Source organism: Amblyomma mixtum, chromosome 3 (assembly GCF_055824585.1).
Source record: "Amblyomma mixtum isolate Tamu chromosome 3, ASM5582458v1, whole genome shotgun sequence".
NCBI classification, from domain to species: Eukaryota; Metazoa; Arthropoda; class Arachnida; order Ixodida; family Ixodidae; genus Amblyomma; species Amblyomma mixtum.
In genome coordinates this window covers 333,731,909-333,803,997 of record NC_143014.1, presented here as the reverse complement: position 1 = coordinate 333,803,997, position 72,089 = coordinate 333,731,909, and positions in this window count along the sequence as shown.

Here is a 72,089-nt window from a genome sequence, read left to right as displayed (position 1 = left end):
TCACCCACTTCAAGCTGTGAGTCAGTGTATGGAGAGCGTGATGCCTAGTATTCTTTCTGCAACGAGCGTTTCGCTTCGTTCCAGTCGTATTTAGGCCTTTAAATTTTACGACTAATGCGTACGCCTTGCACCGGTTATTAACCGCGTTTATTTGCCGGGTTTGGCTGACGCCCTCCTCTCACTGGTCCGCATTGTCTGAGAAGGCCCGGTTGAGGGTTTCAGTCAGTTATAACAGAAGAAAACCCGTTTTATATATGTGGCTGAGCGCAAGAAGTTCATAGGCGCCGCAAAGGTAAAGCAGTTTTTCGAGGCGAAAATTTCGCGTGTTTTGCTCTGGTTACACCAGCGGGGAGAGCACAAGAGAGAGTAAGGACGCGGCGTAAGGGTGCAAAACACGCAGGAACTTCAGAATGCTCACATTTTTCGCCTATGATCTTAGTTGCCTGTTTGAGAGAATCCCTAAAATTACTGCTTGCTCTCTCAGAGCCGCAAACGTAGTTTATTAATAGATCTCTGGCTGATGAAACAGGCAACAATCCCTGTATAGGAAGATTTCTTAAATATATAAAGTGCGATAACCATTCCCTCCAGAGTATACCTAAGCTTAGGCTCTCATGAAGAACAAGAGAAAAGATCACAAAATCAGTGCCTTGAGAGACTGACGCTTTCAGCAGATACCTGCCGCGGCTACTCGTCGAGACTGCGTTCCCTTTGTTAACTGTAATCCCATGATTGTTACCCAGAATCTCAAATCGGTTTCCGCCCACAAATTAGAACAGAGGATGGTCTTGCTACTTTGGCTGCTGACGTGCTCCACCACTCTCCGCAGAGTCACCTTGTTCTAACCGTGATATCTACGGGCATGGCAAGGCATGCGATAACATTCTTCACTCTACCATTCTTGCCTCCCTTCAAACTCTTGGTTTCTCTCACCAGTTTGTCCTACCCATTCACGCCTCTTTAACAAAGCGAAGCTTAGTAAACGTGTCCACGGAAGGCCGTATGGTAACTTCATTTCCAATATTAAAGCGCCTCAGGGCTCTGTTCTCCGCCTCACATTATTTAATGTGCCCTTTAGTCCTCTTGTTCGAGCCCTAGAGACCATCCCTTCAATCCATGTGCTTGCGTACGTCAATAGTATGACCTTGTGGTGCTGTCGCCCAGATGCGTCTATCCATTAGTCGGTCCTCCAGCCAGCGCTGGACGTCTTGACATCTTGCCTCCTACCTCTAGGTCTAACCATCAAACCTACTAAATCATGTTTCATTCGCACTGAAAATAAAGCCGGCTTACGGAAAGCTCCCTCTTTAAATTTTCCGCTAGAGAGTTCTCTGATTCCTCACGTAGAAACTGTATTGTATTCCTGGCCTTCTCATTCATACATCTGGGACTGGCCCCCCGTGGCTGACAGCCACGCGTAAGCCGGCTCACGCCACTCAATGTCCGATTCGTCGCATAGCTATATGCGCTCTCGTGGCGCGTGTGTTCACACGGCCCGCCAGCTTGTGCGCTCTAACCTCCACAAACGGATAATATATCCGGCACAATTTCAACGCCTCACCCGCAATCAGTGGAACTCCATTGAAGCTATGAATCGTCAGGCTATGCTCGCATTAACATGTCTCCCCCGTCTTACGCCCATGTCCATGCTTCAGGAGTACGCCCAAATTAATATACTCAGTAAGCTCATCGACCAAAGAGTGACAAGCATAGCTCGTAAACAGACCCTGCAACTTCGTTTAAAGGCGCTCCCTCCGTGGTCGTGCTATCAGCTCAAAGACAACCGCCCCACTTTTTCCCCGTCGGTATCAGTGGTGTATCTGCCTGAAGGGTGCATATTGTACACCGTTGCATCGCATACTGCAGAGCGAAGAATTAGTGCTGTGTATAGTACCTACCAACCGCAGCTCAACTCTCGCGCGGCATACACCGCGTGGGCGTGCAACCCATGGCAATGGAATTAAGCCATTTACAATGCCATTGCTTCTCTTCCGCTCGTTCGCACATTCAATGCGGTTCATCTTTACACCGACTCCCTCGCCACCCTTCACCAGCTTAAGCCTGTTCGACGCATGTTCCAGATTACACAATCAATTCATCGGCTCTGCGCAAAGTACCGATGTCCTGTGCGCATACAGCGGATTAGTGGCCATGCTCAAGATCCACATCAAATTCCAACGGATGTTTCGACACAGCTTGACACATCGGACGACCCGCCACCTTCGCCTCTTCCCCCAAATTCGTTCCTGTCCCATGTTTCCGATTCACAAGCTCTGCACCAGTGAACACGCGCTCTAATTCTTCCATGTTCGCACCCTCTCCTCCGTAGTGTTACTCAGCAAGAGGAAATTTCTTTGTGCCGGATTCGGGCAGGGGCGGATCTGACTCCATCCGTCTGTCATCGGGGGCGTAAGAAAAACATCTGCTAACAACCAAGAGATTTCCTCAATGCAGCCGTGCGCCGGAGATTTGTGAAGTGAGGAATTTGTTGTGGACGTGCCCAGCGACGGCTCCTGTTAGAAAACGGCTCCTCAGGAAGATCGGCCTGTGGTGGAACCGCGAATGTGATTGTGTGAAGTGGACTATGAACATTCAGTTCACCGGCAACATCTCCGACTACCTCAGCGAGACTTCTTCTCTCTCCATTTTTTACTTTCTCTCTCCTGCATTCCATAAGCGCTTTCTCAACCTATGCCTCATGGTACACTTCTCGAAAAAAAAAAACGGAATTCATTGAAATTACCGGAGCTTCTGAGAAATGTCATTTTCTTTAAAAGTCGTGTTAAAGACGACGAAGATGAGAACCGGCGGTGCTGCAACTGGCTGTGATATATGCAGATAGACAAAAATACAAATACTTCAAAACAGAAGGCTCTTCGGCGTCCATGCAGAATTGTTCTGCTTAGCTGACTTGAGCTTGGCCACAAATAAGTGACGCCATAAAAGAAGCTTCGCATTAAGTAACGAAGACGACGTAGAGCCATCGCGTGCTGCGGGTGGTGCGCGTGAAAGAAAAAGAACAAGGCTCTGCGCTGACATATAAAATTCCACCGAAAGTCCAAAAAGCGTATTCTATTTTTTTTCCTGAAATATCTAATTTGTTTATTTATTAAAGATGTTTAACAATTCATACATATTTTCTAATTTCAAACATTCTACTATTTTACTTACCTTTTTTCTCCGCTTTTTTTTCCTTGGCATTCACCACCGTACCTTGGCCAATCCCCCCGCGTGGGTATGTGCCATTTTCATATGGTGAAGAAGAAGAAGACGTGGGCCGAAATGTCTGCGTTTAGCCGTGAGGACTTGTTCAGGATGTCACGACGAGCCAGAAGCCGCCCTCTAAAGAGGTCTGGAGCCGAGCCTTCAGGGCGACGTCCAGATGCGGTGAGGACGCCCGTCCCGCTCCAGCTGGGCTGCGTCCTGCGTTGCGTCTTACGAGCGCGATCCGCCGTCCCTGGCTTCCGTGAGGACCCGTCACGAGCGGCGTCGCAGGGTGGTCCAGACGCAGCCGCGACGATGTTCCAGCGATACCGAACGCTTCGACGTCAAGGTGGGAACCCTTTCCCAAGCCACGCGTTTAGATTAGATTGGAACTGGAGTGCAACGTCAATAGTCATGTGCACGTCTAGCGGTGGCTACCTTAGTTACCGCTTCACCATTCACTTGAGTCAGACTCGACCGCCTCTTTCTTGCCTATGTGAAGCGCAGCAACGTATGCTGTTACCCGCATTTTGATCACTGATGTGATCTCCTGTAAAGCAGAGTCGGCTATGCTGGAGGGCCGGTGCCTCCAGGTGAGACAGGGGTCTCATGTGACTGGAGTGTTCGATCATGCTCTTTTTGTTCAACCATCCAGGGAGAGCAACGACATCTGCCGCCGCAGAAAAGACCGGACCTGGAATGGCATCGGGACGGTGTGCAGTGGACGAATGCTTCGCCGGCTGCTCGACGTTCGATGGTGAGCAGAGGCCACCTTCCTTTACAAGTATTAACGCTTCGGGCATTGCTAAACGCGACATACGTGAGCCCGACTGACAGGCTTCCAGCTATAAGCACCGATTTGGGAGTTACACTCAAGTCTAGACTCAGAAAGCATTTAATAAAGGTGTCAACTCACAGGAATAAAACGCGCCTTGTACACCCTGTCCGCCGGCACTGCGTTTTCGGGTCATACTTCCTTTTACGCATTATCCGCAATTAGTAGGGCCTCTTAGGAAGCCCCTGGCCGAGCTCTCTGCGATGATGGCGTGGTTTACACGCTCACCATTTCTTTATGGCGCGGTCGTTTTGGAGTATTGCGTGACAGACACCGTCGAAATGTGCCAGCAGTTCAGAACACAAGCATTTTCCAACGGGAACGTGTTTATGAACACAATTTCTTCATATATTGTAAGATTTCACTATAGCAATCAATATATCCGCGGATCTATCGGCAGGCTTGGATTTTTTTGCTATTAACGTCCATTCTATCGTCAAAAACGTTCCCCATTAGATTTCTACGAGAGTCTTAACTGCTCCTTGCGAGCGATAACGAAATTTTAAAAGAAAGGTTTTGCTACGCATCGAAAGAATGGCCCATTATCTTCAATGTTTGCATAACAGTACCTTACAGTATTCCGATATTCAAAATGCTTTTGCAAGAATGCTGCACATGTCCACCATAAAGATCGAATGATTTTGCCCGCGTAGACAACAAATTGGGTTTACGATGCTGAATGTGACGCAGTCGAGGAAGAAGCCCAGCCTCGTGTGATTACGCAGCGCTCAGGGCGCGCAACACGTCATTAACGCGCAGTGATGCGCGAAATGAATAACCAAGCGGTGATAGGCTTCCAACTCGCTAAAAAACATTGTGATAGGCAAGGATCTCGCAGAAATAGGGAATCGTTCACTTAGTCAGATCAAGTTCACCTCCTTCCTATGAGACTTCGATAATTTTAAATTACAAAGGTGTCATGAGGATGTTCTATGCTTTCTCATAACATTGCACCAATCCTATGTACATTATCGATGAATCTTGAACAAACTCATTAGCATTAGTCCGGTAAGAAAACAATCAGATGAGCATTCACAGAATTCGGGAGTATGTTTCTTTTTTAAACTATCGAACGAGCACGCTTTCACGATTAAAATCATTTAGTGCTGTCCCTAAGATATTTGTGGGCATAGGTGCTGTAAGCTAAACGGAGTTACTCCACGACCGGTAGCAGGAAGAGGCACATACACTGCAAACGGCTTGGATTGCAAAAATTTCATATAAGAAAGAAAACTATTAAAGCTAGTAGCTAACCACGGCCGAGAGATGGGAGCCTGGCGTGTTGCTCCGAGATGTGCGAGACAACTCATTATCGCATATGTGTGGTCAGAGGGAAGGATTATGGCCCACTGCGACAATTGCCTGGTACTCAAGGATGCTTGAGCTTTGACATGATGACAATACAGCTTGAGCTGGATGCCAGCAGTGACGGCGCTTTTCGGCCTATGGCCGCACAAAGGGCCTCGTGCAGCTGAAGCGACTTTGTGATGGAACACCCAGATTTCTTCAATGTAGCTGCCCGAGAGGCTTCCTGCTCAGCTTATGGCGATGTCGTTCGTTGGTCGTTCTGCACACCGGAATCTGACACTGGGGCGTTTACTTGGTGTTGAACGAGTTGCATATAGAAGGGTGAGGATGCGTCAGAATTGGAAGCGCTCCTGGAAAGCGCTGTAACGCCAGTGAAGTCATTTTTTCACCCCGACGAGAGGCGAAGCGTCCCATACTCTATTCCCCTTTGCGAACAGCGCAGGTTGAGTCCGCCAACGTTGCCGCAGTGGCGGCAGTGCTCGACCTGCAGCTACACGACGCCGAACATGACGGGAACGACGAGTCCAGCGACAACGCCACCGGTGCTGATCATCGAAGCCCTGTGGCAGACCTGTGTGCTGGAGTAAGCTCCCGTGCGGTTTTTTCTTTTATTGTGTAATTCACTTAAATTCATTCCTAACACCCCCGCCGCGGTGGCTCAGTGGTTACAGCGCTCGGCTGCTGACCCGAAAGACGCGGGTTCGATCCCGGCCGCGGCGGCTGAATTTCTTGAAGGCGAAATTCTAGAGGCGCGTTTGCTGTGCGATGTCAGTGCACGTTAAGGAACCCCAGGTGGTTGAAATTTCCGGAGCCCTTCACTACGGCGTCTCTCATAGCCTCAGTCGCTTTGAGACGTTAAACCCCAATAAACAAACAAACAAACATCATTCCTTACGTTTCAAGACGAGCCTAAGTGACTTGCTTTGTTGGATCACACAATAGGCATCCCTTCCATAGGATATTGCTACCGTTGTGACAGTTTGGTTTGGGTTATGGTGTTTAACGTCTTAAAGTGACTCAGGCTATGAGAGACGCCGCAGTGAAGGGCTCCGGATATTTCGCCCCCTGGGGTTCTTTAATGTGCACTGACATCGCACAGTACATGGGCCTCTACAATTTCGCCTCCATCAAAACTCGAACGCCGCGGCCGGGATCGAACCCGCGTGTTTCGGTTCAGCAGCCGAGCACCATCACCACTGAGCCACCGCGGCAGCTTCGTTCTGACAATGGCTCTACCCCTCGTGCATACGTGCACATACCGATATTATTCCAAAATAGCCGACAATCGGCACGTAATACCCCCCAGATCGCAACTACAACACTGCTCGCACAAAAACCAAATTGTGATTCAAAATTTTATAAGAGCAAATGTCGTCTTGGTGTTGGTCTTTTTGCTTCCAATAAGATTTGCGTTTGTTCCATCATGCATCTGCGTAGGGCGTCAATGCCTGCTTGAATAAGCTTCATCTTTGCAAGCTTGAATTGCAGCCTGCAGGAAACCAAGTTTATATAGGAATGCGAACAAAAATCGAAAAATTTGAATGAGTTCCGGTGGCCATTGGCATAGGGGTTACTTTCTGAATTGTGTAAAAATTAGGAGCTAGAATGAACCAGCATGATTATGATTGTAAGTATAGGGGAAAAAACGGAAAATATTACAAAATATAAAAGCACTCTCCCCAACCTAATTATAGAACAGAACTTTGCCACCCTCGGGTAGTACATGGCTGCCTTCGCACACAGTTTCTCAAACAAGCCGAAGAGTATGCGTCCCTACAGCACCAACAGAAGCCTCCTAGGCGCTGGTAAGACGTGCCCCGACAACAATTAAAAAAGCCCACACAGCAGCGAGTGGCATCATTCATAATTTTCCCCCCTGCTCGTGAAAGCTTAAAAAAGGGCAAACAAGCCGACATGTGGAAGTTTTGGTGCACGATTTAGAAGGTAACATACGCAAGAGAAAATTCGGGCATCTTTTCTTTATTCTTTACATCGCCGTAGACATCACTGAGAGCTACTTACTCAGGAAACATGTCACGAACACCCGAAAATGTGCGCTTTAATCATAGAAGCGTCCCAGATGGCGCATGCTGGTTCACTTTGTGGAAGGGCGGGATCATTAGCGTTATGGGAGGAAGAAATGGAATTCCTGGCATTGGTGCCAACGTATAGGCGGGAAAAGTTTTTCATTGCATTAATTCGTCCTCCGTTCTTGTCATGTTTTCCACAGATTACCAGGTTATGTGCGTCCAATGAAGTCGTCCAATGAAGCCTACGGTTTCTTTTGCTTATACCAATGCCTCCCCGTGCCGTGTCTTTTAGTGCGTTGTCAATGTTTAGTGCATTGTCTGCCTGATTTACCATTGGCAGAGTCAAGCTGTAGGCTCCTGAGAATTTTTCAGAGCCTGAGTGGCAGAACTGTAATTTTGGATTACGAATGACATCCACTGAATTAATTTTAACTAGTTTTGTGAAGGATCAACAGTTTGCAATAGGCAGCGCAAGCGCAGCAGAAGTGCGCCTGTCGTGACGAATTAGTGATAGCATATTGTTTGCATGACAGTACGAATGTCATAGAGTTCATATGTCAGGCACTCTGTTCTCAACAACACTTCACCTGCATCATTTGAGAAGCATATATACTACCGGGGTATACTTCCAGCTAGTGCTCATATATGGAGCAGAAATTTGGGTGCTCCGAAGGAAGCTTCATGTTTGATTAGGGCCAGTGAGAGGTGCGATTTGGCTGTAAATGATGGGTTTAACTCTGTGAAACAGACAAGGGAAAACGTGAATTTGTGACGCAGCGTCAGTGCACGGTACTGCAGCAAACAATGCGTGGAGCAGTGGCCAGAATGGATAATGGTCATCTGTGAATACAGGCCACGATTAGTGAAGCGTGAACTGAACCGAAGGCCGAAGAAAATCGCAGTTATGGAATCCCTAAATATTGTAGCATAACATGGGTGAGGCTTTTGATAAGCATAATTAAGCAGGAATTACTTTTTATGTCAGATAACTCCCGCTGAATCACGGAATAGGTTAGGTTGAGCAATTTTCAGGTAATTACAAGTTATGTGGGCAACAGCCATTTCACCACCAGTGGCGAAACATCCTCACGTTTGTGCGCCGAGCGGCGTTCGTAATGTTCTTTGGCTGTGCAACAGTAGCGAAATTGTAGAAATAAAGAGGCATTTAGCCTCTCGAGTGAAATGTCCAAAGACAACTTCTGTCAGTGTCATTGCCAAATCATCGAAATCTGGTGACGTCGGCTGTCTTCAACTTGTCGCCGTGTAATTATCTCAGTATTGGCAGTGAAAAGGTGGAATTGCCTTCCCCCTTCACCCAAGACTGCTTTTTCAGCCCGCCCCACCACCTATATTTGTGTCCCACTAATCACAAAAATGTGATCTAACAGAGTAAGTTTCTCGTGGGGCAGGCGCGGCTCCTGCCGTCGTTACCGCGAGAGTCAGGGGCCTGCATCGTTCTTCGGACAAAAGTTAGCGCAAAACAAGACACTCACAAGAAAGGTGGGCAGGACAAAGCGCTACTGACAACTGATGCTTTATTGGAAAGAAACACGTAATATATAGGCACACCGCCACGCAACCTATCAGCTGCAGCAAACCTCAGAATGATGTAAAGGGTCATAAAAGCGATAAAAGACACAGACTGAAAACACGACGTAGCTAAAAACGATAAAAAGAGGCGAAATAACATTAAAAGCATGACACGTGGTGTATAAGGCCAAAGAAACATGACTGAATGGAATCCAACAGGATGATAACAAAACGATATGTATAAAAAACGTAGCAAATGCAGTAAAAGAAAACACGTGAAGCAAGAAAAAACTGATAAAAAAAGCCTGTGCGCTGAACACATGAGATTACATTGAGGGGAAAAAAACACTTGTACACATGTTCGTACTCAGGAAAACCTTTCTAAAAAGCATTCTTCAGTTTTATACAAGAAGATAGATGCATCGCTAACAGCATTCGCCCCTTTTTTTCTGATCAGAGAAGCTTCTTTTAATTCACGGGACACTCGATCATGGCCTCTACCTAAAACAACGGTTTTTTCAAGAATAGGCTGGCAGGAGTTTTGTTCACAGTCCTTGCAATTAAGAGGCGGATTCGAACCTGTCCCTGTCCCCATCGAACGTTCATGCTCCCTCAACCTTTCATTCAGGCAACGCCCCGTTTGTCCAATATACACTTTTCCACATGTGAGTGGGATCTGATATACAACCCTTTCGCTGCATTCCACGTACTTACATGTATGTCTGGTTCCACAGGAATTTTCTCCTCTTTTTTCCGAGTTGACACGAGGACACAACGAGGCTAGCTTACAGGGAGCGGAGAATACTACTGGAACCTTAAACTTAGATGCAACTTTTTTTAGATTATGGGCAACGCGGTGAGAGTAGGGAACCACTTCTGGCTTAATTCTTTCTTCAACAAGCTTAGGCCGCTTTCGTTCCACGCCTTTCATGCTATGAAGAAGGGACTCCACCACACTTGTCAGGACAGACTGTGGGAAGCCTGCATCCTGAAGCCTTACCATGTGAAACTGGAAGCTTGTTTCCATGGTATGGCAACAGGACTTCGCAATGGCGGCCTTTAATCGTGACATGGCAATGGCTCGCTTCACAGTCTTAGAGTGCGCCGATTTATAAGACAAGAATCCCTTCTGGGCACAAGGGTGGTACATCCAGCACATTCTCTCATTGCATATGGAAAGTTCCAGGTCTAAAAACTGTAATTTATCACTTTCCGGTTGCTCCTGTGTAAATTCCAATCGTTCTCTGTTCTCACTAAAAATTCTTAAAATCTCGGTAACTGTGCCTAAGTAGGGCTGTGTGTCTTCTTTACTTAGAAGGATTAAAAAATCATCGACGTACCTGAAAACCTTCAATACCTTATCTTTATCTAACTGTTGATTCACACTTCGATCAATCATTGAAAGAAAAATATTGCTCAGAACCGGCGCAACACAGGAACGAATACAAATTCCTTTCTTCTGTATAAACAAACCACTCTCAAACTCTACCACTGCAGCGTTAAGGTAAAATTCTAACAAAGTCATAAAGTTCTCTAGTGACACACCAGCTGCGTTTTGAAAAGACGTAACCCCACTTTCCTCAATGCATGCTTGTACTGCTTTGAACAATTCCTTATGGGGAATGGAATAGAAAAGTTCTTTCGCGTCAACAGAAAAGAAATACCCAATTTGCTGCTAACTTTTGTACGAAGAATAATGCACCAACTAGCCCAGCAACAAGTGGTTTGGTTTGGTTTATGGGGTTTAACGTCCCAAAGCGACTAAGGCTATGAGAGACGCCGTAGTGGAGGGCTCCGGAAATTTCGACCACCTGGGGTTCTTTAACGTGCACTGACATCACACAGTACATGGGCCTCTAGAATTTCTCCTCCAAAGAAACTCTAGCCGCCGCGGCCGGGACCGAACCCGCGTTTTTTGGGTCAGCAGCCGAGCACCATAACCGCTGAGCCACCGCGGCGGCCCAGCAACACGTGTTACTTGAGTCTGCATCGTAGGCAACAGGCGCGGACGCTGCCATAGTTGTGGCGTGGATCTCAGAAAGAGCAGTGGGCGTCGGCTGGTGATCAAAAGGGCTCTGAAACAGCTGCCGACGAAAGCACATGAACTCACTCAAACACTGCACTGTGCTGCCATGAAAACCTTGGCAAAATAATACATTCATACACGCAGCAGAAAACCTAGAATCAAGCTCAAAATTGGCGAGTCCAATCCGACTACTTTTTTCATCCTCGCACCCTCCTCCGTCGCCCTACTCTTCCATATACCAGCCCAGAGATGGCTATTGGGTAGCTTTATTCAGACGTCAGGCAGCTACTATGGCCGCGGCAGATGAGCGGCGCAGGTCCGGTGGTCAGCAAGCTCCGCTGCCGAAGGTGGAGCCGGCGGAGGGGCTCCGGCCTTTCAGCGTTCAAAAAGTGACGAGAGGAGAGGAAAAGGGGAATGACGCTCAAATTCAAAATTTGACTAGAGATAACTCAGCTTTTGCTGGAGGATATTTGTAGAGCGGCGACCTTTAACATCCCAGGCATACCTCAACTGTAGCAGAGCCTCTTTCACTGCCCCTTTAATGCTCGCCTCACGGAGCCTGTTGGAGGGCCGGGTGCTCTCATGTTCGCATCAGTGTCTGGACACATCACTACTGTGAGATATTACGCGACAGTATCTGTCTAGATCATGCGGAGAAGCACAAAGCCATTGAAGCCATACAATTTAGGTAATGTTCTTGAGCCACATCAACAACGAGGTTGCAAGATTCTGTGAGCACAAACAACTGTTTACTGGCGGTGGCGAGAGCATCAGTTCCGCTGACACAGCAGTCGCAGTGAAACGACAATAAGAATGAGCCGCTCAAGAGCGTGAGTCGCAAGTGCGAGACGGCGACGGGCAGGGCCGTTGTTCAGGAGCTAACGGAGCATAGGCGCCGAATTTATTGGCGTGTTTTCTCTACAATGATGCGGAAGACAATACTCTGCGTGAATCACCATGTCGTATTCGCCCTACGACCGCTAAATAATTTGTGATCGAATTTTTCTGTCATACTGTTTCAATCTGGTTTAAACAGTCGGAGGATGCTGTGACGTCAAAGTGCGGTTTCGTGTCACGTGAGGCATGAAAAACATTGATATAATGGCTGCTTCATCGTTTTCATTCACTGCAGTCCTAAAGCCAGCCTTCCTCAAGGGTCAGAATGACAACGATTGTAGATGCAGCCATAACAATGAAGTTTTTTTATACCTCACGAGACCTATAACCACACTATGACGTCACAGCCATTGTCTGGCTGTTGAAGCCAAACCTAAATATCACTAGAAAGAAATTCGACTACGAATTATTTAGAGGTCGTAGGAGATAGCACCTGGTAATCCATGTAAAAGATTACCTTACGCATAATTAAAAAAAACACGCACCTAATACTTAGGTGTCTAAACTCCATTAAGCACCTTACCGAATTTCTGGACAGCACTGGGATTGCAAATACGCTTCGAGCCGCAACAATTCACTCTCTTTACTAATCTTAACCTCAAATATGCACAGCAGCGTCGCTGCCATCAGGGAAAGCCGGAGTAATTTCTGCCACCCTCTCCTCCATTAGGAGAATAGAAGGAATGCACGGAGTGTGCAAGCGGTCTTCCTGTGCGAGATACCGTGATAATAAATTTCGTCAGGTTCAGAGAGGTTCGAAGCGCTAACTCATTTTTTTTTCTTCTTCGATAGTGAAGTGATGCAGTGGGCGTCCGGTTGGTTCTGGCAGGAAATATCAAGCGAAGGGATGTGAAGCTCTGCAGAAATCAGTTGTGTAAAATAACGCAACTTAGAGACTTCTAACCTCTGTTCGAAATAAAAAAAAAATGCCCGTTCACTGAATAAATATTTGCCCCGCATTCGATGTTCTAGAGAGAACGGGGAGAGGAGCAAGACTCCGGACATTCCTCAATTTCCTCCGCTTTCGGAATTCGAAACACGTGAGCTCCTTATCTCCTGCACTTTTGTTCCCTTTGCTGACTATAAAGTACAGACAGGTGCTTGTGACTCAGAACACGGAGGCAGAGCAACTAACCCTTCGAAAGCTCGCCACAACGCGTCAGTTGAAAGGCAGTCGGAGGCCTTCCGCAGTTCACGCATATTGAAAACAGAGTGAGGTCAGTGGCGAGGTTAAACCAGAGAATAGTCTGCTCTCTCGTCTTTGTAAATGAGGAGAGCAGTCTGCGTTCTCGTCTTAAAAAATCAGTAGGAGTATGGCTTTTAGAATTGACTCTTGTTACTTGAAAATATAAATTTTTGCCCCTGGCCGAATATCATTCAACTTCGCTCAGAATTTTCCAAATCACCCACTCAAGAGGGGAGGAGGCAGCGGAGACGCCAGGGTCGGGCCTGAAGGAGGCACGAACTGAGCGGATGGAAGCGCATGCATTAGCCGCCTCTGAGTGGTGTAAGGGCAATGGGGGGATGAAACTGCTTACGATGCAGAGTGCGATCGCTTTGTCCTACAGGTATATGGCTGGCGCACACATCGGAGGCTCTGTAAGTGCTGCCTCGGCCGCATATTATGTGGTTTACCACGAACAATCACGCAGCTTTTAGTGCCGCTATCAAATGATGCGAATGCGAATAATGCGGTGGCGTCGAGCCGGCGTTCAATTCCAAGTTGTGTTGAAACCCACAAATCAAAGAAGGCTGCAGTTCTTGGACAACGAACATGCGTTTTTCTTGTTCAGCAACCGGGGCGAGGCTTTCAGCACGTGACCATTGACTCGAGAAATAACAAAGAAGCCGATGAGAAGCGCAGTTCTGTAGGAGCAATGCTTGCTCTTCTGTGTTATCAAACATCGGACGATGCGGCGACCTTAACACCTCGAATCGAGGCTCGGCGCGTCGGCCAAATGGCTGAGCTTTACTATGCCAGTCCTAGTAAGTATTCGATGTTGCTTCAGGCAGCTTGACCGAGCACAGAAGGATGTCAGTCTTTCGGGGCTTTTGACGGGTCGGCGGTGAGAGTTTGGCGTGCGCGTTTATGAACACAGAAATGCTTACGCTTACATCGGCTAAGTGTCTGACGTTGAGGCAGGCTCACGGTGCTTGAAGTGATGTTACTCTTCTCCAATGTCTTCTCCGAAACATGACATATTGAGGGATATACCAAAATATGTTTTGATGTTTTTGCTATCTACTGTATTGCGCAGGCGATAAGAAGACATAAGAGCGGTGGGGAGAAAGCTGTTAGCATATATAGTACTTTTTAAAGGTTTGATAATGAAATGGCTTAAGAACTCCGACTGACAAGAAAATAGGTTTGAATGGACATAAAATTAGAATAATCTGAATGAATGAATGTATAAGGTGACACTTGCGAAGGCACATCAGTCATTATATCCTACCTAATATTCCTGGTGAAGTCAGGCCTAAAATGTGCGCTGCTAGTCGCGCTGAGTATCAATTTTGCTCTATGGCTTACCAATTTTAGCTGAGCAAGGTTCTTTATTTTGGTAGTACCCCTTCAAAGTGGTTCTCGATGAAATACAAGATAAATCGCTGAGCTGTTGCTTCATATTTCTCCTCATTCCTTGATTCTTTCCAGCTCTTCGGGCATGGAGCGGCTGTGGTGCGCCGGAATGGCATGTACGTTGCCTAGGCGTGCACACCATGTCTACAAGACGCATTTTAGCACTGTAGAACTTCATATCGACATCACCATTATATGATTAGTTTACCTAATAAGACGACTTTTGATTGGGCATTTAATCCAAAACTTGTGGTCGTGTTATTTCTTTCCTCACGAGTCTTCCTCATCACATCAGCTGCTGTGTCGTGTGAGCACAGCGCAAATATTCCAGTCGGAGTCTTGTTAACGCATGCAAGTGTTCGCATTCCCTCTTCTTTCATGTTGGCCATCGGTTAGAAGACGTTCACTGTATCAACGTCAAAGGGTGCACGAAGCCCTCAGCTGCTGTGAACCTTAACCATGGCTTGAGGGCCGCATATTTGCGGGCTTTTGACCTGCAGCCACATTGGTTCTGTACGTCGACTTCGACATGCCCACTGGAGTAAGGAAACTGCTATGCGAATTTTCCGCTGGGGACGATACGTTTATTCTTGATGGCCAATAGAAAGATGGCTTTATTCGAATAACTTTCATATAGACGCCTTTTTTTGATGTATAAGGCCAAACACATCTCGCAGGCGATCGTCGGAAGAATATCTCGCCAGCACTCTTTAATACTGACAGCACCTGTTGCAATTTGTATACAACGCTTGCACAGATAAGCCACAGCTTTTGACTTAGTGTTACCCACCACCTTTCAGGAATTGAACGAGTAAGAAGATTCAATTGCCATTTTTCTTTTGTTTAATAAATTGAAACGGCTGCTTCCACGTCTCCTTTAAGGAACAGTAAATACGACGAATTCAATTTTTAGTTTTCTGTAAAATATCCTGCAGAGCTGTCTCTTGTTCAACGTTTTTTTTAATCGGATAAAAAGTTTCTGCTGACACATATGAAAGTAAAATATAAGTTTTAACCCGCCTCCCGATTCAAACCCGTACCCTCAACGCGAAAAAGTACTCGGTGATGAGTGCTCAGAAGTGAATGGCTGTTTTGACCAAGGCTCAGAGAACCGTGCTAAAATTACTGCTGTGGCGTCTTCACGGTGTACTTGCGAAAGTTACCGCGGTGGCAGGAATACCTGTATTACATTATTCTGCCTTTTCTAGCCCACAAAAAGTCGCTTTTTCATAGGGGGCACCATCTTTCTCATCAGGACGCGCTAATCAGATGGTGCAGGTCAACTTGAGTGTGCTCTAAGTGTTCTTGAAAGCCTTAAATGTATACACTCCTAGTTTTGTAGTATTTAGTGCATGGGTTAAAAATTCTCTTTCTTGGACTGTTTTATTCGTGCCCGCTTTTTGGAATCTGCTTCGCGCTATAGCATCTTTCTCCGTATATTCGAAGTGTAAGTTAAGAGTTTAACTAGAAGTGATGAGGAAGCTGAGAGCGGTAACTAATGCTTGCGTTTTAAAAATGCTGCATGCATTCTTGCGCCTTCTGCGGTGAAGTTGGTAACTTATAATATAAATTATGGGCATGCCAGAGAAACAAAGCTATACCAAGAATCAATAACCAAGCTGAGGTCCTAACCGGCTCACATTCGGAAGACCAGATTTTGCTGATGAACTGGGCAAGAGCGGCAGCAAAACCAATGGGCTCCTGGAATGAGGGCCCACCCAACCAATCTATGCATTAAACTTTTTTTTTCTCTCTTCTTTTCTTCCACTCCACACGATGCGCGAAATTCTGGCTACTTTTACTGCTTTTGGTTTTTTAGTATTGTGTTAAGGGAATCACATTGTGTCAAAGCAAGCACTTTTACCTTCCTTTTACGCACCCCTATGGGTTTTGAAATAACAGGCAGTAAAATAATTAAAAATATAGTACCTTGCTTTAATTATATCAAGGAACCTATTTCATCACTAGCTGCCATGCTGGTGTTGCCTCGTGCCACTACGCTCGGCGTCCGCACAGGTGCGCAGGGCAAACGCAGGAGGAGAGGCTGCCGTAGACTCATCCGTGAGCTTGCCTCGCATGCTCTTCCACGAACAAGCACCCGTCATAACACGTGCAGTTGGGCCGTGACTCGTCAGTCGATCGCACGGCGGTTCAAGAGTGCGCCATCACCTAGTCGTTCATAATTATTCTCAAGTAGGAGGTTTGCCCGAACCAAGCAGCGACATACTTGATTGTGGTCTTGTAATTTTGTATCAATCATTAGTTAGAACACACGAAGTATTTTCGGCTCTTCCTGCTGTGTCTACATATTACAGGTTCTAGTTTTTCCCGGCAGACGTTCCACAAACCTGAAATGGCCACCTTCGCCGTAGACGTGGTGCGTGCGCTCACCCCTGATCTTGCTTTTCACCTATTCGGGAGATGTCAAACCCCATCCCAGTTGTCAGCCTTCCAATCCAAGGATCAAAGCAAGCAAATCCAGGTATGTCCACCCCTCCCCACGTGTAAAGCGGAATCAGGGCGGTCTTAAGCATTCACTAGCCCTTAATAATTTTGCTCTGCAGCCAAAGCTGTTCCAGGTGCCCTCGGGCTTTCTGTCGGACTTCTGAAATGGTGGTGCTCACGGCATTTGCACTAATCTGTCGGTGATCAACCCATGTGGCTGAAACGTCGAGGCTGAGAAAAAAAGCTATCAAGAAAAAAAAGCAACGACTATTCGCAAGCAAACTCAAGCTAAGGATATCCTCTCAGGGTTCAAGCAGGGGAAGTAAGCGTGGGGAAATAATGTTATGGTTTGTGGTCAACCAGTTGTCCAACCTGACGTCCGTGATACTCCAGCACTTGGGTTAGTAGCTGGAAATGGCCAGTTCCTGTTGTCCTGGTGTGCGCCGGAGGAATTACAGAGGCATTTCTACAAAGGTGGGTAAGCTCGAGACCAGACTACGAATTTACAAGCTCCAGATATGGGCCATGTTGCTGAAGGAAACAAGCGCCTTGCCATCGATTCCTGGCTTCAGAGGCTACACGTCTACTTCAATGATAGAGCGTCGTGTGCACACTGCCGCTCCCCCGGGAAAGGTGGTGGTGTATGTGAACTCACGCTTTCCCCATGTGGTGCTCATCATATCAAGAGCTGGTGGCAGTAGCTGCGAAAGTGAAGAAGGAAACCGTTATTGCGGCTTCATTTTACGTTACACCATCCGGTGACACTTCCTTCCGTATTAATCTTGGCTGGTTACTAAGTGTCCGTCGGCAGTACCCCGGGTGTCCGATTTTAGTCGGAAGCGACTTTAATGCCCCTCACCTGGATTGGTAGTACCCCACTTCGAGCCCACGTAGTAGGCGTGTGCGGGACGCCTTCACGGATGCTCAGTTTGTTCTGCTCAACCACCCTGGGACAGCAACACGGCCAGTGCATCAAACTCGCCATGCTTCCTATGCTCCAGACTTGACGTGGTGGTCGGGTCCGGGGAATCTCTCGTGGCACATGGAGCCAGACTGCTGGAGAAGTGGTCATCACCCTATCATCATCGGTCTTCATACCTCATATTTCCAGCCTTTACGCTGCAAATGATTTGTAAACAACTGGGACAGTTTTCGCTCCTGTCTCGACAATATCTCTTCAGATTCTTCACCACTCATTGTTGAGCGCATAGAAACAGTTGTCAACAGTACTACAACTGCCAGCTGGACTTATGTTAGTCAACCGGCATCAGATCTACGCCTCCTTAACTTGTGGGCTACACGCCATCAAGCCGCGCTGGCTGCTCCGCGAGGCCCTACTTTGGCGCAGGCATGCTCCCGAATGCATTATCTTACTTCTAAGGCACGCAAACATGAACGCGACCTCTCAGGACGGTGCTGGCATGCGTGGTGTGATCTCTGCAAAATCTTCGAACGCCTCTCTCTGGCGAATGTTCCGTACAACGCAACGCGGTTGCCGTTGTACTGACGTAGCAGCAACCGCATGCTTCGCACGTAACTTGCGAAGCCTCCTTCAGCTGCTAGTTTTAATACGGCAGGTATCCCAGCGCATGTACATCCGCTGCCATCTGATGTCGGCGCAGATGCAATCGCGTGTCCGTTCTCTATGCCTGAGTTTCTGGATGAAATAGATGATGCGAAACAGGTAATAGCGCCCGGCACGGACAATATTCAGTATGAGGTTTACAAGAACCTGAGTAGCGCTGCACTCCCTCACCTACTAGACATCATAAATGAAGTACGGCTGGATGGCGTCGTGCCCGGGAGCTGGAAATCTGCTGTCGTGATCCCTATCCCGAACCTGCCGTGATCCCTGTCGTGATCCCTACACTGTTAGCAAAAAACACCCAAAAGGGAGTAAATGGCTTCTCCTCTAACGCACACCCAAAAGGAGGTTTTTTTACTCCATATTTATGGTGTTTTTTATTTACTCCCTTATATAAGGGAGTTATTGTGGAGTATAAAGGGAGTTATTGTGGAGTATAAAGGGAGTTATTTTGGAGTGAAAAGGGAGTAAATTTTTACTACCCACAGAAATGGAGCCCAAAAATGGCGTCATGTTTATTAATCCTCAATCAGGCTCATTCTTACAGCAGTGACAGCGGCGGAAACGGGCAGTAGCTCTGCGGGCTGCCGGCAACTAAACTTGGGAAACTGCGCTGCCCTAATGTGACCCCACGTCACGCATTCTTTCCGCCGTCTGCTAGCCCAGCGGCGGCGTAGGCGGCAGGAGTCGTCTGCTTGTCGTCTCGTTTTGCTGTACGAGCTCGTTTCGTTGGCCATGTTCGTAGATAAAGGGATGTAACATTATAATCAGTAGTTCAAAACTGAAAAGGAGACGCTGGGTAGTTTTCATGGTCATGCACCACGCTATATTTGACTAAAAACCAGAGCAGAAAAGTTGAAAACACCCCTGATGGTAGTCTGGAATGGAAGTGTTTGTTATCATGTTCACTTCATTAATGCACGGATTTTAAGCATGGCTGAGGAAAAATGTGGCTTCATGAGCTCAATCAAGAGCTCAGCGTTGACACTATGTTCTATCACAGTTCCATGTTAATGCAACACATAATCTGCTGCAACACATTGCGAGAACCACACTGAAAACAGCCTGTGAGAATTAGGCCTAAGCGGGGGCTGTAACGGGGTGGCGACACAAACAAACGGAAGTCAGGTATCGTTAGAGCACTGGAGGCTTCACAGGAGCAATTCCATTTTGTAACGTACTGTAGCGGAAAACGGCGACAAGTCGATATTTTGTACCGCGGTAGGCGCCCGTCAAAGAGCAGAAGTCAGCAGAGATACAGGGACGATGGTAACCAAGCGGTCGTCACTCACCGCCATTATCCGACAACTGACCAGAAGCAGACGATACGCTAGGCGGCGGGGCGGATTGCACAAAATGGTGTTTTTTACTCCATTTCGGCACTGCTGGAGTATTTGGAACAATTAAATCCCTTTCTAGACTGGAGTAAATGCTGGTAAATCCTCATTTTTACTCCATTATTCTCTCATGGGAGTAAAATGGAGGACAGTCCACCTTTTTCTACCTACTCATGGAGTAAATGTTTTCACAAATGGAGTGAAAAGGGTGGCCGCCGCCATTTTTACTCCCTTTTGGGTGTATTTTTGTTTATAGTGTATCCTGAACCAGATCGACCCTGACTGCACCTGTTATCACCAGAGCAAAGCATTAATTTTCCGCAGCATCTCCAGCAACGCGCCTGCGTGGGATTCCAAGCCTCACGGTTAAAAGCCCAGCAGGAAGCACCTTCGCATGAGATGGAAGTAGCAGATGCGGCCGCTTGCACGCATATTGAGCCGTCCCTTTCCGCCTACGCCGATACGCAGTTTCCATATGCTTGTTTTGTACAGCGCGATAGACATTCTACCTTAGCTGCTGCTACTTCTGTTACATTTGTGTTGCACAAACGTTCATCCTATTGTACTTCCAAGCTTCTAAACTTCTCTGGCTTGCTATCACGTTCGCTTATCTTTTCGTTTGGCTCTCATTTTGTTGACAATGCCAGGCAAGCAAGAGCTTGCCAAATTGTTCGAAGAGTTTAAACATGAATTGAAGAATGAATTTAAAGAACTGCGTGAATGTCTTGAAAGAGACATAAGAAAAGAAATCAGAGAAATTAAGGGGTTTCTGGAACTTGCGAACGAGAATTACGAGGAAATGAAAAAGTCGGTCAGTAAGTTGGAAAATGAGAACTCCGAGCTAAAGAACACAGTAACGGCTCTGGAAAACGACAGAGAGGCCATGCTTGTGCAACTCAAAGATCATGAAACAAGACTCTTGCAAAATGAACAGCATACGAGGTGTTTCAACGTAGAAATGAAATGTGTACCTCTTGGGCCGAAGGAAAACACGCTCCAAATAACAAGGAAACTTGCAGTGGCCCTTGATGCACCCTTTGAGGAGGGTGATGTTGAAGCCTGGCACCGGGTTAGGACTGCCGGCAACGACCATATCTACAATATTCTGGTACAGTTCACACACGGGGCTAAGCGTGACTGTTTTCTAGAAAAAGCTAGAAAAAAAAAAGACTGACAACCGAGGACACTGACATAGGATTGCAGCCCAGCACTCCCATTTACATCAATGAGCACTTATGTCCAGCCATGAAACGTTTGTTTGGGGCTGCAAACAGCAAAAAGAACGAACTTGGCTGGAAATTTGCATGGTGCCGAAACGGGATGATCTTCACCCGGAAATCAGAAGGCAGCACCATTGTTCCTATTGCCCACCATGACGATCTGCAAAAGATGACGTAGGAATAACATATGTGAACATTTTTGTTGCACTTCGTTGTTTTAGATATTGGTTATCTGCCTTCTGAACTAAAACAGCTTATATCAGAAAAAAAAAAGCCAGCAATGACCTTCTTCCATCAAAATGTGCGATTTCTAGCAAATAACACAGATGATTTAGAAATGTTAACGCACAGCTTCGGAATACCAATTACTGTTATAATATTAACCGAAACTTGGCTAACGCCCACATCGCATAGGTTCCAGCTTTCTGGTTATCAATCCTTTTTCTGTAGCCGTTGAGATAAGCGAGGAGAAGACATAGCGGTTATGCTCAAGGAAGGTATAGTTGGTGAACTTGTTCACGATTTCACTGATAAGACTCCTGATTATGGGGTGCTTACATTGCAAAACCGGACAAATCTGTTCTCTGTTGTGCACAAACCGCCGTCAGGTGATGCAACCCGTTTTCTTGCTTTCCTTGAAAGGGTCTTCATTTATGTAATGGCAGAAAAAATTAACCTTGTTTTAGGAGGCGATGTCAATATAAACGTGCTATCGTCGTCCCAGGTACAAAACTAGTTCCAGTCTCTAATTACAAGTTCAGGTTTCTTAAACACCATATCTACTGCAACGAGTGTGACTGTTGATGGCGCCTTTTTATTAGATGTGTTCACTTCAAGCATTAGTATCGATTCTTTGGAGCCTGATGCTTTGTACACTGACATTAGTGACCATCTGGCTATCATCTTGCTAGTGAGTAAAACCCGTTGCGCAACTCGAAAAACGAAGAAACCGGTTCATGTTCAGTCTATTATTTCACCACATTTTGAGGCTTTTCGCTGAGCAATCGCCCAGCAAACTTGAGAAAGCGTTTACGGAGCACAAGATAGTGTCTCTGCCTATTCATCTTTTATAAATATTTTCAAAACATTATATATTACACACTTCCCACTGAAGAAACCTGCCAGCATATCTAAAGCGCGGAAACCTTGGCTACCTACGGAGCTTCTTGAGATGATTAAACATAAACATGTCTTGTATGCACGATTTGTGAAAAGTCGAAACTCAGCGCTGCTTACGGAGTTCAAAAAATTAGGAACAGCCTGACAAAGAAGCTTAGAGCTGCAAAAGATTATTTTTAGGTATATTAATTAACCCTGACAATCAACGAAGTGAAGTAATTTGGCGCACATTGAGTACGTTATTGCATCCCACCTCCAGTTCAGCTATTCCAGATGTTTTATATCATAACGGACAGCAACTTTCCGGAAACGCAATTCCACAAGTGTTTAATGAAGTTTTCACCGTATAACCCTACCAGTACGACGATCTCAGCCTGAACAACTGTTTGCAGTTCATACCAGTTAAAAGGAATGCAACATCGCTTTTCCTGACTCCAACTAGATAGCTTAAAGTTTTTTCCCGCATCAGTAGCACAAAAATAGCAAGTATCCAGATTCGTCCTGTAAAGTATGTGCTCGATATTATCAGTCCGTTACTTACCCATATTTATAACTAGTATTGACTACGGGTATATTCCCCAAGAAAATGCAAATTGCCCGCGTTGTTCCTGTCTTTAAGTTCGGTGATAAGACTGACCTAACTAATTATCGGCCTATTTCAGTCATTCCAGTATTTTGCAAAAGTATTAAGAAAAATTGGAGGCTTATCAAGGTTAAGCCTAGTGGATGCGAAGTATGTCGTCAGCGTTTGGAGGCATCTTGGCCGCATACACGCCCGGCGCAAAGACGCTGGCGCAGTTGCGGGCACAGAGACTGACGCGACGGCGGGCGCGCGCCGCCTCATCCCTGGCGTGACGTCGCATATCACGTGATGCAGTGATGGTGGCAACGCCGCCGCGTAGCGCGCGACGGCGCGAACCGAAGCGTGGAGGCCTCCGCCGGGCGACGTCCGACGGCGCGATATGAGGCCCCATCTGCAGCCGGTGTGACGTCATCACGTGACGTCACATCATGTGATCTCACTTCAAGGTCAATGGTGGCCACCGCCGGGAGGCGACCGACGGCGCGATATGAGGCCCCATCTGCAGCCGGTGTGACGTCATCATGTGACGTCATGTCATGTGACCTACTTGAAGGTCACTTGAAGGTCAATGGTGGCCACCGCCGGGCGTCGCGCCAAGGCCCGAAACCTACGTTAATATGATTCGCATAAAAGTAATTTTAATCGCCACAACCTGCTTCATGACTTTCAACATAGTTTCAGACAGCACCACTCTACCGAAACAGCCCTCCTCACTGAAAAAGAAATTATTATAGATGCATTCAGTCGTAAGCACATGTCATTAGGTATATACGTTGATTTCTCTAAGGCATTTGATTTGATTTATCATTCTATCCTTCTCAACAAATTAGAAAATTACAGTGTGCTGGGAAAAGCCCATGCGCTTTTTAAATCTTATCTTTCTTTGAGAACGCAATTTGCAGATGCCAACAATGCCACTTCCAGTTAATGTTCCGGGTAATGAAACCGGTTAATGTTGGTGTGCCCCAAAGAAGCATTTTAGGGCCGCTTTTATTTTTAATCTATGTAAATGACATTCTACACTGCACAGAAAATTCTTCAGTTATTTCATATACTGATGACACGACAGTGTTTATTACAGCAGTTTGTGCAAAGATTTTGAAAGCAAGGCGAACAAGACACTGGCTGATATAAAGGTCTGGGCTGAGGTGAGTTGTTTGAAAATAAATCCTATTAAAAGAAAAAGTAATTTGTATACGCCTAGAAGTAAAGTGTTGACAGAACAGATGAATTTGTTTCTTGGCTGCCAACAGCTAGAGATGGTGGACTGTGTAAATAGTCTTGGGGTATATTTTTCAAAGCATCTTATCTGGAATGAGCATATCGACTACCTTCAATCCAAGTTGTCATCTGCCATTGGTGCCATTGTGCGTGTGCGGCGCTTTATCCCTGCTAAAGTGAAGCTTATAATTTACAATGCTTTAGTGCTATCTCTCATCCAGTACTGTAACATGGTGCGGGGCACAACTGGTGTGACCAATTTTCGCAGGCTACATTTGCTGCAGAAAAGAGCCGTGCGTTATATGGCTGATGTATATTATACTTTCTACACGAAGCCTCTTTTTTTCAAATGATGATATTCTTCCTGAGCTTTGTTTATGAAATTATAGGTTAATTGTACGCTATAAAGCTTTTGTTAAATTTCTTATAGATTATGCAATTCGTTTTGCAAGACTACAGGTGAACACAAGCGATCGTCAAACCAGATACAAAGAAATGGGGTCCGTGCCCACCCCCAGGACATCCTATGATGAAGAATCTATCTTGCACGTTACCCTCACTGCTAAATTTACTAAACCGAGTTCGATCCTACCTGTAACCAAAACGATATCGTCAAACGCTTTTGCCAATTCCATTTTGTTCGCGACAGTTTCTGTTTATACTATTAATTATTTGCACTGGCATTTTTGTTTGTGTTTATTTTGTGTTTGCCACTTGCAGTGTGTATTGTTGCATACTCTTTGATGCTTGTCTATTTTGTGACTATGATGTATGACTGGCCGTCATCTTGCTGTTTGCTGACTGGTAAGGGGTCGGGACCTCGTCAAGCTCACCGAGCATTGAGTCCCGTGCTCCTCCTTCTCAAAGGGAATAAAGGTGACTGATTGATTGATTAATTGATTGATTAATCAATTGATTGATTGATTGATTGATTGATTGATTGATTGATTGATTGATTGATTGATTGATTGATTGATTGATTGATTGATTGATTGATTGATTGATTGATTGATTGATTGATTGATTGATTGATTGATTGAAACCACAAAAGCCTCCAACGGACCTTGCAAAACTCGACCTATCGCCTTAGCTCCAACGCTCTGCAAGCTGGCAGAGACAATGCTTGAGATTGTCGTGGTGACTAGAGCAGCACAGTTTTTATCAGCTTCCTCAAATTGGCTTTCGTCCAGATATTGGTACAGAGGCCAGGATGGCCATCTTGGCATCTGCAGTTTTGTCACCCGCCGACAGCCCCAAATGTGCGTTTTAACAATGGACGTCCGTTTTAACAAGGGACATGAAAATGCGTATGGCAACAGAAGTCATGCTGTCATCCTAAAGTGTATCGACACGACAAAGCTACGCACTCTCCTTCTGAGAGTGCGTAGTTTCGTTGAATTATGTTTGGGAGGAAGAAAATTTGCAATAGGTCTCAGCGGAGAACCGGTCGGATCAGTTGTGCCGCTCTGCGACGCGGCCCAGGGATCAGTATTGTCACCGACGTTGTATAATATTGCTTTCATCCCGCTGGCATGGCGCTTACATAACATCCGTGGCTTAAAATTTCTGCAATACGCTGACGACATCACTGCGTGAAGTACTCACTACGAACTGCTTACTTGGATGTTACTCTAATTACGCACCATCCATCGGTCTTCAACTTTCCGCGAATAGAGCTACATACACGTCGGTCGCCAACCGCTGGCGACGCCGGAAACTTGCTGCAAGTCCAATCCGTTTTTGTCTATCAGGCACCCCACAACAGGAAAGTCTTAGTGTGATAGTCCTGGGCCTGACGATTCAATAATCAGGATCAGCGACTGCTAGGCTTTTTCGGGCAAAAGGGCAAGCTGTTCAGACTTTGGGTTTCATTAGTAGAATTGCTCCTAGACGGGTGGCGCTGGCTCGTTCGCTGCGCGGAATTTGTTGAGGGCAGTTCTGCAGACACGTATTGATTATCAGGCCCAATTTCAACATCTTACAAGACTTTTTGAGCATGAAATGCTTTTAGCTCCTGTAGTCGGCATTGTGGTGAAGTCACGCCGAGACCGAGAGCCATCCTCCGGGCACTGAAATCCACTCATCCGGGCACTGAATTCCACTCATCCGGGCTCTGAAACGAGAACATCCGGGCACCGTACGAGACTTCACGAGATTCAACGAGACTCTCTAAGCCCTCCTACGGGACCGGCATACAAGCGCCGGTTTCTCTCCAAACGAGTCACAAAAAATAACTGCTGCCAGTGTCTTCTCCATGTTTATCAAGATACCAGTCGAGCTGTGCATTTGATAATGCACGGAAATATAATTTCCGATTTCTAATAACGCGTGGAAAAATCACATACATGCCACAATACACTTCGTTGTCATACGTGATCTGTTAGGGGCTTTGAGAGAAGGCCGCTTAGAGAAAGAGGGCGAGAAGGGCTTTCGGCTGAGAACTTTCGCTCCATCCCCAAGGATGGCGCTGCGGTCCCACACTCACGCATGTAAAAGACCGGCCGCTTGGCCTTCAAGCCCTTTCCCCCTCTGGCAGGCAGATGTATACAGTATACACGCTCGCGGAGTATTCGAACGCGCTGCATATACATTCTTGTCAGGCCTGCGTCTCGTCGTGTCCGCGTACGCTTCTGCATCGTCCAGGATTTCAATGCCGCCACCGTCACAGCTGCTTAAGCCGAGTAATGGACCCTGTGTTAGGCCCGTAAACATTTCATGCTTACTCTACTCTCGGTTACGGGAGAGGCGCACTTTTTTTTATGGCTTTATGAGCCCAATGTAATCGCATTGAAGCAGTGAACCGAGAGGCTATGAGGGCCATTGCATGCCTTCCATGCAGCACACCGGTCATAGCTTTACAAGTAAATGCGCAGCTCAACACTATTGATGAGCTGGTGCAGCAGCACGGTGATGCTCGCAGCCTTGAGAGGCCGGTCTATGGCACTCCACACACGCACTGAGGGCTTACGCAACGTCACACACCATCCTTCAGCCGCCAACGCCAATTCTTCGCCCGTGGAGGTTTCTGCAGCTCAGCGACAATAAGCCAACGATAATCGCCGATCAACATCTGCTAATTCAGCATCGTTGCTTCGCCAGAAATTTGAACAACAAGATGCTTGCCTGACTGACGGTTCCTTTGTGTTCTATGTAGAAGCAAACATCCATGCCAGTGAAGCAACAATTGACAGCAATCTACTGCCCTTGCAAACATGCCCTAACTCAAACTTCTAGGTTTAAACTTACGGAACCCCCTACGTCATTTTGAGTTGAGCTCGTTGCAGTTGTAGAGGCACTCTGCTCCGGGGCCGCCAAAACTATGCTCCCTCTACGGCCCACGTAGGCAGAGCGCGTCGCTCCGTAACAAACAGGCTTTCAAGCATGTACCTTGGGCACCCAACCAACCGGCCAAGGGCACACTCACCTTTAAGCGCAACGCTTCTAATGTGTGGCCGCCAGTCTAAATGCGGGTCGGGCATGGATCCGGTTGGCGTGACTTAAAACTGTTGCTAGACTACAGTACCAATGTTGCCAGACTGCGTGCGTCCGAAAGTAGAGTCGAATTTGACGACCACTTAGCGACCGTGCAGCGGGTCCACCTCCTCTCTAGCCACACCCTCACCCATGCCGCCGCCCACTCTCTCCGTCCCCTTTCAGATAGCGTGTTGGACGCAACGTAATCGGTGCGCTACAGCGTGTTTGCCGCTACGTAAGGCTTGATTCCGATACCGTGCTTGCGCGCGCCATACCGTTGCATAAAGCTGGTATGCGTAAGCCTCCAGCAGGCGCTGTATAATTTTAGCACGCATCCGACGGCCTCCTGAGCGTCGAATTTCTGCGGCAGTGCTCTGACACGATTGAAACTTTCGTTATTCAAGGCCGCTATTGCGGGAATGCATACGTCTCCGGCAGGAGTTGCATAATACTAGCGCTCTTCCAGCGGCCTTGGGAGCGCAGAATTTCTGGTGTACATTACGCAAGCGGTATTTCCTAGAGCACCGCACAGGCTTACCCGAAAGCTCAGGCCGGACACATCTCGAACTAGCTACAAAATATGGATGAAATGCGCTTTGTTGCAAGTTCTAGACCAAGTAGTTTTTAAAACATTCAGCTCCGCTAATAAGTTTTTAATAGTTACTTAAAATGTATTACATTAGCAGCATGATTTTAGGGTAATAATGTTTTTTTTTAATTCCTTAATAATTTCAGTGCCAAACAGTTAATTATCAGCGAAGGAAAGCAGGAGCTATAAATGTCGCTCCAGTGGTACACCAATCAGAAGTGGATTGCACAACGACGGCGGGAGTTCTAGTAGCGCCGATTCCTTCGAAGTGCAGAGCCAGCGGATAAACGGTGGCAAATTTGCGGCTGGCAAGAGCATGCCGTTCAGAACTCGCAGCTCGAGACGTGCGGTAGTGACAGATTGTTCTGAGGCACAGGAAAGGAAGCAACTATGCTTGTCTCCGGAAATGGTTCGAATCCCGTTCGCGCTCCAGTATGATGACGTTATTTCTCTTAGACACCTTTTGCGGAAGGAATTTCGGGAAGTTTCGGAGAGATTCGCCTAAGGTCCGTCTCGCATTCCAGACGCTGTTCCCCTCTGTTTGCCGGGACTGGACCCTAAAAGCATTGTATGCTTTTCGTTTCTGCAGCCTTAGAGGTCCTACAGTTTGGGAGCGAAAGCTGTAATAAAGTTGAATAAGCCATTCCACAAAATCGATTTAGCGACGGCAACGGTAGCCACGTAACGGGTTAGGTGGACACCACCGACACGTACCTCACAGCGCGATTGAGATGTCCACTCCCACACTGAGCCAGTTAAGCGCCTTTCGTTTCCTCAAAAATTATGGAGAGTTTCGACTGGGACTAAGAGATCTAGAGATGGAGGGAGAGAGGGGAGAGAAGGATTTCGCCTGCATGCCCAAAATATGTAGAAGGCGTCGACCACCTCCCCAGAGATTGATCAGCGGCCGTAAAAAAAGGAACAAAGTGCTTGAGAACCGCCGGGCCTAGCAATGTGTTTGTAAAAAGCCTGAGGAGATTCGTTCGCCAGCTTTACCCAGTCCCTTCATAGGTACCGGGTAGCGCCGGTTTCCGGTACGATAGTGCTCAGTAATGTCTCTAAAAGAAAGAAGAGGGCTGTGATCTGGGTTAAGGTCTTCCCACTGACGCCTGGTGCCCGTTGAGTGAGTGCGCTGGCTGCCTCTTGGCCGGCTTCGTTACCTGGCATACCTCAACCTCTTGATCTCCACTTCCGACGTGCGACTCCTCGCGTAGGGAGTGATGAACACCTATCGGGAACTTCGCGAGGCGCATCTGGTTAACCAATACGCGCGTCTCGCCGAGACCGTGTCCGGTCGCCACCTCTTGGACCGGTTACATATCAAACATGATCCCCATACGATGGAACGGGTTAGAGTTCCCGAATTCTGGAGACACGCCCTCTACGGTCGACCCCTTCCGACTAAGATGAACAAGGAGGACCATAATGGCCGGCGCCAGGCGCGGGCGGATGCCCTGCGCCACCACCATAGCTCAAAGAAACACATATTCTGCGTCGACATTGCAGGCCTCTAACCACTCCAGGGTAAAATGGTACACGGCTGCAGTCATACACGAGGGAAAACAGGTGGACGGCCTCTCGTTCAGAGCGCCCAGCTCCACGCATGCGGAGGAGGCGGCGATCGCCCTCGTAGCTTCCCATCCCGAGTCTCCACTCATCCTCACAGACTCTCGCGGAGCCTGTCATAACTTTGAGTTAGGTTGGATTAGTCGACTCGCACATCAAATTATTCGCCACAGTACCCGCGACTGCGATCCAACTCATCACTCAATCATATAGGTCCCCTGCCACAAAATTGTACAGAGTCTCGAGCAGGCCTCTGAAAACAGTTCATCCGCCGCCCGAAAATATCGCGAACGGGCTGCAGTGATGTTCCTCCCTGAATTGATCGTTGCGCGTCTCCGTTGTGATTGTGATTTTAGAGGGAAGGAAAGGCGCAGTAACTTCACATATCGGTGAACGCCTGAACCACGCAGTGAGGGAAGGGATGAAGTTTGTAGTGAAAGGGCAATGAGAGAAATAGAAGTTGTAATGGAGGTCCGCGTCTCCGTTGGCGTCGCATTCGTTGAGCACAACAGCACACAGACGCGTACGTCACAGGCGCTCGGGCGGTACGGGTTCCATGTCATCGCAATGGTTGACACCCGCACAACACATGACGCATACAGGTCCGGTCACCGCTGCCTGCTTGAGTGAAGCACAGAGAGGTCGCGAAGGGTTACACACACGCTGCCGCACGCAGGGGCAGTACCGTCGTGTTATCACCGGCCTCCGCGTTCGGAACAGTTGACGTCTTCGAAGGTTTCGTGTGACGTCCTTCAAAATTCAAATCCACAATCCATGCGCGATGTCAATACACGTTAAAGAGCCCCACGGCGCCAAATTTCCCGAAACTCGCCACTACAGCGTTCCTCTTAGCCTCAGTAGCTTTGGAACGTTGTACAACTCCATGAACCCAAACTCAAACCGAGCACGGTCATATCGTCACCTATCGTACATCAGCGCAAGCTAATTGCGTTTACTTTGATCTCTGCAACATATATGGCGCTGCATTACTACAGCTGATTGAAACAATTGAACACCTCATACTCAAATGTGATGGTATCCATCCGGATGTCGATGCCGGCACAGTCACTCTTCCGGAGCATGTTCCGGAGGCCCTACCCTATTGAAAAAACTGTGCGTGAGTTTGCACGAGAACAGTGATTTTTGTACGATCACGTCCATTTTGCACACGAATGCGCAGAAATTGTGCGTTACCTGTACGCATTCTGTGCGTCCTGTGTGTACATATGCGCGTACTGTGAGCTGATAGACATCCACGCACACTCTTTGCGTGTAAAAAATCGTGGACTCTCGTGGACAACTCTCTGTACGTGGACATCTGCGTGCTGAGAGGGGGCTTGCCGAAGCTGTGCGTGCTTATGTGCATACTGAGCAAGCTCAGTGAGGCTGCGTGTGGCCATGTGTGCGTTTGCTTGCTTAGTAGCAACTTGTCGAGACTGTAAAGGCCCATTTAGGATGAAAGCAAACAAAGTTCAAGCATTCAGTTAATGATTACTTCTCAATAATGAGCAATAAGCTCACGTTTTGCTGTTTTATAATTTTCGTCTTGGCGTAAGTACCCATTAATCATTTTCAACTTCAGCAAACAAATAACCAAAAAATTATCTTTTAGTGCAAAATGGTTCCCTTCGATACTGCAGGGACCTGTACATGACAACATGCACACTGAGCAAGAACTTGTCAACATTGCAAGTTCATTGTAAAATAATGTAAAAAACAAGCTGCCAATGACTCTTACAGCATCCTTCAGTTCTTCCTTTAACCAATTCTGAAAGTTACAGATATCTTATAGATGCATGATGAAAGCCATCCAGAGCACTTATGTTGTTGCCCGTCATGCAGACAGCCATATTTCGAAATCAGAAGCAACACAACCATTTGTTGCTTGCACTCGAAAGGAGTCAATCAATGGAATAACTCTGAAAGGGCAACAGTGTTTGTTAGGTGCAACAAACAAGCTTGGGGATATAATCAGGTTCAATCAAACATGACGTGCAGAAAGCGAATTGTGAGCTGTAACAGGAATGTTACGAGGCAATTTCCAAAACCATTTCCAAAGCAATTTCCAAAGTCATTAGCATAAATTTACATACACGTAAAAAGGCCATGTAAGCCTACATGAAAAGACACTTTTGAATTCACAGTTGGTGTCAAAAGTTCAGAAATTAGTGCCCTCTCTCAATTGCAGTGACAAATCACAGATCGATTAATTAATTCCCAGTATGGCTCCAGAACAAATCCAATGAATCTCAAATGTGCGAAGTATATATACCACATTAGCACCAGCATTGCATGATGCATGACGAAGTATCACACTCTTCATTCTTCAATCTGTTTTGAAATTTGCACTACCACAAAGACCATCTGAATGGACTATGATTCCATCATATTGCTGAGAGTCACATTCGGAGACCAAGAGCAACACAACAGTGTGCTGCACATGAGTGGATATAATGCACTGGGACAACTGTGCACAGTAAGGAACGCTTGTAAGGCGTCAGGTATTTGCTTGGGGAATGTAATCAAGTTCAGTCATGTTTCATGTGTAGAAAGGAAGATAAAAGTTGTAGCAGAACTATGAAATCCAACATCCAATACTGAACTTCCCTAGGTGATCTACACACACATAAAAAGCACGAAAGGATAAGCTCAGCGGTACTGTTAAGTTTGATGCCCTTTGAGGTTTGACTTGCGCGTCTGTATGCAACCATCAGATACCATCTTGAAGTTACCAGAATGCCCAAAACAACTTTGTTGAACTGTTCTACTCTAAACTGAAATACTTTTCCTTGAAACATTTTTTTTTGCAACACGCTGTGTAGCTAATTATAAAATAAAGAAAAGAAGCTGATAACATTTTCTCATCTGAAACGTACTGATAAGTACACAAATCTGAGTGCTTTCAAAAGAGGTGACGCTCCCGGTATTCAGTGTCCAGAAGCATACATAATGCTGCAGAATCCTATAGCAAGAAAATTTCTTTTAGTTGACAGATGGCTATGTCTGGTCACAAAGTCAATACCAAGTAAGGCGCATATCCTAACCTGCAATTACATGAAGCTGCACGTGCTTCACAGGCTGTAACTCCGCCAATAACTGCTACATATTTCCCACCTCTAGCACGAGTGCGGAATCAATATACAGCATGGAAACAGCAGTTTTGTTGCTTTAGCTTCTTTACTATGCTGTTTAGGCAAGAGACGAGTTGAAATATTTGCATGGGCAGTTCTCGATTGAAGTAACGTAAAAAACATCCGCACTCCTTTCTGCTGAAGCGACTGGTGGACCACTTTTGCATGTTGCATCTCGTATGACTTGCTAAGGGTCCAGACTGACACACGCACTTCGTCAAACCTTCACAGAAAACACTCTTCGCTTTTGCTATAAGCTCCGGCCACAGGCAGTAATTGTCCCGTCACCGTTCACATCGCAAAAGAAGGCTGCGCTCGCAGGCGGTCAGTTTGAGCTGACAGCGACAGGCGTTGCAGGCACACCGCCGACTAAGTTTCCAAGGAAGCCACACTGTATAAGGGCGCCGTCTTGTAATCGAAACACACCACAGAAACAATGGCCACTGTCGCTGCTTATGAGCCAGGCATTTTTGCAACGAAGTTAGCAGTGCAATAGGCCGAAAGGTTCGACTCATCAAACGACGGCACCGCACTGCTGACCTCATTATCGTTGTCGACCAGACATCCATAACACATATGCCCCGACGGATCGCTTAATTGGGAGCTGCTACTACTCTTGGATGAGAGCGCGCCCACCGGCAGCACACACCGGTAATCCTTCTTTTGCGATTCCAGCACAGTAACAGCGGCGCACAAGACCGCCCAGCAGCAGGACGAGAAAACAAGCGAAGCTCACGGCGGTGATCTCAGAAACCATGCAGCATGTCGGATAGGCTTTGGATTTGACGCGCTAGACCATGCCCACTCACGCACGCACGCACGCACGCACGCACGCATGTACCGACACGCATATTCATGCGTCCACGCATCACAAATTTCTCAAGTTTTTAATGCTAATATGTGCACAATAACTTAATTATTTTTGTAACGAAAGTTTCATTTGGTTTTAGTCCTTTGCTATCGCACTGCCCAAAAGCATAGAGCCCGAAAGAGACGACCTGGAGGAATGCCTGGAGGCGATGCCTTTCTAAACGGGCCGAAGGAAGCCGGAACTGGCCGAAGCGCTAGCCAACGAACGCAGCGTCTGGGGAGGGACGGCATGGCGGTCAGCGTTGCTACGTTTGTCGTGGACCTCCTTTGTGGTGCCGAGGGCGTGAACCATCGCTGGCATGAGCCTTTGTCACTCTTCCGATATGTGATGTGCCGACAGCAGTGAAATTCGCAGGTGCGATGTACGAAAACGTGATAAGGTGCTGAGTAAACCTGTGCTTATAGCGTGCGTCAGCGGGCTCGACGGATAGCGCGTCGTCCTTTGCGCGCCTTCACTGGAAACGCTATGCTGACGGCGGCGCTCATTTCCTCCATGGCGGAGCAGCTGGTGGGAGACCACTACCCGGGTGACATCTCGCATCTTGGGGGTAAGTTAATTTTCTTCGAACCTGTTCATTATTTCAAAGCCTTTGCGGACAACTGGCCACGTCAACACAGCTAGTACAGAGACGCGAAGACGCAGTGCCTATCGCGGCAGCACGCAGCGCTGAAAGGTTGTTTGCTGGCGGCACACGGGCATGAATGCGCGTGTAGTGTCAGTGGTCACACAGTCATGGTCAGTATGCCATGCAAATATGCACAGCTGATCCGATCGCGGGGTGCACGATATCGGCGCCGTACTGCCGCCGTACTGCCATTCATCTCTCGCCGAGAATGGAATATGTGCCCGCCAATAGATCTTCGGCCCGGGCTTTACATTCTCGCCGCATTTTAAGCTGTAATTGAAGTAACAGCGCTCGAGCAGTTTAACTACGTAGACTGCGATTCAGCTGTATGCGTCAGGATTGAGCTTCCTCCTCTTTCACTTGTATTTCACTTGTACTTTTACAAATTGTGTATTTAAGGCACGAAGCTCCGTATGATCCAGCTGCGTTCGTACTTATAGCCGAGCCAGTGTAGTCGAGCCTTGAATAGCAGAACGGTGAGATAAAAACAAATTGCTCTGAAGTTTTTCACCTCTATTTTGGCATTCGCTTTTTCATACTTTGGCTCGGAGCTGAAATGGTACAAACAACTGCAAAATGCACACAGGTGCCCTAGCTCCATTTGGCCTAAATCCCGAAGTTGCAGTGAAATTTAAGGGTAATTGAGCCTTTAATATGTACGAAGAATAAACTTGATTGTTTAATGATTATAACCAATGGCACAAATAAATCTGACTTTGACTTAAATATGCTGAGGTACCTCTCCAATACCTTATTTGATGTTAAAGGAAAAAGTGTGGTTTTTCTGCAATTGGCACTATTAATTCATCATACCTGTGCGAATGTGAAATCAGTGCTAATCATGCCAGATTTCAAATTGAGGGACGCATGCAGAATTTGAAGCAAACCAGCCTTCTACTGAAAATATCGTTCTGCTGTGGTCTGTTCTTTTGAATGGTGGCATGTATTGTAGAAACGATGCTGGATATCGATATGCAAGTGATGTCTCGTCTGAGGCTAGCTTGTGAATGACTGCCGTGGTTATGAATTTCTTGTTGCCTGGCCCACTTCGAAATGTGGTTAAACAGTCGTGTTCCATTCTGCGACCGGCTCCTTTTTGTGCCTTGCATTTTGCCTTACATTCTTGATTCTAGTCCATTTTTTGCACTGTGCTGCTGTTAAATGTGTCTTTTTACCTTGCAGCAAGCTCCACATAGCTTTACCAGCAATGTCTCTTCCAAGCTCTCCAGTATAGCTGTGCCAGCCTTTCACTTGGTGCTAGGATGCCCAGCAAGCAAGCAGGCTTTTGAGGTAAGCACTGAAGACATCTTCCGAAACAAGTAGCTTTTATTTTCCTAGTCCACTGCTACTTGTGTGACCCCTCGTTATGTTGATTTTGGCAAGTTAGGTTGCCTATAAAGGGCTCTCTTTTGTTTTTCACCTGCTGCTGTGGCCTACTGCATTGGTGTTCGGCTACTGAGCCCAAAGACGCGGGATTGAATTGTGGTGGCTTCGTTTCGACAAGGCGAAATGCATATTTGCTCGTGTGTTATGCAATGTCAGTGCATGTTAAAGAATCTTTGGTGGACGAAATTTATGCGCAGCCCTCCTCTATGAATGGAGCTATTGTTCAACTTTGAGGCATTAAAGGGACACTGATGGCAAGCTGAAGTTGACCTGTGATGATGAAGTTCCGCATCCTAACCACAAAGACAACACTTTTTCTGAAAGTGGAGCTTTATAAGCCAGAGAAAGCAAAACATACAATTGTCATCAGCACCGGCTGATTTCGGAAGTAAATTGCGATGCGCTGACTCCGTTTTTTTTTTGGCGCAGATTTCAGAGGCTAGGCTGAACTGCCATTCACCTCAGAACGGTTATCATGGAGTCCTTTGTGTAGACTTCATGAGTTCAAATCGAGTGTCGGGAAAATTTTTAAATGTAATTTTTGCGCCAATCATTGTGTTGATGGCCTTTGTGCTGCTGTTAAAACCCGGGATAGCAGTATGGTATCCCATAAAACTAGGTTCAGGACTGGCAGGAAGTGGTTTATCACATTCCGCTAGCTTGTGCAAGAAACTACTTCAGGGATATGTGCAGGTGACTTTAATGTGTTCCTGAGTGAGCACTAACTCGTTAGGGGGAAGGCAGCTTCTAATCTGGCACTACAGTGCCAATGTCGTGAGTGTAAATCATAAGATGACCCATCAGTGTGTACGCCTGATTTCTGTGACACTTCAGTGGTGTATAGAAGTGGTAAACAAATCTGTAAGGTATTTGATGCATATCTCCAAGGCAACGGCTGTATGAGTAGCGAAGCCATTAGTCAATCTTCAACGGAAAGAATTTTCTCTTTCAGATGACGTGCTTGTATATCAGTGACAGTTATTTGTTGTCCTGCCTTTCGCTGGTGTGGGTCATGTGTGGCGCATCTTCATGCGAGCCTTCTTTTCCTTCACAAAAAATTCAATTGATAGTCCAACCTGTTTTCTTCTCTTTTCCTGTGTTGCATCTTTTGGCTGGTTTTAAATCTGTAACTGAGCTCAGACCGTGATAATTACAGCCGGAAAACAGGGCTACTGAATGTGAGCTTGGCATACATGCGTACTGTATGTGTGAAAGCGCAGTTTACAATATTCAGAAATGCTTGATAGCCTTACAAGAATCTAAAATTTTGTTGGAATTCCTATTTGTTCTCTGTTCAAGTGTCGAGAGTTTTTCCGCTTCATCGTGTGATTAGAGCCACTTTGGTACTTAAGCTGAAATCTTTTCTTTAGCCTGCATGTTTCTCACTTTTGGGACAGAAACGTGGAAGCTAATTAAAAGAGTTCAGCTTAAAAGAGTATAGACACCTAATCTTGGTGGCATGTTTTCTTCTCTATAATGATGCGGAAGACACTACTGTGCATGAATCACCATCTGGTATTCGCGTGAGACCGCTAAATAATTTATAATCAACTTTTTCTGCCATCCTGTTTCGGTGAACAATTTGACTATGGCTATGGCATCAAAGAGAGGTTATAGGTCACGTGAGGCGTGGAAAAACTGCACTTTGATAATCGCTGCTTCATCATTTTAATTCGCTCGCTGACGCCAGCATTCCTTAAGAGCCAGAAGTACAATTGTATTGCAGTTTTTCATGCCTCACGTCACCAATAACCTCGCTTTGACGTCACAGCCATCATTCAGCTGTCGAAACTGAAACAAATACAGCAGGAGAAAGAAATTTGATTATAAATTATTTAGCGGTCATAGGAGGATGCCATGTGGTAATTCATGTATAATACTTTATGCCTTATTACAAAGAAAAAAAAACACGTGCCAAACGATAAGGACAGCAAAGTGAGCTATGGAAAGAAAAATGATAAGTCTAACATTAAGAGACCAAAGGGGGCGGAGTAGGTGAGGGAACAAACGCGGGTTAATGACATGCTACTTGAAATTAAGAGGAAGAAATGGGCCTGGGCGGGGCTTGTAATGGGAAGACAACATAACCGCTGGTCCTTATGGGTAATGGAGTGGATTCCAAAAGAATGCAAGCATAGCAGGGGGCGGCAGAAAGTTAGATGGGCGGATGAGATTAAGAAATTTGTGGGGATATGGTGGCCACACCTAGCAAAGGACAGGGTTAATGTGGAGACATGGGTGAGTCCTTTGACCTGCAGAGGGCCTAGTCAAGCTGATGATGATGGTATGTGTCGCACCTGCTGCTTCGTGCTATCAGCTGGCCCATGCTTGGCCGACCAGACTAGCCAAGTTTGTGATGTGGGTTTTCTATTGCACCTGCATTTGTGTACACAGAGGACTTGAATGGTAGCAGGTGATCCTGTGCATGTGTTCATGCCACAGCACACATGACCCACACTGAAAGCTTCTCTGCATTTAGTAAGACAGCTGCATCAGTCTGGGGCATAACGTATCCCAGTGCTGGAGTATGAGTAAATTGCTCTCGAATTTTAATCTGGTATCAGGTAGCATAGCGCAAAAGAAGGCTAGCGCGGCTGCCTAATATTCTCTTGGGCTGCCTAATATTCTCTTGGGCAGCTGTGTTGGATTTTCAGTGCCTGTTAGTGTAATCCGTGAAAGTTCACTGTAAACCATTCGTTTCGATGTAAATTAGGAAGTCCTTAGAGCCCTGTACTTTTTAATGATAATAACAAGGTAATGCAGTAATTCAATTGTACCTGTTCTCTTTCAACACAGTAAAGTGCTGCTGGGTCGAGTTCACAGTTTTACTTTGTAGGTCTGCTCAGGCTGTCATCATCAGCAGCAGCAGCAGCAGCAGCAGCAGCCTGACTACACCCACTGCAGGGCAAAACCTCTCCCATGTCTCTCCAATTAACCCTGTCCTCTGCCAATTGTGGCCACCGTATCCCCGCAAACTTCTTAATCTCATCCGCCCACCTAATTTTCTGCCGCCCCCTGCTACATTTACCTTCTCATGGAATCCACTCCGTTACCCTCAAGGACCAGCGGTTATCTTGCCTTCGCATTACATTCCCTGCCCGAGCCCATTTCTTCCTCTTGATTTCAAATAGGATTTCATTAACCCGCGTTTTTTCCCTCACCCACTCCGCCCGCTTAACGTTACACCTATCATTTTTCTTTCCATAGCTCGCTGCGTTGTCCTTGAATTAAGCTGAACCCTCATTGTTAGCCTCCACATTTCTGCCCCATAGGTGAGTACCACTAAGATACAGCTGTGTTAGACTTTTCTCTTGGGGGATATTGGCAACTGGCTTTCACGATCTGAGAGAACCTGCCATATGCGCTCCACCCCGTTCTTATTTTTCTAGTTATTTCCCTCTCATGATCCGGATCAGCGGTCACTACCTGCACTAAGTATACATATCCTCTTACTACTTCTAGCACCTCGCTACCAATTGTGAACTGCTGTTCCCTTGCTAGACTGTTGAGCATTACTTTGGTTTTCTGCGTGTTCATTTCTAGCCCCACAATTCTGCTCTGCCTGTCTAACTCATTCATCATGCTTTGCAGTTCATATCCTGAGTGGCTTAGCCAGGCAATGCCATCAGGGAGTCTCAAATTACTTACGTATTCTCCAGTAACTCTTCTCCCCAACTGTTCCCATTTCAGGCCCCGGAACACCTCGTGTAAACAGGCGGTGAATAGCATTGGTGAAATCGTGTCTCCCTGCCTGACACCTTGCCTTTTTGGAATTTTATTGCTAACCTTATGGAGAACTATGGTAGCTGTGCAGTCGTTATAAATATCTTCCAATATTTTCACATAACACTCTTCTACACCCTGATTCCACAATGCCTGCATGACAGCTGTGGTTCCACCGAGTCAATTGCTGTCTGGTAGTCAATGAAGGCTATATATTGGGGTTGGTTGTATTCTGCCCATTTCTCTATCACCTGATTGATTGCATGAATGTGGTCTCTTGTTGAGCATCCTTTATAAAAGCCTGCCTGATCATTTCATTGATTGAATTCGAAGGTTGTCCTGAGTCTATTAGTGATTACCTTAGTAAATACCTTGTAGACAATGGATAGTAAGCTGATCGGTCTGTAAATCTTCAAGTCCTTGACATCTTCTTTCTTATGAATTAAAATAATGTTCGCATTTATTTCAAGCTCCTGATACGCTCGTGGTCACGAGGCAAGCGTATGCAGGGTGGCTAGTTTCTCTAGCATAATCTCTCCTCCATCCTTCAACAAATCTGCTGTTACCTGATCCTCACCAGCTGCTTTACCCCTTTGCATTGCTCCTGAGGCTTTCTTTACTTCCTCCCTCGTTACTGGCGGGTGTCCCATTGCTGTGCTCTACTGCCTCTCTCTGTAACGTTCTGATTACATTCACTACTGTAGAGATTTGTGTAGAACTCTTCGGCTACTTTAAATATCTTATCCATATTGCTTATGACATTGCCCTCTTTGTCTTTTAGCACATACATCTGGTTTTTACCAGTGATTAGTTTTCTCTTCACTGATTTTAGGCTACCTCCATGCTTTAGAGCATGCTAGGTTTTCTCCATGTTAAACTTTCTTATGTTGGCTACCTTGCACTTATAAATAACTTTGATAGCTCTCCTAGTCCTATTCTATCTCTGAAGTTAGACGTCCTCATGCTTTGGCGTTTCTTCATCAGATCTTTCGTCTCCTGAGATAGCTTGCAGGTATCCTCTCGAATGATCTGACCACCTACTTCTGCAGCACGCTGCAATGAATTTAAATATGTATTTAAATATAACAGTTAAGGTGGGAGATTGAGCTTTTTGATTTGCACTTCAACTCGGGAGTTATGCCGCTGCTACACAGAATACTTGATCGCTGTAGAGATATTTCATCATCTCGCACCAAACTGGTGTGGCGCCACTGTCACAGTTGATAATTTTGCTGGGAAGCTGTTGTAGCACTCACGCAGTTTTGAAAAGGTGGTATTCATTGTTTTTGTGCTATTGGCAACAGTGATAATACGCTTGCTGCAGTGTTTTGTGGCCAGCCTTCTTTTTTTTTCAGTGAAATAAGTTGTACATTTCATGTTGAGTATTCTTTCAGCGATTAAATTGCTTTGATTTTATTCCTTAGTGTAAGTTGCGAGTGCTACATGTCTGAGTGCAAATTTCTACCACTGAAAAGCCTTCAAAATCTTGATAGATGTCCACACTGTTCTAGGGACTCTGTGGCTATTGGAAATGCCCATTTAGCTGCATTCAAGTGCCACTGAGTTGATGGCCATTTGAAAGCCTTCAAAATTCCTGTGTGACACGGTTATTAGATTTTGTGCAGGTTTGATGCTGAGCAGCCTGCGTGCTTGAGTCGGGTTTTCCAATGTCTGAATTTCAAACCTGATACTTTTTGAAATCATTAGTTCATTAATGGAAGAACTACTTGTGCCCTTTTCTGGAATTTCCAGAAAACAAATTAACTGAATTTTTTTGCATATACTGCTACCTTTTTGCAGGTGCTGCATAGTGAGAACCTTTATCAAGACGCCAACCTGCTGGACTTGGAGAAGCTGAAGAAATTGTTTAGCCACTGTGTGGCACCCGTCATGAGGGATGTGGCATTAATAAAGCCAGTTAAGGTGACCTTATCTATGTCCTTTTGCAAGCATGCTACAGACATGAGAGCCATCCCACGAAGCACCATTGCTGCAAAGCTTGTTATCTCACAACATGCATGCTGAGTGAGGCAGTGACAGACAGATGAGGAGGCCTTAAGGTAGGGCATTGGCGTAACGTGTTGAGCAGTGATGTAGGAGCCTTGCAGCCATGCAAGGTATTATCGGTATCATGATGGTAACTCCATTTGACACTGTCTAGTGCTCTGTGAGCCAGACAAGGCTCTTGAACATTCTGGGACTCACCCTTGGCTCTCGGACATTCTGGAAGCCCCACCCGGCTTGCGCATATCACGCGAGGATGTCTACTGCTGTACGAGCCTTACGCGGCTTGCGCACTTTATGTGACAGATGTCTCGCATTTGCGAGCTTGCTCGGCTTGCGCAAATTGTGTGAAATATGTCTCGCGTTCTGCGACCTCGCTCAATCGTCACAATGTGCGTGGCAATAAACACGCAAAGATAGGCACGAAGAATCCACGTTCAATATTTTCAATAGGGTAGGGTTTAAAGATAACAATGGTCATGTAAATAAATCTGCAGTAGAAGTTAGCAAAAACGATTGGAGGATTGTTGGCTGAAAAGCAGAGATGTGGCATGAGGTTAGAAGTGTAGGAAACCGTAGGTAAAGAAGATGGCGAATCTTAATGAGAACTGAAAGCACAGTTGAACAAAAATAAAGAAACAAAAGCTGAGCATTTACTTCTTCAAGGTAAAAAAAGAACAAGTTGGGGCAATGAGTCTGCCATACGTTTGCTTGTGATAACCAAACGTGAAGACTACGAAGCTCATGTTTGTTTGCGAACAAAATAAAGTCCCCCTCGGGGACACAAATAAGCGGCCGGCAAATTTTTGGGCTGGCGGCTGCCATCCCAAGCCTCCTGTTGGCGCCGTCACAGAAACGTGCAACCGCTGATTTTCCTCTGATAGGCTAAAAATACTGACCCATTCGTTACATATATCTTCAGTGGAAGCCAAGCGATGATGGATATAAAAAATGGGATACTTACGTGACCACAACCAACAGCACGATTGCCCGGTGGGCTGCGCCTAGTAGCAGCACGTCGCGCGCACTGGTGGTGCGCAGGCTCCTCCTTATATGTTTCTGCTCCAGAAGTCTACGCTAACCACTTCGACGACCTCACAGGCAGAGTGCCGCTTTTACCACTACAAAACCCTTTTATAACACTGTAACCATTTATCACCGTACTAAAGCTTCGCAACTGAACGCAAAGAGTGCAGGACTCCCGCGGATTCCAACTAACACATTTCTTCTACGAAGGAGTGGTGGCTGACGACAAATTGAAGCGTTTCCCTTTCTTTTCTTTCTATTAGAGACAATTCAAGAAACATTGCCTCGGGAGGCATAACAAAAGCCCCGGAAAGAGCCTCACTTGGCTATGCCACCCTGGCAGCATACGCAGCAACGTAATCTCACATCATTCAGACATCAATCCGACACAATACAGTTCGTGATAACAAAAATAGTTGTAACAATCAACCATCTATTTGAAACGAGTAATCTTCAGGAATGAAACAATATAAACAAAGGCGAATTATATCCCCAGGGGGAATATTACGTATAAAACATTATTCTTATAGTGGGACAGCGGTTTTGTACTAAATAAAAACAAAGTAGAAGCAATGCTCCAGAATGATATGAAAAGTTGAATAAGCAGTAATTTCTAAGCTCGCAAACTCTGAAAAAAAATATTCCTTTTGGTTGTTTTTTAAATTTTATGGAGACTTTATTCTGCAGCAGTCTCAGTACATCGGGGTATTCATTCAGGAGTTCTAGAATTAGTGATATTAATCTCCGTAGACCATAATTTGTACGTGATTTGGCATTCTACCTTAATTCATATGGGGTCTGCTTAACAGGATATATTTTTTGAAGCGACGTACAGTTTATTTTCTGCTGGCGTAGGGTTTCCAGTGAGAGCTTAAGTTTAGTTAAGTTTATCGGCACAATGTTATAGTGGTGAAGCACGGAAAAATGCTTTCTATAACAGCAACGTTGCCTATTGCCCGTGGTGTTCACTTTTGTACGGATAACAGTGAGTTTAGGTTTGGCGTTGGGTTTCCAGTGAGAGCTTAAGTTTAGATAACTCTTTTATCGCCACAATGTTATAGTGGTGAAGCACGGAAAAATGCTTTCTGTAACAGCAACGTTGCCTATTGCCCGTGGTGTTCACTTTTGTAAGGATAACAGTGAGTTTAGGTTTGTCTTGGTTGCTGTTGTCGCGATAGGAACCACTACCAGCGAAGGTTCGTTGTCAGAAAGGACGTGGAAACTGACGTGTGAAAAAAAGACGTACACGGGACGTATTCCAACCGATGCAGCTGAAAAAAAATGTGACAGGATGGTTACGAGTGTGTAGCGCAAATGTTTGAGCGTTAGGTGTGGTACGACAACAAAGAATGTTTCACAAACATTTTTTTTTCTCTCGTAAAGTCAAACAGCCAGAGGTGAATCGGGACTTGTCCAGGACAGCAGCGAAAATCTTCGGGGTTTGTAATAAGGGGAAAAATACGTTCTCGCGGCTTAAACTCAGTTGACACCGTTCAAAGCAGTTAAATGCAGTTGACACCCCACCCAGTGATCGCGCGTGTTAGAGGGCGAATGCCTACCACGGCACGCCTTGCTGTGAAGGAAACAAAGGAATGACACACTGGCTGACACAAACAGACATAGATTGCTGTAATAATAACAACGCCAACTAGCAACAAAATGCGCCAAGGAATCGAGGACGTCCAACTCACCAGCACGCTTACGAGCGAACGCTCACCCACGCTAAGGCAGGAGAGATACTCCACGGCCGGACGGTAGAACGTTGCGGCAGATGCGGGAGAATGTTCTCCCCAACGGCCTCGCCTCCCTGGCCGAGAACGGACCGTCGCGCCGAATTCCCGAGCCGAAGTCCTCTACCCTCGCGCGCACGCGCAGAATTACGCCGTCCATGGTGCTCATGTCGCTGTCACGCCGGCGCCCTCTCTTGTTAGTTCAGGTAACCACGATGAGAAAACAACGCATCGCGGGGAAGCAAACCACAGGCGGCGACCCGGACAAGGTGCCCACAATCCATATGAAAGCTTAGAGCCGGGTCGGGCTCCCGGCCGCGGCGTCCGCGTTTCGATGGGGGCGAAACGCAGAAGGCGCCTTTTTGCTGTGCGATGTCAGCGCACGTCAAAGAACCCCGGAAGGTCGCAAAAAATCCGGAGCGCTCCTCTACGTTATCTCTTTTTGTCTTTCTTCTTTCACTCACACGATCCTCCATTCCCTCACGGCACAGTTGAAGTGTCCACCTCTAAGCGAGATATTTATTGCACAAATATCTATTGCTATTGATATTTATTGCTATTGTAGTGCTTCGTTCAGTTGCGTAACATCATGTACGTTAATAGGTCTTTTTTCAGTCGTTAAACCGGCTTTGCCCTTTTGTTAAGTTAACCTTGCGCTGTTTTTGTCTTATCTATGTAACGTCGCAATTCCTCATTCACTTACACTTGACTGCCCTGCTTTTTGCAGATCACTTTGTTACTTTTAAGCTCTGTACGTGGTAGCGTTTTGCTGCTACATGGTACAAAGCAGAGTTTTTTTTGTGTGTGTTCCAATCGACCGTGTACGCCCCACGCCTTCAGTCAGCGACTAATACGGCGTGACTCCTGTCGCCGGTGAGTAGTGCGAACTTCCCCTCTTCCGCACGCGAGATGCGGTAGTTTGTGGCCCTGCCCTGTCCCGACTGATGGACTGTGCGGCGGTAGATGGCTGGGCCCAATTAATAATGGCGGTATCTATTCTACTGGCAGCCGGGAGAATTCTCCGAACGGCTCCGAATCTCGGCACAGTTTGTTTTCCCTGCTGCCGGAAGTACCAAGCAGACCCGGCTCTTACCTGCGATCGGGCTGCAGCATATGACCATAGTGCAAATGTTAATTTTTGCCACTGAGAAATTTGGAGGGCTAAACAAATTACCCGGTTTGGCAAAGTGGGAAGCGGACACAGTGAACAATAGTTTGCACCTAGCGGACTCAGTAACATCGGCACATATCTCCTGTAAGGAAAAATAGCTCGAATGCTATAAGTGTTGACTGTGTGGTCCAGGCTGAGGGAGGGCCGACAAAGTGAGGGGAGGTTCGGTGAGGGCCAACGGTTGAATGGAGAGGGTGAGGAAAGAAAAACGAAAATAAAGGCGATTTCCCACCTCTGTTGCCATCACATACTGCTTTATTACACACCATCGTCTATATTAATTGGTGACGCTAATTAGTGAGCGTGATTAACAACGTGCTCCTTTATTTATTTATTTATTTATTTATTTATTTATTTATTTATTTATTTATTCATTTGTTCAAATACCCCATTGGCTCCGACTGGAGTATTATGTGAGAGGGGTTACATAACTGGGATGCGAAAAAGAAGCAAGTAGAAGATGGTTGTTTTAACATCGTTAAACAATAGCAAGCAACCAACCAGAAAATAGAACTAAATTGAAAAACACACAATAGAACACCCTTCAGAAAAAAATTCTGCTTATTTTTTCTTTGAAATAACAATCTGAGATGTGAACAATGTTGCCAGGAAGACTATTCCAATAAATGATTGCACGGGGCAGGGCTGATGAGTTGAATGCAGTGGTCCTTCCCGAAAGGCGTTCAAAACTGAGGTGATTAAGCAATCGGTGAGATGTGCGGGCCGGTTTTGTAGGAGGCAGTGTGAAGGAATGATAGCTGTAAACAGTTTTATGGAAGAGGCAGATAAGTGCTATTGTTCTGCGAGGTTCTAAGGATGGAAAGGATAACGAAGCCTTAATGTTAGTTGAACTGCAATGTCGGCAATAGTTGCGAGAAATGAAGTGAGCGGCACGATTTTTTTACGCGCTCTAGGGAATGAATTAAGTAATGTTGGTGGGGTGACCAAATGGAAGATGCGTATTCAAGTTGAGGGCGGACAAATGTCTGATATGCCAGCTGCCGCGTGGAAGAAGGTGAACCTCTGAGGTTAAGTTTTAAATAACCTAATGTACGGCTAGTGTTGGGAGTAATTTTTTCTATGTGGGTTTTCTATGAGGGATTAGGTAAGAAGTGGACGCCAAGGTACTTGTATGAAGACGCAAGAGTGACTAGACTGTTGTCAAGCGAATAAGTTAGAAGGTAGATCGTTTACGGCTAAATGTCATTAAATGGCATTTATCAGTGTTAAGGGACATTTGCCATGATGCGCACCAGTTATTAATGCGATGCAGATCTTCTTGAAGAGCGAATTGGTCATTAAAGGAGCGGATTTCGTGATAAATAACGCAATCGTCTGCAAACACTCTGAGTGTTGAGGTAATGCCTAACGGGAGGTCATCGATGTAAAGCAGAAAAAGTAACGGGCCTATTACACTACCTTGCGGTACGCCTGATGTTACATCAATTGAGGGGATGAATGGTTCTCAATAGAAGTGAATTGTTTACGAAATGATAAAAAGTTTCTTATCCAAGAAATTGTTAATGAATCGAGGCGCAAGGATGAGAGTTTCGCTATTAAACGACAGTGTGGAACGCAGTCGAAGGCTTTAGCATAGTCGAGGAATATACCCTCGATTTGCAGATTTTCGCCCATATTCTGAAGTAGCTCATTAGTAAATTCGAGTAGTTGTGTTTCACATGATAACCCTTTTCTGAACCCGTGTTGTTTTGAAAAGAAGAAACCGTTGCCTTCTAAATGTAATGCCGTGTTAGATGCAATGATGTGTTCGAGAAGTTTGGAAGATATACATGTCAGCGATATTGGGTGATAGTTAGCAACGTCAGTTCGGCCACCGGATTTGAAAATTGGAATAGCTTTTCCAGTTTTCCACTCCTATGGTATCTCGCCTGTTGAAAGTGATTGCCGAAGTATATGAGTGAGTAAGACGCTAGAAGGAGCCATGGTAGGTTTCAAAATTTTTGAATTAATCCCGTCAACACCACATGAAGTACTTAACTTCAGATTCTGAATCAAAGTCGCAACGCCATCAACAGTAACGTCTATTGAGCTCATGTAGTCATAGTCATATTCTGGTGCCGATGGAATATTGGAATAGTCTTCCTTCGTGAGCATATTGGCGAAAAAGTTATTGAAAGTCTGAGGGCGTTCGCCTTGAGCCTGTCATGTCATTCGCCTGTTTAGCCGCGTGAGATGCACGTACATTGCCTCCATGTATTCTCCCGGTCAAAGGACAGCAGCTCGATTCCGCTTAACTGCCTTTTTTTTCTTTTCAGCGAAAATGTTTTTCTTCGTCTCTAACCTTTCGACCAATGAGGATTTTGCAGTGACGCCTACGCCGTGTTTCCCTCCGAACGGGACCTTTAATGCTGTCGCGTGACAATCCTCAATTCTATGCACAAAGGCACTGCAAATATACAGCTGCATGGAATGAGCGCAGACGTTAAATTAAACTCCATGCGAGATTACAGTTGGAAAGCTTGATAAGCCATAATAAGACCGGCTGTCACTGGTCGTCACCAGTTGGTCACGTCGCTGTAGGAGCAGTTCCCCATTTTTCCGCAATTCGTTGTTGCCTGCGAAACATGCAGCTTCCATAAAACAGAAAATTCTTCAATAACACCTTCCAACCTAAGTCTGCTTGATTCCTTAGAGGATATCCTTAGTTTGACTTTGCTGCCGAATAGACTTTGCTTTTTTCCTCGATCGCTTTTATTTCTGAGCCCAGATGTTTCAGCCGCATGGATTGATCCAGGGAAGGGGTGACACAAATTCGGCAAGTATCACCACTTCTAAACTCCGACAGCAAGCCAGAGGACGCCCAGAACAGCTTTGGCTGGCAACCAAAATTAGTGCTAGCGAAGACTAGCACTGGCCTGGAGAAGTGCTCAGTGCTGAAAGGCTAGCACTGGCCTTGCACCGCCATGATTCCGCTTTACAGGTCGGGAGGGGTAGATACAACTGGATTTGCTTCCTTTGGTTCTTTGATTAGAAGGCTGACAACTGGGATGTGGTTCCTCATCTCCCGAATAGTTGAATAGCAAGATCAGAGGTGAGCGCACGCAACACGTCTACGGCGAAGGTAGGCATGTCAGGTTTGTGGAACGTCTGCCAGCCAAAAACTAGCACCTGTAATATGTAGACACTGCTGGAAATGCCGAAAATACTTCGTGTGTGTTAACTAATGATTTATGCAAAATTCCAAGACCCCAATCAAGTATGTTGCGTCTTGGTTCGGGCAGACCTCCTACTTGAGAATAATTACGAACGACTAGGTGATGGCGCACTCTTGAACCGCCGTGTGATCGACTAACGAGTCGTGGCAGAACTGCACGTGTTACGACGGGTGCTTGTTCGTGGAAGAGCATTGCGATGGGAAGCTCACGAATACGTCCACGGCAGCCTCTCCTCCTGCGTTTGCCCTGTGCATCCGTGTGGACGCCGAGCTTAGTGACATCAGCCAACATCAGTGTGGTAGCTAGTGATGAAATATGCTCCTTGAAATAAGAAAAAGTAAGGTATTATATTTTTTTTTCATTTCTTTTGCTGCCTGTTACTACACAACAGGTCAGGGGCGCGTAAAAATATGACGAATGTACTAAAATTCTCTTAAGACAATATAAACCAACCAAAAGCAGCAAAATAGTCACAATTTCGCGCACCGAGTGCAGTGGAGGATTGAGAGAGAGAAAAACAAAGCATAGATTGTTTGGGTAGGCCCTGATTCCAGGAGCCTTGGCTTTTTCCGCCGCTTTTGTCCCGTTCACCAACGAAATCTGATCTTCGGAATGGGATCTGGTCACCGCCGCCTAAGAGTCTTCAGTTTGGTTATTTATTCGTGGAATAGCTTTTATTTTGTGGCATGCCCATACCATATGGTATAAGTTAACCCCTTCACCGCAGAAGACACAAGAAAGTATAGAGCATATTAAAAACGAAAGCATTAGTTACCATTGTGAGCTTACTAATCGTATCTTGTTGAACCCTTAAATTAGAGACTTCGAATATACGGAAAAAGATGTTACAGCGTGAAGCAGATTCAAAAAGCTGTTAGGAATTACACACAGTCCAAGAAAGAGAATTTTTAACTATTGCACGAAGTACTTCAAAACTAGGAGTGTATACATTTAAAGTTTTAAAGAACACTGAAAGCACGCTCAACTTGGTCTGTACCGACTGATTAAAGAGTCCTAATGAGAAAGATGGTACTTTCAATGGAAAATCAGGCTTTGAAAGCTAGAAACGACAAAATAATGAAATACAGGTATTCCTGCCACCAGTAGTTTTCGAAGGTACACTGTGATCACGTCACAGCAGTAATTTTTAGCAATGTTCTCTGAGCCTTGCCTCCACAATCATTCATTTCTAAGCACTGATCACGGAGTCCATTTTTGGCATTGAGGCGACGAGTTGGAATCAGAAGGCGGGTTAAAAATTAAATTTTACTTTCAGATGTCTCAGCAGAAACTTTTTCCAGATTAAAAAAAACGCTGAACCAGAGACAGCTGTGCAGGATATTTTACCAAAAACTAAAAAATGAATTCAGTTGTCTTTACAGTTCCTTAAAGGAGACATAGAAACAGCCGTTTCAATTCATTGAACGAAAGAAAAATGGCAATTCAGTCTGCTTACTCGTTCAATTCCTGAAATGTGGTAGGTAAAACTATATATTAAAAGCTGTGGTATATCCGTGCAAGCGTCGTGTACAAATTGAAACGGGTGCTGCATACATTGAAGATTGCTGGCGAGAGATTCTTCCGACCGCCGCCTGCGAGATGTGTTTGGTCTTATACCTCAAAACCTGCCTCTACAAGGCAATCCTCCAAATAAAGCCCTTCTCTCTCTCGACCATCAAGAATAAACGTATTGTCCCCAACGAATATTCGCATAGCACTTTCTTCACTCCAGCGGACAAGTCGAAGTCGACGTACAGAAGCAAAGTGGGTGCAGGCCAAAAGCCCGCAACATACGCGGCCCTAAAGCCATGGGTTCACAACGATCCCATGAGAAAACGATACGGCGAAGTAATCTGCATTTCAGTAAGACCCTGTGTCACACATGCTTGAGGGCTGGCTATGCTAGTTGCGGTCGTGAATTGTTACGGTTGGGTATGGGCTGGATTCGTACCACGGGTTTGTCTGTTCCCCGCAGCCGATCTCTGAGAAACACAGGTCGACTCTGGCGCTGCAGGAAGTTGCTTCACGCTCGAATTCCGCAATTTTTCTTGTCTAAGACTCACTCACACGAGAGATCGCGTTTTTAGGGCAAATAAAATATGGAGGACACTTATCATTTTCCATGCCTGAAATTTCTACAACTAGAAAGCAAGTGAGGTAAATACGTATGTGATAACAATAAAATGCGCGATCTTGCAAATCTGCATTTTGAGGACGCCACGTTACGGTTCACAGCAGCTAAGTGCTCGAGCACCCTTTCAGGTGCTAAGAGTGAACGTCTACTAACCGATCGCCAACATGAGAGAAGAGGGAATGGAAACACTTCCAGGCATCAAGACTGCGACTGCAATATTTGCGCTGTGCTCACCCGACACAGCAGCTGATGTGATGAGGGAGACTCGCGAGGAAAGAAATGAGGCGACCCCAAGTTTGGCATTAAAAGCCAAATCAAAAGCCGTCTTATTAGGCAAACTAAAAATATAATGGTGATGTCGATATGAAGTTCGACAGTGATAAAATGCGTCATGTAGACGTGATGCGGACGCCTAGGTGACGTGCATGCCATTCCGGCGCACCACAGCCGCTCCGTCCCCGAAGAGCTAGAGAGAATCAAGGATTGAAGACAAATATGAAGCAAAAGCACAGCGATTTCGACCATGGAGTGGTACTACTAAAATAAAAAAAAATAGCTCATTTAAACTAGGTAAGCAATACAGCAAAATAGACACTCAGCGCGACTGGCAACGCACTTTTGAGGCCTGACTTGACCTTGAATACTACGCAGGGTATTATGAACGAAGGTGCCTTCGTACGTATCGCCTTATACATTCATTCAGATTGCTCTGAAAGGACGTTCAAATCAAACCCATTTTCGTGCCAGGTGGAATTCTAAAGCCGTTTCATTATCGCACCTTAAAAAGCACTATGTTGAATAGGTAATCGAGTGCCGGTAAAAGCTACAGCTTTCTTCCTGCCGCTCGTATCTCTTCATATCGCCTGTGCAATACAGCAGATAGGAAAGACGTCAAAACCTGTTTTGGTCTGTCCGTCAGTCTCTCATGTTTCGGATAATTAAGACATTGGAGAAGAGTAATATCAGTTCAAGCACAGTAGGCCTGCCTCAACGTCAGGCACTCGGCCGATGCAAACGCAAGCAACACCGAATAATAATTTAAGCCCAGAATGCTCAAGCTCAGCAGTTTGGGCGCCGCACCCAGCATCAACTGGGGGCCTTAAAGGGACACTGAGGAGAAATTGAAGTTCACTTGCATCGACAGAATACCAGCTCCTGATTACAAAAACGCCATTCATACTGACAACAAAGCTCCTGTAACTTAGAAAAGAGCAAGAACCAAAATACAGGTATCGCCGCCACAGGCCAAACTCGCAAGTACAAGCTTCATGGCGTCATAGCACAAAACAGTGTTGCTAGAACCAATAGTTCTAGCAACACTAGGACACGAGAAGCTACGAATCACTGAGGCGCAGCAAATGCATGCGCAAATCTCCTTGACGTCGCCAGATGGCGCCACGTACCCGATAGCTACGCGCGCTCCTGCAGCGCCGGGAGCAATCAGCGCTTGCTCTCAGCGGTATGGGGGCTCCCGGTATTCCGCTAACGGTAACAAGGTACGCGTACGGTATGCTAAAGGCGTCTATTTGCGAGAACTTCGTTGACGACTTCGAGAACGGGATCCATTGTAACGCTGGCAAAACGCCGGCGCAAATGTAAACGAAGCGACGGCCGCAATAGCCGATAGATGCCTTCAACGTGCGGCCGGCAGTAGCTTTCTTTTCGGCTGCTGCTGGGCCGCACTGCTGGCCACCAGAAATCACGGAGTCTGCGTTACGTCATGTGAATGTCGTGTTTCACGTCACTTAGTTCTGTGTCGTCATAGCAGAATCCCACGTTTGAATCAGAGCGGCGGGAAAAACTATTTCAACTTCGAATCCAAATTTCTTAGAAATAAATGCATCTTTCGCTGCCGGCCAAGTGGCAACAAAGCCATGAAATGCCGAACTATCGGATTTTGCTATAAAAAAATATTAATAGAGCTCTCCTCAGTGTCCCTTTAAGGTCGCCGCATCGTCCGATGGTTGATAACACAGAAGAGCACGCATTGCTCCTACGGCACTGCGCTTCTCGTCGGCTTTGTTATCTCTCGAATCAATGGTCACGTGCTGAAAGCCTCGCCATGGTTACTGAACCAACAAAAAGGAATGTTCGTTGTCCAAGAACTGCAGCCATCTTTGATTTGAGGGTTCCAACACAACCTCGAATTAAACGCCGGCTTGACGCCGCCGCATTATTCGCATTCGCATCATTTGTTAACTGCTCTGAAACTTGCATGAGTGTTCGTGGTACACCCCACACGACGCGGCCAAGGCAGCACTTACAGAGCACCCGATGTTCGCGCCAGCCATATACCTATACGACAAAGCGATCGCAGTCTGCATCGCAAGCAGTTTCATCCCCCCATTGCCATTGCAATGGGGGGATGAAACTGCTCCCCCATCCCCCATTGCCATTGCAATCAGAGGCGGCTACTGCATGCGCTTCCATCCGCTGAGTTCATGCCTCCTTCAGGCCCGACCCTGCCGTCTCCGCTGCCTGTTCCCCTCTTGAATGGGCGATTCCAAAATTCTGTGCGATGTTGAGTGATATTCGGCAAGGGCTAATAATTTATACTTTCAAGTAACAAGTGTCAATTCTAAAAGCCACAGTCATACCGATTTTCGAAAACGAGAACGCAGACTACTGTCCTCAGTTTCAAAGACAAGAGAGCAGACTATTCAGTGGTTTAAACTCGCCAGAGACCACATTATGTTTTTGAGACGCGTAAACTGCGGACAACCGCCCCCTCCCGTCACACTGTCTCGTTGAGGCGAGCTCTCGAAAGGTTTGCTGTTCTGCCTCCATGTTCTGAGTCACAAGCACCTGTCTGTACTTATAGTCAGCAAAGGGAAAAAATGTATACCAGATAAGGAGCTCACGCGTTTCGAAGTCCGAAAGCGGAGGAAAGTGAGGAATGTCCGTAGTCCTCTTGTTCTCCCCGTTCTCTTGACAACATCGAACGCGGGACAAGAATTCATTCAGTGAACGAGTATTTTTTTTTTATTTGATCGGATGTTAGAAGGATGGTCAAGTCACAGTGTTTTGCGAATTGGCCATCTTCTCCAGCTGACCGCAGCCAACAAAACCATAATGCGGTGTGTGCTGCCACCTTCGCTAAAATGTGTTAAGCTTGCAAAACAATGCACCTGCCATTCAGGAAACTAAATTCATTTAAGAATCTCAAAATTGCGTCCTTTTACAAAGCTTATTTCCGCAGAGCTTCAAATTCCTTCCTTGATTTTCCGGCCAGAAAAAGCCCGTCGCCCACTGCATTACTTCACTATCGAAAAAGAATTAAAGAAAAATGAGTGCGTACTTCCACCTCTGTGAACCTGACGAAATTCATAACAGCGACATCTCCCACACGAAGAGCTCTGCCTGGTGCGAGTATTAGTTTTATTGTCCTAATGGAGGAGGGGCTGGAAGAGGGAGGAAAAAGCTACGCCGCTTTTGGGCTGCGGCCAGGGTAGGTGCCTAACGTCTGAATGAATCTACTCTCGGCTGGTATATGGAGGAGCTGTGCGACGGAGGTGGGTGCGAGGATGAAAAAGTCGCCGGAAAGGGCTCCCATATTTCGCACGTTATTCTGGGTTCTCTGCCACGTGTAAGAATGTTATATTTTGCTCACGTTTTCATGACAGCACAATACAATGATTGAGCGAGTTCATGTGCTCTCCTCGGGAGCTCTTTCGGAGCCCTCTTAGTCACCAACCGACGCCCACTGCGCTTTCTGAGCCCCAAGCCACAACAATGGCAGCGTCCGCTTCTTGTGCGTACGAAGCAGAATCCTGACGCTAGCGCTAACGACTGTAACAGCCGCGCCTTCCACACGAGAAACTCACATTTGTGAGATTGGTGTGACAAAAAATAGGCGGTGGCCGCGGGCAGACACAGCATTCTTGGCTGTAGGCGGAAGACAATTCCCCCTTTTCACGACGAATACTGCGATAATTATGCGGCTACAAGTTGAAGACACCCTCGGTGCACCAGCACATAACAATGAACATTTAGTGCTGCCTCCGCGGTGATTTCGCAGCGACACTCACAGAAGTTGTTTTTGAACAAGTCACCAGAGAGGCTGAATTCCCAGTGATTCGTACCTTTTCGCTACAGTTTCACAGCTGAGAAATATTACTGGCGTGGCATTTCTCACAAAAGAGGATGTTTCGCCATTGGTGATGAAACGGCTGGTGCCCCCACGACTTGCTTAAGATTGCTGAGGTTAATCTCCTGAGTCATTCATGGCCAGTTGCTGCTGAGCATTGACGGTGATGAACGGGGCGGCCTCTTAGGGCGCGCCACCCATCGACCGCTGGCGACGGATCGGAATCCGCCCTGAGCCCCGACGAGCTGCAGCGCGAAGTCTGCCTGCGCCCTTCCACGAGGGGCAGCTTGGGCAGAGGCTGGCGCCAAGACAGCGGCTGTCGAGACAGGAGGCTCGGGCGCAGGGTGATTGCCGGAAAGCAGCAGTCCAGGGGCTGCAGCCGCAGCTGCAGCGGATCCGGAGGCAACGACGAGCTGCAGTAAATAAGCCATCAGTGCCTTTAGGAAGCAAGATGCAACATGAAGGCGGACATTCTTGTAGGGAGAGGCGAAGTGCCGTAAAAACATCACATGGCTCAAGCGCACGACACGTTTTATAAGTAACTCGTGTTTTCAGTGCAGCGAAAACTTCGTTGCCCTGATCGCAGTCTTCAATATCGGAAAGAGTGGTGATGTACCGGGTGGATGAACCCGAGGCAGCCGTCAAGACATCGTTTAGATTGGCACAGTATTCTGATACAGTATTGTGCACGATATTGTGATACACTAATGTGACATGTCATTCTGAGAAAAAAATTTTCCTGTCTAATTCTGATTATCAAAATCCTCTCCCACGTTACGCCACAATATTTAGGGATTCTATAACTGATTTTCGTCGGCCTTCGGTTCCATTCCAGCTTTACTAATCCTCGCTTGCATTCACAGATGACCATTATCCATTCTGGCCACTGCTTTGCGCAATGTTTGCTACAATACCGGTCACTGGCAATATTTAACAAATCCACGTTTTCTCGTCTCTGTTTGTGAAGATTTACACCCATCGTTCACAGCCAAATTGGACGCCTCGCTGGCCCTGTGCGACATGAAACTTCCTTGGGAGCGCCCATACACGAGCACCGGCTGGAAGTATACTCCGGTGGTACATCTGCTCCTCAAATGACGAAGGTAAAGTGTTGATGTGAAATTAAAGAGTGCCTGCCACGTGAACTCAACCGTATTCGTATTGTCATGCAATCAATGTGTCATCACTAACTCGTCACGACAGGCACACTTCTGCTCCCCTTGGGCTGCCTATTGCAAACTGTTGATCCTTTACAAAACTAGTGAAAATTAATTCAGTTCATGTCATTCCTAATCCAAAATCACAGTTCTGCCACTCAGGCCCTGAAAAATTCGCAGCAGCCTACAGTTTGACTCTGGCAATGGTAAATCAGAAGGGTTTGATTATTACGCGTGGGCCTTTGTGCCTGATGGTCCCCTCGTTTTTCACATGCAGGCAGGCACTCCTTAACAGTAAGATCCTTTCTCCCTGTCAGACAGTCTTAACTAGTATTGAATTCTCATCGCTAATATGGACAACTACATTAGCGGCGGAGTCTTTTTCGATAATTAACAAACTTTATTTATGTGCGCTTCGTCCACAATTAGATAACCTTGGGACATTAAAAACGCACTAAAAGACACGGTTCGGAGAGGCACTGGCATAAGCAAAGCAAACTCGTAAACCTTATTGGCGTGATTACGCACATAATCAGGTAACCTGGGGATAACATGACATGAACGGCGGACGAATCAATGCGATCACAACATTTCATCCCTAAACGGTGCCACCAATCGCAGGAATTAAATTTCCTTCTCTCGTAGTGCTAATGACCCCGTGCTACCCCAAGGCGAAGCGTCATGCGCAATCTGGGACGCTTCTGTAAATAACATCAACCCCACTGGCGATTCTGAATAATTCTGAATTTTCGGCGCTTGTTTTCATGTATGTGAAGAAAGAATGCTTCTTCCCGCTGCATATGATAATAGCTTATTCTCGTACCCTATAAAACCTTCTACAGCGCTGCTATGGGGACTACGCTTCATGACACTTCTTTCAAAAGCCCTCCAGACGCCTAGGAATCTAGTTCCCGCAAATCTTTGGCGTCATAAGTTGCTATGGACACGTTTAATTACGCACTGACGGCGGGAACAATTCTAGAACGATTCGGGGCGGGGCACGTTTTACTGGCGCCTAGAATACTTCTGTTACGGATAGGAACTCATATGCTTCGCCTTACTTTAGAAACTGTATTGGAAGGCAGCGATGTACTTTCCGAAGATGGCAAAGTTCTGTTCTATAATGGAGTTGAGGAGAGCGGTTTCTTATTTTGTAATCATTTCCGTTTTCCCCCCCTATACTTACAACTATAGCGGTGCTGGTTCTTTCTAGCTCCTAATTTTTACAGGAAGAATTCAGGAAGTAGCCCTATGTCAATGGCCACTAGAACTGATTCAAGTTTTTCGATTTCTGTTCGCATTCATATATAAACACCCTTGCTATGCAGCTGACTGAAATTGAAGCTTGGCAAGAGGAAGCTTCTTCAAGCAGACATTGACGCACTACGCAGGTGCATGATGGAAAAAACGCAAATCATATTGGAAGCAAAAAGACCAACATCAAGACAAAATTGACTCTACTAATGTCTAGAATCACAATTTTCTTTTTGTGCCAGCAGTTTTGTAGTTGCAATCTCGGAGGCATAACGCTGCGGTTGCCGGTCGTTTTTGAATAATATCGGTGTTTTCTCGTATGCACGAGGCATATAACCACTGTCACAACGGTAGCAATCTCCTATAGAAGGGATACCTATTGTACAATCTAACGACCGAAGCAAGTCCGTTAGGCCCGTGTTGAATGGTAAAGAAAGAATTTAAGTGAATTACACAATAAAAGTAAAAACCGCACGGGAGCTTACTCCAGCACACAGGTCTGCCACAGGGCTTCGATGATCAGCACCGGTGGCCTTGTCGCTGGACTCGTCGTTCCCGTCATGTTCGGCGTCGTGTAGCTGCAGGTCGAGCACTGCCGCCACTGGGGCAACGTCGGCGGACTCAACCTGCGCTGTTCGCAAAGGGGAATTGAGTATGGGACGTTTCGCCTCTCGTCGGGGTGAAGAAATGACTTCACTGGCATTACAGCGCTTTCCAGGAGGGCTTCCAATTGCGACGCATCCTGACCCTTCTGTATGGAACTCGACCAACAGCATGTGCACGCCCCAGTGTCAGATTCCGGTGTGCGGAACGACCAACGAAGGACATCGTGATAAATTGTGCAGGAAGCCTCTCGGACAGCTGCATCGAAAAAATCTGAGTGCCCCATGACATTATGGCTAAAGCTGCACGAGGCCCATTGAGCGGCCATAGGCCGCACTGTGTCGTCACTCCTGGCCTCCAGCTCCAGCGGTATTATGATCCTGTCTAAGCTCCAGCATCCTTGAGTACCAGGCGATTCTTGTAATGTGCCATAATATTTTCCTCCGCGCACACATATATCAGAATTTGTCGTGTTGCTCACCTCGGAGCACTGCGCCAGGCTCCTATCTCTCGGCCGTGATTAGCTATCAGCTTTAATACTTATTCTAGTATAAATATTGTAGGTTTGTACAGTTGAAGCCCCACGCATTGTATGTGCCTTTTCTTGCTACCTTTCCTGTAGTAACTCCGTTAAGCTTGCAGCACCTATGCATACAAATAACTCTAGGAAGGAACTAAATGATTTCAATCGGGAAGGCGTACTCGTTCGAAAGATAGATCGGAAAGGAAACATGCTTGGTCCCGAATTCTAATGCTCATCTGATTGTTTTCTTACCCGACGAGTGCAAATCAGTTTTTCCAAAACTTATCGATAATCTAAACAAGATTAGTGCAATGTTGTGGGAGAGAATAGAACATCCTCGTGGTACCTTTGTAATTATAAATTATCGAGGTAACATGGAAAGACGATGAACTGAATGCCACTAAACGAACGATTGCCTATTTCTGTGAGATCCTCGCCTATCACGGTGTTGTTAGCGTGTTGCAAAGCCATCAGCGCTTGGTTATTGATTTGGCACAGCACAGCGTATGCAGCACGTGTTGCGCGCCCTCAATGTTACGTAATCACAAGACACAGGGCTTCAGACTCAACTGCGTCGCATTCAGCATCGTGAACCCAATCTGTTTTCCGCTCGAGCAATAACATCCTCTGTTTATGGTGGACATATGCAGCATTCCGGGAAGAACATTTTCAATATCGGAACACTGTTAAGTATTGTTACGCAAATACTCAAGGTAATGGTCCATTCTTTCGATGCGTAGCCAGATCTTTTAAAATTTCTCTATCGCTCGCATTGAGCAGTTAAGACTCCCGTAGAAATCCAATGGAGAAATTTTTGACGGTAGCAAGGATGATAATATAAAAACATTCAAGCCTGCGGATAGAAGATCGGCGGCTATATCGATTGTTTATGGACATCTTACAATATATGCAAGAAATTATGTTCATATACTCTTTCACGTTGAAAAATGGTTGTGTCCAGAATTGCTAGGCTTTTTGCGGCGGCAATACTCCGCAACTATCGCGGCATAAAGAAATGCTGAGCGTGTAAACCACGCCGTGTAAACCTCTTAGGAAGCCCAACCAGGGCCCTACAAATCACGGCATGGGTAAAACTTCGCACCTTGACAACGATGCCTTCGGTATCGCTGGACCGTCGTCTTGGCTTCGTCTGGGCCACCCAGCGACGCCGCTCGTGACGGGTCCTCGCGGAAGCCAGGGAGGGTGGAACTCATTCGTGGAATGCACAGCAAAAGGCAGTCCAGCTGGAGCGGGGCAGACATTCTCACCGGATCTGGTCGTCGTCCTGAAGACGCGACTCTAGACCTCTTTAGAAGGCGGCTGCTGGCTCGTCGTGGCATCCTGAACAAGTCCTCATGGCAAAGCGCAGACATTTCTGCCCACGTCAGTGCAGCGCCGTGTTCTTTTTCTCTCCAGCGCAGCACCCGTAGTACGCGGTGGCTCTACGTCCTTTTCTTTTCTATATGCGAAGCTTGTTTGATTGTGCCCTTGATTTGAGGCCGGACTCACGTCGGCGAAGCAGAACAATTCCTCATAATCGCCGACGAGCGTTCTCTTTTGAAGAATTTGTAATTTTATCTATCTATATACACATCCAGTTGCAGCACCGACGGTTCTCATCCTCGCCGTCTTCAAAGCGGTCTTCAAAGAAAACGACATTTCAGAGCAGCACAGTTAATTAGGATAAATTCAATTTTTTTCTTTTATTCGAGAGGTGTGCCATGAGGCATAAGTTGAGAAAGGGGGATGGAATGCAGGCGATAGAAAGTTAAAAGAAAGTAGTGAAGACCAGTTTCGCTGAGGCAGTCGGAGAGGCTGCCGGCGAAGTGACTGTCCATTGTCCACATCACATAATCACGCTCGCTGTTCCACCGCAGGGAGGAGCCGTTTTCTAATAGGAACCGTCCCTGGGCACGTCCACAACAATTGCCGCAAATCACAAATGTCCGGCGCAGCGCCACAGTGAGGGCGGCTCTCGGTTGCTGGCAGATCATTTCCGCACCCCGGTGACGGATGGATAAAGTCAGAGCGGCCCCTGACCAAATCCGGGGCACGGAAACACCCCGCCTTACGAGTAAGACTGCGAGGGTGAGGATGCGAACACGGAGGAATTAGAGCGCGTGTTCGCTGGCGCAGAACTTGTGAATGGTAGACATGGGACAGGGACGGAGCTGGGGGAACAGGGGAAGGTTGCGGGTCGTATGATGTGTCAAGGTCTGTCATAACATCCACTTGAATTTTATGAGGATCATGTGTATGGCCGAGAATCCAGTATATGCGCACAGGACATGGGTACTATGCGCAGAGGAGATAGATGAATTGATTGAGTAATCTGGAATGTGTGTCCAACAGCCTTAAGCTATCTAAGGGCGGCCAGCGAGTGGGTCTAAAGATGAACTCCATTGAATGTGTGAACGAGCGAAAGGGGAGCAATTGCAATGTAAATGGCTTGAAGTTCCAGTGCCAAGGGGTGCACGTATCCACGGTATATGTCGCGCGAGTGTTGAGATGTGGATGGTAGGGAGTGTACACAGCAGTAGCTCCCCGATCTACAGTATGTGATGCGTCGGTGTACAGTATGAACCCTTCAGGCAGATACGCCGCTGATACTGACGGGGAAACAGTGGGGCGGTTATCTGTGGGCTGACAGTGCGACCACGGAGGGAGTGTCTTTAAACAACGAAGTTGTGAGACTGTTTGCGAGCTATGTTTGTCGCCCGTCGGTCGATAAGTTCACTGAGTGTACTTATTTGGGCGTACTCCTGAAGCTTGGATATAGACGGGGTAGGTGTAAATGTTATAGCGAGCACAGCCTCGCGATTCGCAGCTTCAAGGGAGTACTTCCACTGTCTGCGGGTAAAGCGTTGAAATTGTGCCTGATATATTATCCGCGGCTGGAGGAGAGAGCGCACAAGCTGGCGGGCCGTGTCAGCACGCTCGCCGAAAGAGCGCATATAGCTATGCGACGAATCAGACATAGAGTGGCGTCAGCCGGCTTAGGCGTGGCTGTTAGCCACGGGGTGCCAGTCCCAGATGTATGAAAGAGGAGGCCGAGAATACAAACAGTTTCTACTTGAGGATTCAGAGAATTATCTACCGTAAAATTCAAAAAGGGCGCTTTCCGTTAGCCGGCTTCATTTCCAAATTGAATGAAACATGACTAATTAGGCTAAAGGGTTACACCCAGAGGTGGGATGCGAGATTTCAAGACATCCAGCGCGTGATGGAGGACCGCGCTTTCCGTCAAGTAGTTGCAGCCCATGCACTAGCTGTCTACTTTTGAAGTAATATATGTGTGTAGTGAGTTTAATAAATATTATCACGTCCAATAAATGCGATTCAAATAAGAACTGTGCAATAAATACCGTGTGAAAAAAATACGCGCTTTAGTGTTGGGTTAAGGTCTTCGTCTCCCGCACAACGGTCTGTGGTTCGGTTGATGATGATGGTGATGGCTTAATGACACATACTCACAGCGGGGGATTGGCCAGGGTTATAGTGAACTAGAAAACTAGAATTTACGTGCCTATGAAAAGTTCCGGTGGCGCCATCTGATGGCGTCTGTTAGAAAAAGGCTTGCCTGCGCCTCGCCGCTCGCGCCCCTAGAGAGTATTCTAGTACACTATATAGCCAGGGTGCAAGCTGATTTCACGTACTTCTTCGTCGTTACCTACTGCCTCTTTTTTTCTGCGCTGCTATTCATTTTACAAAGCTAGAAAAAGCGACCATTCAATCCTCTTTCCTGGCGTCGTGCAGTTAGGGTTAGGTTAATCATGTACTGCCACCGTCAACGCAGTTGCGGCGCATTCCCCGCCATCCACGAAATAGTGGCCCCTGGTTGCTGATGGTGATGATGATAATGATAGTTGCTGCTCGGATTCCTGGTACTACGGTACCTAATTGCGGTGTGATAAAGGTATCTTGGAGAGCATTTTCACGGTAAGCGGCGGCGCATGCGCGGTCAGGCTACAGGTACTACGGTAATAGTAACGCGGTACACCGCAAGCTACAGGTATCTAATATCACCAAGAACGCCGCGGAAGCCCCATGTACCATGCGTATGCATGGCTGCGCCGTGTTAAGTGGCGAAGTCGATATCACATGACGAAGAAGGCAGCGCGTCAAGTGCGCGTATCTCATGATTAAGAATACGGGTGCCCTTTTTTAATGACAAAGAGTCAACCGACTTTAAGGGGTGTGTTATAAACACGCGTCATGTTTGTAAAAAAAAGAGACAGCGCCGTGGGGTGTAACGCAAAAACACAGCATGCCTATACTGCGCCAAGCAACGTTGCCACGTTGCCTTCGAAACCATCTCGCGTATGCAAATACCACAAAGCGTGCGCTTTGCCTTTTTTTAAAAAAACATTCATTTTGCTGCCCGGACAGTAATTGCGCACTTTTTCAACCAGTTCGCTAGACAGAATTACAAGGTGGTGCGGTGCATAGGCTACCTTCCCCGCTGCCAGTTGGCAGCAAGCAAAAGTGCAGGCACGGTGGGTGACTACGTTGGCTGATTAGAATAAACCGAGAAAGCGCGAGGCAGAGAGAAACTACCGTCTGCAGTTCTATACCCTAGTGCTACAAACAGGACGACACCATGCATGACGTAATCGAAGCAGCTTTCCACATGACGAACTTTGTGATGTCCATGGGTTCTCATTTCCCCGAGCCACTTCACTCCGGAGAACGTGAAAATATAGTGAACACTCAAGTCTTAGTAACTCTCAAGTTACTTTGATTAAGGCAAATGCGATCTCTCTGTTCCTGGGAACTTTGTTGAGCACACAGCCAACTTAAACGATTTATTCTGCTTGATAAAACAGACGATTGTGGCATATATGATTCCAAGTCTCTCTACACAGGTAAGGTCCGAACAAATTTCCCTATTTAATCTCATAATCTCGCTTCCTTTCTTCTGCCTTGCGCCTCAGACAACCACAGTATAAATTTTCGCCAGTATAATTTATTGGCATGCCGCCAATTATGTAAAAAAAAACTTGCAAGACTGGCGCACAGAATGCGGACGGTCCCGCGTTTAGGCTACACAAAGAAAGTCACTGCTGTCGCCAGCACCGCCGCATCGCGGTGACGTCACGGCTTGAAGTTTGTCTATGCTGCTTTTGCCGCACGTCCCGCGTCTGTTTTGGCATCGGATTGTTTTGCGCACATAATTCTACGTTTGATATCTACAGCCACAATACCGATTCACATATCTTAAAAACTGTATTCCCCGGCGATATATTGGAGACAACCAGTACCGTGATGTAATATAGCCACGCGCCTAACGCACCGCGCGGCTTCCGCGCGGAGTCGAAAACGACGACGAAGCGGCGGTGGTGGTGGTGGTGAAAACTTTTAATTGATGCGATAGAGTTTGGGAGCCACAGAGTGGCCCCGCTACATGGTCGGCGTCCCTAGTCCGGGACACCGCATGACAAGGCCCCGTCTCTCGCCCGTTTCACCAGAGCCCTTTGGGACTCATGCGAGGAGGAGTTGAGGAGGGCAGTCTCCCATTCCTCTCTGGAAGGGGTAGGGGAAGGGGGGAGGTGGGGATTTTGAGTACATGCCCACACCATGTGGAAGATATCACAGGTCTCCCCACAGTTCGGGCATCGTCCTTCCGTGCTAGGATCGTAATGTGTTATGATTGCAGGACAGAGTAGAGTACCTGTCTGCAGGCGCCTTAATGTTCCCTCCTCCGTCTTACTCAGCCCCTTTGCAGGGGCCGGGAAAAGGCGGTGGTTGTCGCTATAATGCGTCGCTGTAATCAATGCGAGTAGCACTGGTAGGGGCCTGGCCAGACAAACTCCAAGGGGAGGACCGGTAGGCGGGAGCCGCCTGCAGAGAACAGCTCTCATACGGGACCTCACTGCGGCGCGCAAGATCTTGATGCCGGGAGAGTTCGTCACGCACGACTTGACGAATGACGTCAGGGAGAGTCGCCGCATTCACAGGCTCGTGGAAATCCATGCTGGCGACGGTGGTGACGTTAGGCAGGCGACCGAACTTGGGAGTAATTCGACGCAGTTTTAGAGCTTCAAAGGTGCGGCAGTGCTTGATGATATCCGTGGGCGAGTCTAAATTTTCTTTACTAATAAGAAAGCTGTAGACGTCCTCTGCGATGCCCTTGAGGAGATGACCAACGCGATCTTCGTCGGACATACTGGGATTAACGACTTCGCACAGCTTCAAGACCTCTTCTATGTAAGTCGTGCAGGTCTCTCCAGGCACTTGCGCTCTCTGAAGCAAAGACTGCTCAGCGCATTTTCGTTTGGCAACGGTATCCCCGAAGCAGCTGCGGAGCTCTTCCATGAAGCGGTCCCAACTCGTTATTGATGCCTCATGGTTTTCGAACCAAGTTAGCGCGGTGCCATCGAGAAAGAAGACGACATTGGCCAGCTGAAGAGTGGCATCCCAGCCGTGGCATTTGCTCACCCGCTTGTAATTGGTGAGCCAATCATCCACGTCTTCGCCAGCCTTCCCGGAAAACGTCCGCGGCTCACGGTAGTGCTGCCAAGCGGGCCTTGCTGCGCCGGTAGGACGTGCGTCGGCTTCCTTGGGCATTTGCACGGGCAACGGTGGCAATCCGGCGATTCTTCGGCTGCAGCGGTTGCGAGAGGGGTCCGTGGTGATCGACCCCGCACCTCCACCACACTGTTACAGGTTCTATTTACAAATACTATTTACAAGGCAGGTCGAGAAGAGCCTGGTGCGCCGGCGGCAGGATACTGGACTTTCTCTTCTTCTTCCAGCCGCCGCACGTCTTCTTTGTTCCTCAGAGCCCATGCGCAGCACGTGACAATATCATCGAATCGCAGCAGCGGCTGGTTAGTCTACGAGCCAGAACAGCTGGGATGACGAGCCCGGTGAATAAGCGCTCGGGCAGCCGCGTCAGCGGCCTCATTACCTCGTAAGCCCTGGTGGCCAGGAGCCCAAATGATTCTTTTCGGTGTTGGATCAGTGGCAGTCCGTCTTATAGCGGTTTCCATTGGGCCAAGAGGAGCGAGAGCACCGAGCAGCTGGAGTAGTGCACGAGAGCAGAGGGTACGCGGGTCCTCGTCTCGGGAATGGAACATGCACGCTGCCCCGAGAGCAGAGCAGCAGGGAGAGCACGTGACGCCAAGTGTCATGTGACCAAACTTTTTCCCGCGCTCGCGCTGTCTGCATCCCGTCGCGCGCTCGCGGCAGTCAACAATCCGCGCCAGTTTTGTGTCTGTCGCCTTCTTTAGCTTGCGATGGGTGAAGAAGCGCAGCGGTTGTTCATGGCCATGGTAAATGCTTCACCGCTAACTGCTACACCAGGTAAGCGTCATCTATCCTAAAAATTGGCTGCGAAATATAACAGCGCTAATACCAGCGTTTTCTTTTGTGTTCACCACAGCTGCCATCGATGCCTTGGCCTCTCGTGAGAACATTGAAGAGAGACCCGACGGTAAGTGACAATAACTACTATGCATGGCCATATCTGACGATTGTTTTCATCCATTTCTTTCATTGCTCACAGTTTCTCGCGCCGAATGGACTATTTCGGGTAACGGGGGAGTCGCGGCGTGACGCAACGACGGACGAGAACGGCGCCGCACTTTCTCGCTATACTGTCAAACCTTCTGCAGTTTATTGCCCCTTTTATCTGTCGATGCGCCCAGATTCCTGTGTATGCCTGTTTGACTAAATACGTTAGCCAAGTAATGATCGCATGCTTTTCGGGAGTCCGTAATGATGATTCGAGAATTGGCGTGGGCGGCAGCAAGCGCTACCGCTACTTCCTCGGCTCTTGTTGAATTCGGGGCTCGAAAGGAGAATCCATCAACGTGCATTTCCTGGTGAACGACAGCGGCCGTGTAAAATCCCGTGGGCGATGGCCCTGCTACGTCTACATAATATACACCGGGTCGGGGGCCGTGTTGTCTCTCAAAAGCCCGAGCCCGCGCTTGTCGTCAGTTTTTGTGCATGTCGGTGTCCATGTTAAGGGGGAGCGGGGAGACCAAGAGCATATGACGCCACAGTACTGGGATACACTCTGCCTCCTCTGGAGTGCAGTCGTTGTGGATGTGTAAGCGGTTTAGCAGGCGGCGCCCAGTTGCCGTCTGCATGAGCCGCGTGTATTGGTTCACGAGGTGGGCCTCCTGCAGCTCCTGGTAGGAGTTTAGCACCCCCAATGCCTTGAGTTTGGCATTAGAGGTAGCCACCGGGAGATCCAGGGCTCGCTTAGCTGCCTTGCGGATGATGGCGTCTATTCGCGCCTCGTCTTGCTTAGTAGTGCGGAGATATGGCACGGCGTAGAGGATCCGGCTAGTCACGAAGACATAGACGAGCCAAAGCGCGTCCCTGCCCCGCAGACCGCCCCGCTTGTTGAAAGCGGCGGTGGGCTCTCGAGGCGCACTGGCTCTTTTCTATGTCCTGGGATCTGGCTCTCTAATTAAAAGAAGGCTGCCAGTCTTGGGTTCTTCCCGGCGCCTACCTTCACGGCCCCTCTGGTCGTGACAATACTGTGCCCTAATACCGAAAGTTGAAAACATAAGAATGTTTTCTTTTAAATACATACCATAGACATTATGTCCATCATGTCATGCAATCCACATTAACAGACAGCATTTTCGTATCTTTCACACATTATTGAAATATAATCTGTACGGATTAACAAAAAGCACCCGGAATAGCTTTGCCTACAAATGATGCAAATTTCACGCATTTTTCGCCATTCGTCGCGGCTTTGACTGCAAATAACAGTCGTTTTCTTTTTTTAACTGACAGCGCCCTGAATGAGCTCTCACGAACATAAATGCAGCGATATCGAAATTTCCATCCTATGGCAATTATCTCCCTTTGATACGGGTAATCGAGGGACTCACATTCAACGCTTCAGTTGTTACAGCAGTAACAACGAACACTCTTGCTGGCCAGCGAGGACGAGGAAGCGCAACGACTTCTTGTACGCCGATCCACGATGGCAGCAGTCAAGTGCGGCATCCTGGACCAAGGATCGACCACGGCGCCCAGTGACCCCTAAGGGTCTAAAACACTTTACATTTATCAGGAATAAAGCTTTTTTTCATGGGTCCATTCTCTTCTCCGAAAGACCAGTGTTCGACCCCGGCCGTGGCGGTCTGACTTCGATGGAGGCGAAATGCTAAACTCTTGCGACGTGAGTGCACGTTAAAGAGCCCCCCGGTGGACTAAATTATCCTGAGTTCTTCACAGCGGCGTCCCTCATAGCTAGAGTCGCTTTGGGAGGTTAAAGCCCAGAAACCATAATCATTCTCTTGTCTCATCTCAGTCAGGAGACGTGGCAACGTTCAAGCAGCGCAGTTGTGTGCCACCTCAGAATGGACGACTTCCACCGCAACACGGACGGGGACCGGCAGTTCGCGAGGTTTGTGGTGGAAGTACTCACGTTTCGTGGGATCTCGGCCAGGAATGGGCGGATCGCCATGGCGGTAGGCGCCTCTCGGTGTAATCATCCCGGTAGTCTGGCTGTAGACACAGCCCAAGAGCACCTCAGGCCCTCTTCCCAAGTGGCCCGAGATTTCACCGCCGTTTCAAAAGAGCCAGGTGGCCATTCCTAGTCTCATCACGTCCTCCCTCAGATGCGTGTGTTTTAGAGGGCAGCTCTTAAGCGCCTATTCGTAGGTATAGCTGCGTCGCCTTCGCCGGTGTAACCGAGCGAACGAGAATGTCGCCGTTTATTTATTTATTATTTGTTTATTAGTATTTCGAAGGCCCAACAGGGCATTACATGAAGGTTGAGCTAACAAATCATTTAATTAAATCAGTGATGAATGATATGAAGGATTCCAGACCAGGACGGACAAAAGCTTCAGCGGGCAGATTGTTCCAGTCTCTTGCGGATTTCAGATGCGCAGAAGTGGATGCTCAAGTTGTATGAACAGCTTTCGGATTACTGTTGCGAAGTGTGGAGCGGTGTGTAGGGGTGATAACGGAATGACTCAAAGGGGAATGATAGAACCTGTGGAAAAGGCAGTCTGGTTATTATCCCACGGGAAAATGAGTTGAATTAGCAGTCATAGCTGTCACGAATGCCTAAAAATGCGTGGAGTATAGCATCATTCGTAAGGAAACCTATTCCGGGTGCTTTTTGTTAATCTGTACAGATTATATTTTAATAATGTGTGAAAGATACGACGATGCGGTCTGTAAATGTGGATTGCACGGCATGGTGGGCATAATGTTTATAATATGTATTTAAAAGACGATTACCTTACTCTACAGCCTACTTATGTTTCCAATTTTCGATGTTAGGGCACAATATTATATAGCGGTACTGCAGGTCGCCAATATATCGCAGGGGAACGCAGTTTTTAAGATATATGAATCGGCTTTGTGGCTATAGACACCAAACGTAGAATTATATGCGCCAAACGATCCTATAACAAAACATATGCGTGACATGCGGCAGAAGTAGCATAGAAAAACCTCACAGCCGTGACGTCAGCGTGGTGTGGCGGCACTGGCGGCAGCAGTCACTTTCATTGTGTATCCAAATCGCGGGACCGTCGGCATTCTGTGGGCCACTTTTGCATTTTTTACATGATTGCCGGCATGCCGATAAGTTATAGTGTGGTTGGCTGAGGCGCAAGGCAGAAGAAAGGAAGCGGCGTAAGTTTCTACAAGTTTACTGCGCAAAGGTAGAAACGAAAGCGATAGGCAGCTGCCGTGGAGCGGGATATTGCGGCGACGGATCGGCATTGCATTTCTGCATTGAAATCTGATCGGTTGATTGTGCGTCTCTTAATCTGCACCTTAATCTTCGGTCGCGTGACAAAGAGTGCAAGAATGATGCCTGGAACTCGCTGTCGTGCTCCCAGCATAAGAAATGCGTCATCGTTGTCGACAGAAGGTTGTCGACAGAAGGGTGTCAGCAGATGTTTGTCAGCACAGATGTCATGCCTTTATAGAGAGACCAGGAAAAAAATCTTTGTGAAAGATGGGGTTTCCATTTCCCGCATTTTCCGCCATTCGTCGCGGCATTGACTGCAAATAACACTTGTTTTCATTTTTTAACTGACGGCGCCCTGCATGAGCTGTCACGAACAAAAATGCAGAGATATCGAAATTTCCATCCTAAGGCAATTATCGCCATTTGATGCGGGTAATCGAGAGACTCACATCCAACGCTTCAGTTGTTACAGCACTAACAACGAACGCTCTTGCTGGCCAGCGAGGACGAGGAAGCGCAACGACTGTAAGGAGATAGCGCCACCCAGCGGCGTTCGTGAGGAGAAGACAAAGCACGAGGAGCGCGTGCGGAGGGGAACGCGGGGCAGGTCGAAGAGGATTACGTGGCAGAGAAGAGAAGAGCGCGGTGGACGACGGACGTGGACGAGTTCTGCTGGCTCCCCGAGTTACGGGCTTGGGCCTCAGCCGCAGACGTCCGGGCCACCAGACCTGGACATCCATCGTCGAGAGCCTCAACCACCAGGCCCAGGCGCCACTCTTCTCCGACCATCCGTCAGCTGCTCCACACAGGCCGCTTCTGGCGCCTACGTGACTTTTCCGGGATACCAGACCTGGAAACCGTGCCGGGAGCCCACAGACGCCGACGCTGCGGTAGCGTCGCATCAACATCGGAACGCCAAGAGACTCCTTGACTGCCCGACACCCAGCCAGTCCTCTCCGCTCGTTGCTCAAATAAGACAAGTAGTGTGAACTTTCCTCTTTGATTTTCTTTCCCCTGTATTGTCCGTAAGCACTTTGGTCTGTTCCACCGTGTGTTTCTTTCCCGTGCGTTGCCGCCCTGCTCTCTTGTTCCTTTCCTTTTTTCTCGCTCGTATTGAAATTGGTTTCCTTTTTGATAAAATCCGCCTCGTTTATTGTTTGTACTTTTGTGTTTATTCAAAATAAGACCTGCAATCTCACAGAGTCCTCACAAATTTGGCGTCCACGACAGGACGAGGTCGGTTTTTATTCATTTGCCTGTTGTGTTAATTTAGGAACAATATGAACGCTTCAGATTTGGTTGCTTTAGGCGAGCGCGTGGGCTTGTGCGGCGCGGAGTTACGAGCGTGGGTGGAGGACGAGCTTCGTAAGGCACGGGAAGAGAGAGCCGCGGAGCGTGAAGCTGCGAAGCAGAAATTGGAATCAGAGGCACGGAATTTAGAGACGGAGCGTGAAGCTGCTAAGCAGAAATTGGAATTAGAGGCACGGAATTTAGAGACGGAGAAACAGAAATTGGAGTTAGAGGCGCGGAACTTGCAGCTACAAATAAGGCTCATGGAGGGTGGCGCAAATCCTCCGAGTGACCGTGGAGAGCGTAGCGTCTCATCGGCCAGCTCCATTAACCCGCACAGCCTCATACCACAGTTCAATGAAGCGCGGGATGACCTCGATGCCTACTTAAAGAGGTTTGAGCATGTGGCCACGGGGCAGGGCTGGCCAAAAGAAAAGTGGGCAACGGCGTTGAGCTTGTGCCTTGGTGGCGAAGCACTTAGGGTCTTCGGTCGGCTCTCGCCTGAGGATTCCGTGGATTATGACAAAGCGAAGCTTGCCTTGCTTCAGAGGTTTAGGTTCACCGCGGAAGGGTACCGAGAGAAGTTTCGCCAGAGCAAGCCCCAGGATGGAGAAACGGCCTCGCAATATGCTGCCAGGTTGTTTAGTTTCTTTGACCGTTGGGTCGAGATGCGGGGAGAAGGCCGCACGTTTGAGGTAGTTCGTGAGATGGTCGTGAGCGAACAATTCCTTAACAACTGTCATTCCCGTTTAGCCCTTTTCTTACGTGAGCGGGAGGGCAAGACAGTTTCCAAGCTGGCGGAGGCTGCCGATCATTTTCTCGAAGCACAGCGTCAAAATAACTTGTTGTTCTTCAAAGAACAGGGGGAGCATACGATGAATAAAGCCAAGGACGAGGTTTCAGGTTCACAATCTCGCCTGCGGTGTTTTCTTTGCGAGAAGACTGGGCACAAGGCGGCGGATTGTCGGACGAAGCCGAAGCAATCGTATTGCACCTGGCGCCGCGAGGTAGGACATGATGCCCAGTCATGCAAAGCTAAGAGGCCAGGAGACCGTGAGGAGTCCGCCTGTTGCATGACACCTCCATATTCACATCCCGATAGCACTGCAGAGGTAACGCGCGTAGAGGGCCAGTTGGGGGAGATGGTCTGTCCTTCCAACCCGGTGGAAACTGCTATGCCCGTGGCGCACGGTGAGGTGTTCGGCCAGCATGGTTCGGTATTACGGGATACGGGCAGCACCGGTATTGTTGTGCGTGAGTCTCTTGTACCGCCAGCGGCACTAACAGGGAAAAAGGCTACATTATTCTTGGCCAATGGGACCCGTGTAGAAGTTCCGGAAGCGGAGGTGGTGATTTCTTCTCCATACTTCTCGGGTAAGGCCATCGCGCGCTGCTTGTCTACACCCTTATACGACATTATAATAGGCAATGTCCCCGGGGCTAAACCTCCATTCCCGGTTGACCCGCCAGTTCTAACTGATCAGGCAGTTTCCCTTGCCATGACGAGTTCGGTCGATGTTCCTTCTCTTACGGTGACAGCAAAGGTTTCAGAGAGTAGTAAAAGCCCCACTCTGAACACACTCCACTTGTCACGGCCGGAGTTTCGCCTCAAACAGGAAGAAGACCCGACCTTAGAGGTGTGTCGCAGGAAGTTGGGGCAAATATTTCATGGCAAGGGACAGACCGCCCACTCCTTTGATACTGATGACGGTGTTCTTTTCCGGTAGTACCAAGTGTGTCCCGGCCAGGTCGTTGAGCAAGCAGTGGTACCGAAGGGCTTACGCACGCAAGTTCTCAAGTTGGCACATAAGAGTGCATTATCCGGCCATCATGGAATACGGCAAACGATAGCTAGGGTGCTCAGTGAGTTTTACTGGCCCGGTGTACAGGCTGACATTAAGAGTTATGTCAGATCGTGTGATATGTGTCAGCAGACTGTGTCGAAGGCAAGGGAGAACAGAGTGAATAAC